Genomic DNA, 72089 nt, shown 5'->3' with positions numbered 1-72089 from the left:
TACTCCAAACTGGAGGAAACCCAAAAGTCCACCCATTAGGTTAAGTAAATGAATTATATTAAATTAATACAATGGATTATTAACTAGCAATAATAATATAAATTAAAATGTAAAAATATAAATAATATCTTTTAACCTATATAATAAGAGGCAATATGCAAATTTACCGTTATTCCATTGTACAAGATGGCCGCCCCCATGTGGTCAAAGATGGCTACCCCAAGATGGATGGCAGGGGAGGGCAGTTGGGGGGGACCAGGGCTGCAGGGGAGGTCAGTTAGGGGTGGCTGGGCCAGCAGGGGAGGGCAGTTGTGGGCAATCAGACAAGCAGGAAAGCAGTTAGGTGTCTATCAGGCTGGCAGGCAGAAGCGGTTAGGGGCAATCAAGCAGGCAGGCAAGTGAGCGGTTGGGAGCCAACAATCCTGGATTGTGAGAGGGATGTTTGACCGACTATTTAGGCCCAATTCCACAGAGATTGTGTCTAAAGGAGCAGTCAAACATCTCTCAAGGGGTCCCAGATTGGATAGAGTGCAGGCTGGGATGAGGAACATCCTCCCTCTCCCAGTGCACAAATTTCATGCACCAAGCCTCTAGTTACTGATAGGAATCTAAGTATAGATAACAACTGGATATAAGAATGAGTTCCTTGAGAACAGGGATCATGCATTTTAATGTTCTATCCCTGGCACACTGCTCAGCTCAGAAATAGTTATTAAATGTAGTGAACAAATTAATGAATAACAATCAGGGAGTAAATATTTTTACTCACAATCAGAGTTGCCCAGAATGGGTATGCTGCCATTGATAACACAGCAATATAGTTTTGAAATACAAAATTGTGTGAGATACGCAAATACGACCAGATAATTCCCAGTAAGAGACAAATCAGACCACTCACTATTTGTATGGCCTGGGAGAAAAAAAAAAAAAAAACACTATTAGTTACTTACTACTATTCCAATCCAATCATTAAAAAGAACACACACCAAGAAAAGGCCAAGGTAGAGAAGTAAGGTGATGACCTAACAGAATCTTGGGATTCTGAACCTTCAACTCAGATGAGGAAGGTTGGTTATTTCAGAGTCATTGCAGAAACAATAACTATCTAGATTTCCAACTAAACTGTATTAGGAGCCTGTTTGTCTACTTGACTCAACAGGTTAGTGACATTAGCCCTGGAACCCTGAAAAAAAATTCTATTCCTCAATACTTATGCAGTTAACAATCCTAACCTGCAGATGTAGCTCTTAGGTTGTATAGGCTAGTGGTACTTCTGACCATACCTGCTCTTCTCTCATCCTCTCAAAACTGGAATTTGGACTTTGATTCCTTTCGTTCTGCCCACCCCTGTGTCCTTCTGTAACTGTAGTTTATATCAGAGCCCCAGGGCTCCTTATAAACAAAGAGTCTAAAAAGACAGTGAACCTTTGTAATACCTTGTTTTCTAGAGCTTTTCCTAGGGACTAATAGCTGGATGGGAATTGTGAATGATTTCTGCCCACTGAAGCCAGGTTAGTTTAGAATAGTTTCTGAGCCAAAAGAGAAGAAAAATTCTGATCTTGCTCTTTAAAGCCCCATAATGTCTCATTGTGAGGTCTTTCAGTTGGTTTTCAGGTATTGATAATCCTTTTTCTCATAGCTCCTCTTAAATAGGGTAACTTCAACTTGAAATTTGCAATGGGCTCATGTTTTTGGCATGTGATTATTAGGAGAGCCAATAAGTAGGTAATTGCTGTATTTCTCTCACTTGGAGAGCACTTTGACCAAGTTTGAGAGCACTTTAACTAGACAACACAAAACTCTGGACTTAGTGTCATTTCTGTCAGGCTGTGGCAAAGGGAGGAGGCAGGGGACATTGGGATAAATAGGACTTTGACCATTTCTGCAAAGGTGTAGATTTCAGCTCCTTGCTGGTCTTGAGATACACTGACTTTCTCTGAAGTCTTAATTTAATGAAGGATGCTGTATTTTTTTAAATAAAACTTTTTTTATTTTTAAATAAGTATAGATGCACAGGAATTTGAAAAAATAGTACAGAGAGGTCCTGTGTACCCTGAATCTGGATTCTCCAATTGGTTACAACTTACACAAGTATAGTACAATATTAGAATGAAAAAATTGACCTCAGAATAATGTGTGCTTAGAGTTCTATGTCGTTTTCTCACATGTGTATATTTGTGAACCATTACCACAAAGATACTCCTTATGCTACATCTTTATAGTCATGCTCCCTTCAACTTCCTTATTCCTGAGCAATCGCTAATGTTTTCTTTACCAACTTTCGCCATTTTTGAGGCTTTTATATAAAATAAATACTTCAGTATGAACCTTTAGAGATTGGCTTTCTTATTTAGGCCTTTTTGAAATTTAATGCTCTTGAGATCCATCCAAGTTGTTGCATGTATCAATACAGTTCACAGTTTTGTCTTTCTGAGTATTTCATGTATGATGCTTGTAGTGCAACCACTCAAGTATTGGGGAATTTTTTTTTATAGTTTTCAGGTAGTTTCAGATACTTTGGGGGTGGAGGGTATCATAAATAAAGCTTCTATGAACACTAATGTGTAAATTGTACAGGTATTATCTTTCAATTCTCCAGGATACATCCTGGAGTATACCTGCTGGGTTTAATGGCCAGTGTAAGTTTAGTATTTAAAGAAACTTTTAAACTATTTCACAGAGTGACTAGACTATTTTTATATTTATACTAGTAATGCAAGAGAGATCCAGTTTCTTTGCATCATCACCAGCATTTAGTAATGTTACTATTTTTACTTTGGTGGTTCTAATAGAAGCGTAGAAATTACCTCATTGTAATCTTAGTTTGTATCTCTCCAGTAGCTAATAATGTTGAATACATTTACATATGTGTATTTTCTATTTGTATATACTCTTTAGTAAAATATTTCATGTCTTTTGCCCATGTTAAATGGGATCATTTTTTATTGTTGAGCTTTGAGAATTTTAAAAAATATATATTATATTATAGATATGAATCATTTGCCAGATATGTGGTTTGAAAGTATTTCTTCCCACTCTGTTGCTTGCCATTTCATCTTCTTAACAGGGTCTTTCACAGAATTTTTTTTTTTAATTTTACTGAAGTCTAATTTATTGGCCCTCACCTGCTTACATGGATCTTGCTTTTGGTGTCATGTCTAATAACTCTTTGATGACCCTAGGAACCAAATATTTTCTCCTATGCTTATAACTTTATAATTTATATTTAAAGCTATGATCCATTTTTAATTAATTTTCATATAAGGAGGCAGAGTTAGGTTGAAGTTCTTTTGTTTTTGTTTTGCTATGTCTATCCAATTGCTCCAGCAATATTTGTTGAGAAGACTCTCCTTCCTCTAATGAATTACCTTTATTGAAAAAATCAGTCAGCTGTACTTGGGTGGATCTGTTTCTGAACTGTGTGCTCTGTTCTCCTGATCTATGTATCTGTTACTGTGTGAATACCACAATCCTTATTACTGTAGCTATATAAAGTCAGGTAGTATGATTCTTCCTACTTTTTCAAAATTTCTATCGATTCTAGTTCCTTTGCTTTATATATATACTGTATAGCCTGTGGTTGTGGTTCCCTCACACCATGACCACCAATCTGTAGATCTTCACTGACATAGTGCTGGCAAGGGCATGGGGGTACAGCTTTGTTATTGCTAGGTAAGAGTTAAATTTCCCAGCCAGCCTCCATTGACACTAGGGAGAGACACTGGGTCTGGGATAATGTAAAAAAGAAAATGCAATTATGACCATTGCCCACAAAGCCCTATGGTCTGCAACTTCTCCTGAATATAGTTTTCACAATCAGACCATCTCTTTGGGGCCATATCATCATCAGATTAAATAATTTATAGTTGCTAAAAAGGGATTTTCTATCTATTTACAAACTCACAGTATATTTTGTAAGAGTATGACTAGGTTGTAATGGTATGGAATTATTTAAGTTTAGTTGATAGATTAGTAATTTCTGCTTTATTTAACTTTAGCCTTGTATACAATTTATATGTTCAGGCTGTAAGTGGAAAATGCAGATATTGCATAACTATTTCAGCACACTTTTATTAATTCTTTTTCATTTGGCGAGTTCAAAATAGAATGATTAAAATCTCCTTTTTTTATATATTTAGAAATTGTAAAACTACAGTTATTTATTCACTCAAGTAACATTTACTTCTTACCCCCAGTACTCTTGTTTCCTTTTTTATACTCAGTTGATTTCCTTGCATATTTTCACTAGAATACAATAGAAAAATGAGAGGATAAATATGTTTCTTTTCTGTATGAAATATGGGAACATATTAATATTAATTATTTTCCTAGGTAAGATACTTAAAATTGAGAGGGAAATTTAATGCTAGAGTTGTTAATTTTTCACTGCTTTTTAGTACCTCGAGAGATGTTTTTCATCAAATCATCAATATTACTATCTTGAAAAGAATTCAGTAATTCTTTTTCAAGTAGTTTTATTCATCTACCAATTGGACTATATAAATTAGTATCTGGTGTGCACTCCCACCCACCAATCCCACTAGAAATTACCTATTTTCCATCTTCACAGGGTCAGGAAAGTTGGACTTTTGTTTGCTATGGCTTATTATCTTACTCCATGTATTTCCTTCCAAATTAAAGCCTGATGCAGGGGTGCCTGACTGGCAGGATCCAAATCACATGCCCCCCAACAGCTGCAGAAGAAGCTGAAAAATATTCTCAAGGGAAGGTGTCAATAGATAAGACAAATAAAACTCACAGATGCTATCATTAAAATTGTGTATAACCACGGGGGGAGGGGGGAAGAAAAACAGGTGAAGGCATATGCGGGGGGCGGGTAAGGGAGGCTGGGAGAGGTCAAAAGGGGGGAAAATGAGACATATGTATTACTATTTGTAATGCTTCAAACAACAAAAAATAAATTAATAAATAGATAAAATTGTGGATAACCTTTGAGATTCTTGTATAACTCATATCAGTCCTCCTAAGACTCTATATTTTATATCCATGAGAATTTTTCCTTGAGCCTAGCTGACAGACAAAAGAAGCCATCTAACTTAAGTTGGGCCCATAATCTACTCTTCCTCAGGCTATTTGGGCTGTCTCTTGATATGAAGATCTAACACTTAAGGAGCAATGGTATTATTATTATGGTCGATCCTAACAGAGTTGTAGAGAAAGTGATTTTTTATTTATTTATTTTTTTTGAAAGTGAGAAAAATCAGGAGAACACCTGAACAAAAGCAGAGGCAAGAAAGAGCAGAACTTTCCAATTTTCTGATGGTTTTCAATTTTCTAGTTCCAACTTCTTTTGGAAACCTGGCTAACTTCTTGCCCTTACATTATGTAAACATATCTGTTCATGTATTATAGTAATGTATCTTCATTTTGCTAAAATTAGAAAGATACAGTTTTTGTTTCTTGCAACTAAAATATTTTGTTGTGTGTATGGTTTTTTAAATCACCTTGTCTTCTAACTTTTCTCACATGACTTGGAGAATCTACTCTCCAAAACTGCAGTGTCTGATGGGTCTTCTTTTTTTCTTCAACCTCTTATCCAGTACCATTCCTGAAGTCTGCAACCATGTCTTCAAATTCTTCACTTACAAACTTTTCTTCCATTTACATAAGCCACAAACTCTCAGGGTCTGAGTTGCCCCTGAGATAGCTTACTGATGCTTGAAAGTGAGAAAATGTAGAAAGATATAGTGGAAAGTAAAACTTGAGTTCAAATCTATCCTTACCAGTTACTAGGTGAGCTTGCACATATCCTTTATTCTTTCAAGCAAAAAGCCTGTAGGAGGGAGGCAGATAAGAGAAACTGATTCAATATTGAAACAAAGACTAGTGTTGGGAACGTCCCGCCCTCAGGATGGTCCTTACCAACTCCAGGTCTCTACATTTGCGCAGGCACGGGGTTATAGGGCACGATCTAACAGGTGGCGCCCTTACTTCCTAACCGTTTTGCCCCAGGAGTCCTGGCAGCAGTACTTGCCTCTTTGGCCCTTGCTGTTTCCTCGGTGATGGTGTCCCTCATCCCTCCCACGGTTCTAACGGCCACTGTTGTGGCCCAAGAGAAGGGCTTGGAGGGGGTGGGGGGCAGGGCCCCTGTGTGCTCGCGGGCTTCACGAGTGCACCTCTGTGGTGGGGGCCTCAGAGCTCTGCTTAGTCTGTTGGCTCCCAGGGCCAGGTTGTGGCTGGTTTTAGACAGCTTTACTGTTATGTTTGTAGATGTGACTTTCTTTGTATTTACTTAGCTTACGATTGTAACCCTTCTTGAATGTATAATATTGTTTTTTTTTAATCAAGTCAGGAAAATTCCCACGTACAATCTTTTCTAATATTACTTATTTGCTTTTATCACTATCCTTTTTTTAAAGTTCAGATATATGGTACTTGAACTTCTCATCAATATGTCTCTTACTCTCTGTCCACATTCTGCATTGCATTTTCTATCATTTAGTCAATGCTTCAGTCTGATTTTTCCTTCTTTTGATTCTAGATCATGGATTTTTCTCACCACTTATGCTTAATTGCTGTTACATTCATATATTTAGATCTTAATTTCAGCCATTGTTATTTCTCATATTCATTTGATTTTTATTTCTCTACTAAAATCTTAAGATTTTATCATTTTGTTATGGTATCTATCATGGACCTGTGTATTTCTTGGATTTCAATACTTTCTTGTCTTACTTTTATTGAATCCCAGACATTGTGCATAAAGATAGTATTGATAACCTGATACTCGGTATAATGTTATCTTCACCTTGAAATGATTTATTTTGCTTTGGTAGAATCTTAGATTTGGGGAAGCTCACTTTAATACAACCTGTAACTGAGCCGATTTGGGTCTGATCATCAGTCTATGATAGTGATGGCCTAATTTTGCTTACCTTTACTAAGAGTCCTTTTAGGAATCACAACTGAAAGTCTTGGGTATTTAAAGGGGTCTCGCTGCATGGTGAACCTGAACTCTGGTTATTGTCTTAACAACCCTATAAGAATACCAGGAATTTATCTCAGATTTTCAACCTCTCATCTGTGGTTTGTGATTCAGAAAATGTATCTGGGGGGAAATCTATATCAAAGGCTGTATCGTCTCTTATTTTCAACTCTTTTTCTTGGCTTCTTATATCCTAGCTCCCTTAAACTCTATATCTTCAAAATCTTCTAACAGATGGTGTTTTAAATTTTTTGTTTGCTTTTATTGTGTTCTTTGTAGGAAATTTGGGCTTTAATAACCTAATCCTTAGTTTCTGGAAATAGAAACCACCTAATATTTTAATTATCATAAAACCAATCTCTGTATATAGCTCATATTTCTCCATCCCCCAGATATGTATTTTCAACTGCTTAATAAACATCTCTACTTTAACTTCTCATAGTTATCTCAAACTCAATCTATCTAAAACCCTGCTGTGTCTTCTACATTTTGTATCAATGCAGGTGAAACCCAACCCAGAAACTGGTTTGATTTTTTTCCCTTCAGACCTTATCTTTAATCAGTCAAGAAAGCTAAAACTTATCTGTCTTTTTTACTGTTGTCTAAATCATTACAATAGTTATCCATTATTCCCTTCCATAGTCCAGTTGTTATTAAATTTATCATTCCTAATACATTTACCCTTATTTAAAATGTTTTCTCAAGTGTATTATTTACCTACTTAAAAAGGCTTCCATGACTTACCATTGTCTCAAGATATAGTTCAATATTTTAATCATAAATCTTTGATGATTTGACCTCTCTATTATCTAGCTTCTAATTAACTCACCAACTTTCACACTTGATCTACTCCTTTCATTTTCATAATATATATTTATTTTAGCCAATGAAATATACTATGATCTTCATCACATTTCTGTTTTTGCATGAGCTAGTCTTTCTATTTGAAATGTCCTCCCACCTTTCATTCTGCTTGGTAAACAATGATTAATCCCCAGTTCAGAGGCCGTAATCTTCATTAAACTTTATTCCCTCCCTTTTTCCAACAGAAGGATCCTTTTCTCTTCTATGCTTTCTTCATACTTCTGTTAATACATGAATCACACTACTTAATCTGAATTTGTTACTTGTTTATTTCCTCCCCTAAAATGAATTCTTTATGGTGAGTTACCATATTAAGGTTTGATATTCTATAGTTTAATATAGTTTAATATATTCATTGGCGCACAGTAGGCAATCAATGTGTAGAGTTGAAAGACATGAGCTGAGACCTAAAATTCTAAGGAGCATGAAAACTGAATTTGTAATATAAAAATAACAACTGATGAAGCTTCTTGAGAGGCAAGGCAGAAAACAAACAAACAAATCAAACAAACAAAAAACAGCAGCATGTATAAAAGAGAGTTATATGTGCTCAGTGGCATGAATAACATTGTTAAGCAAGGCTTTCTGAAGTTCTATTCCATATTAGAAGAGAGGGTGACTCTGAATTCACAACTTACAGTTGGGAAGTCTTCATTGTGAAAAAGCAGCCTGCTTGCTTTGAAAAGCAATTGAATAGATGATTCAAGCAATGATAAAACAGAAACAAGAGGAATGAAAAGGAAGAAAGACAGCAGAGACCTTCAAGGCAGAAAGAAACTTTAATAAGGAGAGAAGTCAAAGGCAAACAATGAAGGGACTATGAATAGGATGTTGATTCATTGTTCAGATAGAAGCTAGTTCAGGTAGAAGAACTAAGACTGAAATGTACTCTTATAGGGACATAAATTATTTTAAAATTTCCTGAGAATTATACAACATCATGTTCTGAAGTCTTTTTTTTTTTAATATATTTTATTGGTTTTGTACAGAGAGGAAGGGAGAGAGATAGAGAATTAGAAACATCGATGAGAGAGAATCATTGATCAGCTGCCTCTTGCACACCCCCTACTAGGGATATGCCCGCAACCAAGGTACATGCCCTTGACCAGAATCGAAACCAGGACCTTTCAGTCCCCAAGCCTACGCTCTATCCATTGAGCCAAACCGGTTTTGGCAATGTTCTGAAGTCTTTATAGCCTGCACTCTGCTTTACAAAAGTTCCATTAGGGGGAGCTGACAACTCTTCAGAGTACCTAGAGAATAAATTCTTCCTTGTAATTAAATCAGATTTAAACAAGAAAGATCTGTTTTCTTGGGGTATACTCCTATAAGTGTGATTACTGGGTCAAATGGAAGCTCCACTTTCAATTTTTTTGAGGAAACACCATACTGTTTTCCAGAGTGGCTGTACCAGTCTGCATTCCGCATCCTCTCCAGCACTTGTCATTTGTTGATTTGTTGATGATAGCCATTCTGACAGGTTTGCAACAACATGGATGGATCTGGGAGAGCGTTATGCTAAGCAAAATAACCCAGTCAGAGAAAGATAAATATCACATGATCTCACTCATTTGTTTAATATATTCATTTGTGGAATATAATGAACATAAACTGATGCACAAAATAGAATCAGAGTCATAGAAGCATCGAACAGATTGTCCAACCTATGAGGGAAGGCGGGAGTGAGGGGTTAAGAGATCAACCAAAGGACTTATATGTATGCATATGAGTATAACCTATAGACTCAGACCAGGTAGTGTGTGTATTTGAGGGCATGTGCTGGTGGAGGGGGGGAGGCGGCTGGAGAGAGTTCAATGGGGGGGGGAAGGGGGGGGAAGAAGACTATGTAATACTTAAGCAATAAAGAATTAATCAAAATTTTAAAAAAGAAATATCAGTTGGCCTAAGAATGTTGGCAATAAAAGAAGTGATTAAACAAAAATAAATAATAAGAAAAAGCTTTCCACTTGAACCTACAAAAATACATGCAGAGAAATGTATTGAATATTGTGAAGAAGAAAAATCCACTTTTGTATTGTATTTTATTTTGCACAAAATCAGTGGGCTTTGTAGCAACTGTACAGAGATATCATTAGGACCCACATTAGGTCTGGGGATCAGGAAAATTCTCACATTTCCAAGGTTTTTAAAAACCACTCTCAGCTTCCTCTGTAACAATTGCAAGACTTCTTCTATCCTCAACCTGAAAAAAAAAATTGGCCTCTTAAAATCATGTTTCTTAAAGTAATACACGTAATAAATACTTAGTTTTTTAAAAAATACAAGCAATCTTGATGTCTATAAAATAAAATGTTAAAGTTGTCCTCTTTCTGTTTGATCTCTACCACAAATCACTTCTTAATTCCTATTGGACTACTCATAACTTTTAGTCTACTTCCAGACTTTTATAATAAAAAATATTTATGATTTTCCCAAACATGAACAGTTGCCAGCATCTCAAAGGTCACCGTGTCTAAAACTTCCCAATTGGTACCTAATCCTTCTCTCCAAAAATAGCTGTCATTTTGACTTTAAGATAATTATGCCTTTCTTTTCTTTCTAGTTTTACCAGTTAACTTGCATCCATCCCTAAAAATTATAGTTTAGTTTTGCCTGGCTTAAAATTTCATATGAATGGAATCATAAAGTATGCATTCTTTTGAGTCTGCCTTCCTATACTCAACATTATGAGATTTATCCATGCTGTTAAATGTAAGTGTAGTTCATTTTAACTATAATACTATGTAGAATTTCATTAGAATAATATACCTCAATATATTCACCATGCATCCAGTTGCATTTTTTCACCCTTGAGTTATTATGAACAATGCTAATATATATGTATATTTATTTCCTGGAAGAATATCTTGGTAATATGGGCACAGATTTCTGTTGAGTATATATGAAGGACTGAAATTACTAGTAGGGTTGTACATCTTAACTTTTAGTAAATAATACCCAAAAGTTGTTGCCATAATTTACAATCCAACTGGGAGAGTATATATGATTTATTTTATCTAGTCATTACCATCACTTATAATTATATTTTGAAATTTAGTAATTCTCTTAGGTATTTATTTTTTTAAATATATTTTTATTGATTTCAGAGGGAAAGGAAGATAGAAAGATAGATATATCAATGAATTTATTTTTCACATTATCTTTTTATTTATGATGTCTAGTGTCAATAATAAGCATTGCCTATAAGACAATATTGATGCAGGTGCTTATAGACAGATAATTTATCTTGTAAACAGATGGAATAAACTTATAGGATCAATAAACAGTACCATAAATGTATTTTCTCTTCTTTATGATTTCTTTAATAACATTTTCTTTTCTCTAACTTACTTTATTGTAAAGATACAGAATATATATATATATATATATATATATAATATATATAATATACAAAATATGTATCAACTGACTTTATGTTATTGGTAAGGCTTCTGATCAACAGTAGACTATTGTTAGTTAAATTTTTGGGGAGTCAGAAGTTATACACAGATTTTCAACTGCATGGTGGTAATGGGGGTCAGTGCCTCTAACCCCTGTGTTGTTCAATGGTCACCTGTACACCTCTAGAAATAAACTACCTACCGAAATACTAGTCTTATATGCAAAGATGTATGTGCCAATCTGTTCACGACATCATTGTTTTACAATTCTAAAAATTAGAAAATAGCTAAATATGCAGCAATAAAGGAATGTTAAAATAAAGTCTAAGGAAAAGTGTGACACCATTAAAAGGCATTATTTAAATACATTTTATAATGTAAAGATTTTTATGACAGATGAATAAAATGCATGTGACCAAACAATATCAGTATGATCTCATAGTAACAAAGAAAACTGTGTGTGTTTGTGTCTGTATCTTTTTGTGTAGATCTGCATATGTGATTATGATGATTATATTAAGAGGACAATAACATTTTTTTAATCCTTACTTAAGAATATGTTTATTGACGAGAGAGAGAGAGAGAGAGAGAGAGAAATATTGATTTGTTGCCCTCCATCTGTGCCTCACTAGAGATTGAGCCCACAATCTAGGTATATACCCTGATCGGGAATCAAAACCATACCTTTTGATGTATAGGAGTACGATCCAACCAACTGAGCCATGCTGGCCAGTGCAAGAGGATAGTACCTTTTTTTAAAAAAAAAACTTTTTAATTTACAGTTTTATTATTCCTTCCTTTTATAATTTTATAAAATTAAAATAAAATTTAAAAGTAAAGGAAATATTACATATCCCATTTTTATTCATTTCAAACATATTGTATCAGCACACTTCTCCTCAAAGGATGGGCTTATTAAAATCAACATTTCTTGATATGCCGGAGAATAGATAAACACTTACCAAACCAATAGAGCCGAAGATCGAGTATATAAGTGCAATAGCAAACTGCAAAGAGTAGGAGACCAGTAAAACAGCTGAAACAAACCTCCCAAGTTGCTGAAACCAGAATAGGAAGAAACCTTGCATTATTATTTTTAATAAGAACAACTGTGTTCAAGGAAGAAGCTCATAGTATGAGAGGAAAATAGGAAGAATAAATAAGTCTCTCTCACCATTTGACATCCCTAGGCACTTCTACTCCTTTACCTTCTGCTCCACTCTTCCTAACTTTCATTCCCACAATTCCTTGCCTACAGCTTCCAATTTTGGTCCTTATTGCTCCCCATTCTTGTCGCACTTTTTCTAACTCTTTATTTTCATCATTCTCTGCACTATAGAGTCCCTGGAAGCTCACTATCCAAACTCTCCCCAAATCCAATGAAAGATGGCTACTAAGAGATTTTATCAAACAGTCCTCGGATATTAAAACAGCTATTATTAACTGCAAACTTACTTAAATGTATGTGTGTGGTTATAAAAATCACATAGAAATTATTGTCATATATGCAAGGATGAGTAAATTAAGAGTTCAACGAACACTATTTCATTGGGAAGTATAAGGGGACTGTGGTTGCTGGGATAGATAAAGCAGACCCTTTCTATTGCTATCTGACAAATATTGAAAATAATTTCAACTACATATCAGGATGGATGATATTGGCACTGATCCTGAAAAAAATTGTACTTTTTGTACTGGCTATGGGAAGATAAAAATGATATTTAGACCTAGAAAGAATAACACCATAATTCTTTCCTTTAATTCCTTCTCTTCTTTTTTGTTGGGTTTATTTAATAACTTTTATATGAAATAAACTATGAGGTAGTAGAATTATTAATAGATGGCAAGAATGAAGTGAAAAAATATTCCTATTTTATCAAGGTTATATTCAAGTAGAAAAGACAGAAAGAAAATAAAAGGTATCCGCCCTGACTGGTTAGGCTCAGTGGATAAGTGTTGGTCTGTGGAATGAAGGGCCCCACATTTAATTCCAGTCCAGGGCATGTACCTTGGTTGCAGGCACATCCCCTGTTGGGAGGTGTGCAGGAGGCAGCTGATCAGTGTTTCTCTTTCATTGATGTTTCTAACTCTCTATCCCTCTCCCTTCCTGTCAGAAAAAAAAATCAATAAATATATATATATATATATATATATATATATTAAAAAGAAAATATAAGGTAACCTATGATAAAGTTAAATATGTCAATATGAATAAAGACTTGCTCAATAATTATAAGGGACAGGAGGTACACCCTAAGCCATGCATATCTGGGAGTTTCATAAAGAGCCAGGACCTTTGAAATAAGAGAAGGACTGTGAAAAGTGAAGTTGGGAAGCAACAATCTAGGTAGCTTTAATTTACTTGTTTCTTTATAACCTTTCTTGTTCCAGAAAGAATTTAGTAACATAAACTAAAACTGTGACTAAATAATTAAGAAGTGAAGACAACACAGAACCAACAATAAAGCTAAAATATATATCACAAGACCGATGGTTTGACAATGTGAGAAAACAAAACAAAACAAAACTAAACTAAATGTAAGACTGAACATAACATGTTGAGAAAATTATAAAATAAATCTAACTCAGATATAGTGTTCACTCATGTCTGACATTGCCAGCAAGCTAAAGAAAAGACTTAGAGGGGTTGAAATGGCAAGATAAAGAATTCTGATTTAATTTTGCTGGCAGAAACATAATTGTAATATTTGAGCTGGAAAATACTTGTGACCCCTTATCCAGCCAGATTGTAAAAAGTCATTTTGCCCACATTTCTTAATTTACTAGTATATGTTAGTGTTATTCTCAAACTTCTTCCCTGAAAGTGGCAAGATGTTGGCCAGAGAAGTTCCAGCAGGAAAAAAACAAAACACAGTGACTGAGTGCTCCACACATGTTTGAAGCTTCCGAATCACCCCTTTTTCACTTACGTCATTTTGGGTTACAACCAAGAGAGTCCTGATTAGTAAAAAGTTAAGTAAGTAATAGATGATATTTGGTAATTGGGAAGACAGTAGCTAGAAAACGGTGAAGAGTTACAGAAAAGTTTTGAATCTAAGAGATTAAAATAAGGCAGTTTTGTAGTACAGTATTTTTGAGGAGGTAAATATTTTTCATTTTATATCTGTTGAGTTTGAGAGAATGAATCTATTGTAGAAGCATATCCTAGTAGAAAAATCAAACTGGCCATGAGGACAACAGGACTAGAGTTTTGGAGACAAAGTAGTTAGCTAATAGGTTGCGTTAGGATTTTCTTTCTCCTTTTACACATAAACAAACTAAGGAACAAAAAAAGTTAAGAAACTAGTCCAAGGGGTCATCCCCAGTGAGTACTGAGAATGATGTTTGAATAAAGGCAGTCTAGTTCTGGATTAAACTATTTACAATTTTTCTATATGTGGAGTATATCTCAAGGCATGCACTTTGGGGGCTGGCTGAACCTACTGTGAACACTGATGACTTGATGAGTGTATGGATTTAGCCAAAACACTTGCTTATGTTAGAAAGATTGGCACATGGAAAATCTTGTAAATCTTTGGCTACTTTAGGTATATAATGCTATTATATAATGCTGTTAAGAAAAGACAGCAGGTTAGAGATATAGGTCTAACATACAAGTTCATTTTGTCTAACTATTCAGCAACTAAAGCTGAAACATGTTTTTGAGAGATGTAAAACAGATCATTAATACTGAGCTCAGGAGAGATAAATACAATTGCAACGGTTTGTAGCAGTATTTGCAAATGGTAGGTCTTAGAAATTGTGGTCTTAAACTGATTATTCCAAGCTTATGAAAAGGAGTGATAAGCTAAAATAACTTGAAATAGCTCTACATTTAATTCCCCTTTCCCTATCTTTGGTACCAAAATCAGATTTGAAGATTTCTAGATTGCATTTTCAGGGCAAGTAAAGAATTTTCTTACAATTTATAGGGGGAAAAATCTGATGCATGCTTATTTAAATCACTCATTACACACAATCTATTTTAGGGTATTAATGCATTTTCTCTCATGATCTCACTGTTGTCTAGGCTTCTGTTCTCCATGCTAGGATTCCTTCCACTGATGGTCCTATGGAGTGGGGGTGTCTGGGAGGAACAGAAAGTTTATTCCTTACCCACAATGATTCTTCTATTCATTAGAATTATATTTGGATTAAAACTTTCAAAGTATTGCCCTAGCTGGTTTGGCTCAGTGGATAGAGTGCTGGTCTGAGAACTGAAGGGTCCCAGGTTTGATTCCAGTCAATGGTATGTACCTTGGTTGCAGGCACCTTCCCGACCTGGGCTCTGGCTGGAGTTCATGCAGGAGGCAACCAATCAATGTGCTTCTCTCATGGATTGAGACATTTCTGTATTTTCCTCTCTCTAAAAATCAATGGAAAAAATTTCCTCAGGTGGGATTAAAAATAAATAAATTTTTAAAAATACCATTCAAATTGTTATTTGTTGTGCTCTTTTGTTCAATAATAAAGGGGAGCTCCACTCCCATCTGTTATAATTTTAAATGGAAGATTTTTATAAATATTGCAACACTAATAATCTGTGACTCTGCATTTAAAGCCAACACAATTGGAATAAAATCTATTGTGATATCAGTAAAGATACATTTATTTAGTATTTAAGGACTTAGAGCAAAATTCATGTGAAATACAAAAATAGGCTATGCACAAAATGAAATTACTAGGTGTCTACAATTCCAACTATATGCATCAATAGAAGAATTCTTTTGTTGATTATGGGAATGGTTTTAAAGTCCAGGATTATCTTTTCTTCCTAAGGGAATCATCAGTGATCCCATGCCTAATACAGATATACTTACCATTGAGACCTTCAAATTACTTACTTGCTTTATTTTAATTGGGCATGCCAAGATCTCAAATATTCCAGTAGTATTTACCCTCCCCCCCCCAAAAAAAAAAATCATGTTACAATTATTTTTGAGTTGGAACTTTCAATCAAGAGCAAACTTCACCCTAGTTGATGGATAGAATGTGAGCTTGTGGACTGAAGGGTCCCAGGTTCAATTTCGGTCAAGGGCATATGCCTGGGTTGTGGGCTTAATCCCCATTGGAGGGCATGTAGGAGGCAGCCAATCAATGATTGTCTCTCATCATTGATGTTTCTATCTCTCCCTCTTTCTTCCTCTCTGAAATCAATAAAAATATATTTAAAAAGAGCTTACAATTGAATCAGAGAATTTTGTGAGGACTAAGGAAAACCTTATTTTACCTCCTAAGGCTTCAAAATCTCTGAAAAGGATAATTTTGAAATTAAGATGCTTCTATAGAATTGGTGACTTACTGCTTGTCCAAAATTCCTATATGACACAGAATGAAAACTAGACAACTCCACTAATGTTAAAATTACTGCAACAATTACAGCAATTATGCAGGTGATGTTCAAGGTCAAAGCGATTATAATCTGAAAAGAAGATATAGGGAAAATTTATTATAATCAGAACAAACACTTTGGTTAGACAGAGTGCTGAAAAAAATCATCTAGTTAAAACTTTTATCTAGTTTCTAAAGCTTTAGAAGTGTTGGTATGCTTGCCATTAGAGTAAAATATTTTTCTGGCTGACATAAAACCCAGTTAATCTGGAAAAACACTAAAATATGATCCTACCAATAAGCATAAATCTTTCATTTAAGGCTAAACAATATTGTATTTTATAATCTTCTGAGTTAGTTGGAAGAAAGCCTTATAAGATATGATTTGAACAAAAGCAGTTCCACTGCAAAAAGGAAAAGAAAAAAAAAAGGAAAATATGGAAAAGAACTGCTTGTAGAAATAAGCCAAATAGGAATCAATTATTTTTAATGCTGGGTTTTAATTCTCTAGGAAAAATCCATAAATACCTTTGAATATCTGTACAATTATATATAGTTTTTTGTCTATACAATCAGAGATAAGAAGATTTAATTTCTAAGATATTGTTTAGAATTTTCTCCTTCCAATATCTTTCCACCTATACCATAGATGAGTCTTTATTCTAAAGATATCTTCTATTTTGCTATAAGATACAATCCTATTCCCAAACTGGATTAAGAAAATTGAGGTTTTTAGCAGTATTGTCTGTATATAAAGGCATTCGGTCCTATTACATTTTTCTAATAATACAGCATATGCACTTGAAAAAAAAAGGTAGAATACAAATAAAAAACTCTTTATTTAAATTTGGAAACCTATAATCATGTTTTTAATTAATATAACATGTTTGTGTACATTAAAGTATGTGCTTTTGGATTTTCACTTAATTCCATCATTTATTTTACAGGTAGGGTAGATCCTTCATTGTTTAGACACTATATTTTTTTAAAACCTTTGTGACAAGGATACCCTAAATATTTCAACTTACCAGTTGAGGAGTTGGATGCTTTGCTAATTTTATTAAGACAGCTCCTGACATGATAAACTGGATATAAAAACATATATTTATAAATATTCATTAATAATGCTCAGCAACTTAAAATGTATTTTTAACAAGTTCTCTTTAGAGTCAATTATGTTTATAATTCTAAGAGTAACAAAATATAAAAAAGGTTTAGTTGAAGGAGTGAGGCTATATATAAATTAAAAGGCAATAGTAATAGTAGGGTCACTAATAACAGAAATATACAGGGGACAGTGGGTTGTGCCAAAAATGACTTAAGTGGCCCTGAATCAGGAACCAAACTTGTTTTTATCTGTGTATGCTTTCTAAACTCATTCAATTATTATTTCCAATGCTATTCTTCCTCATTAAATGATGCCACTAATTATAATTACTGTATACATACCCAGATATGAAAAAGTGGTCCATGAATCTATCCCAAATTGTGTTTTTTCAAAATATATATCTTAACTAAAACTATGACAGATTAAGGTAACAGCTGCTACTAATATTTTTGTCTTTTTCAAAAAAAGGTTCCTTTCTTTCATACCAAGCCTATTTCCCAGAAGTATACAGTGATACCATATTTTTTTAAGGTGGCCTGAACAATTCCTTTGAAATAGTCCTTTCATCTTATCTGTTTTGTTTTAGTGACTTTGATGAAAATCCAAGTCAAAGGCTAATTTGTGGGAAAATAGTATTCATACTACACACCACATATAGAAAGGCCAAATACTAACTCCTCAAGGAATACTTAAATCTACACACTTAGCACTTCATTCTGTAGCAAAAGCCAAGATTTACAAGGAGGTACACAGTGAAGATAATAGCTAATTCAGATTATAAAGTGAAAGTATACTGTTAATTTTAAACTGGGATGCTCTCTAATTTAAACTACCAAACCATATGTTTTACAAATTACCTTTAAAAATTTATGACCTAAATAAATTTTTCATTGGTTCAAATGGAATATAAATTTTAGATAATTTATTCTAGAAGTTAAATATGCTATTTTTATATGAATGGTTGAACACTGAGGGACATGTATCATTTATTTGGATTTTGTTTGGAAATTTAGTTTTTCTCCTATTGTTTTCCAGTGCAGTGCTTTGACACTTGTGAGCCAATGTATAAAAGCAGAGTATCTCTTAGACCTAGAGGCCACTGCTTCAGTAATAGCCTTCTCAAGTAGTGACCATCCTATCTCCAATAGCCTTTATATCATTGGTTGTAACCATTAGGTAAATTGTCTCCTTGCTCCTTATTGCTACGTCCAACCATTCTCTCCCCTTCAGCTTTGAATCAAACATCAAATTCTATGACCAACTATTCCTCCTGATTAAAGTCATGTGTTGATCCCTTGGCTACTCTTCTCTTTCTAGGTAATTTTAATTCTTGTCTTTAAGTCCCTTTCTAACATATCTTAATCCTTTGTATTTTTAGTATACACATATATAATCCTTTCTAATACCTGGGCTTAAATTTATGTCCTTCAATCCTTTAACTCCATCCTATCTCAGTCACTCACTCCCACATCCATTCTCTTGCCCTTGTTTCTGCTAATAAGCATAACATCTTTGAAATCTCAATTTCAAGTATCCTACTCTCACCATTAACTTCTATCTTTTTAGCTCATGCACTGTAGAATTACAATCCTAACAATCCTTTGATCCCCATATAGATCTATAGTCTGAGCCCCTCAACTCTCCGTTACATTTTCCCCACTATCTCGAATTCCATGGTAAACCTTTACAAACACTCATTTATATGCACTCTCAGCTCTTTGCTCCTTTCTTGTTTAATGACAGTTGCATGCTAACATCATAATCCTGATTAAATTCAGTTCTTCTTAGTGTATGCCTGCACCTGTGCAGCCAATCATGGCCTAAGAAAGACAACCATCTTGATCTATCTCACTATAAGCTTAAGTGAATTACTACTGCATGAAAGTCAATCTACTTTTCTATAATGCAAATGCTCTCTCTCACTTTTCCTAGATTATTATTTCATGCCCTTTCTCCTCAACCAACCAATCCACTCTTCCTTTGGCACTTTGAGCTCATGATTTTGCTTTCTAATTCAATGAGATATTTGAAGTCATTGGAAGAAAACTTCTATAACCTTCCAACATCCCACCTACTTACTTATCAAAATGCTTTTCCTATCTCTGTTTATCTACCTTTTTCTCCCGCTACCTACCTTAACACTATTTACATTAAACATGGGTAATCTTTTGCTGTAGGCTCTGTAATATGCATTGTAGGATCTTTATCAGCATTTGTGGTCACTTCCTACTAGATGCATACCCCCAGCTGTAAAAACCAAAATTGTCTGCAGACATTACCAAATGTCCTGTGAGGGGCAAAATCATTTCTATTAGATAATTGAGAAATACTGCTAAAGATTAACTGTCCTTGCTCTTAGCCATTTGTGTACTAAAATTCATTATCGCTTCCTTACACAAGCACATGATTCTAATGATCTCTCTTCCCATTTATCTCATAGAAATTTTCTTTTCTGGTTCAGTTCCTTCATTAAAAGACATGATACTTCCAACTTGCTAAAACTAACAAATCCTTTCTTGACCCAAATATTCCCTATACTACCTTACATCAACGTCCTTAAAGGTCTTGTCTGTGTTTACTGTCAATAACTCCTCATCTCCTCTTATTTTTTTAAACCAACTCCAGGCAGATTTTTGCCTCACTATTCTATTGAATCTACTTATCAAGTTTACTAATGGCCTCCATATTGTTAATTCTGAAGGTCAGCTAGCCTTTATCTTACTTTACCTTTTCCTATTTCTTTGTTAACTTGGTTTCCAGTATGTCATACTCCAGAAGGCTATGTAGAAACCATAGGAGAGTACAGTTAATGACAAATTTAGAAAATGTGTGAGTATAGATTCATTGTGTGGGGAAGCTACGGTAATGACCCTAAGTAAAATTTAACCATGATAATGGATATTATGGTTAACATTTTTTCTCTTTCACATATCTAATGACAATCAAACCTATGGTTGTCATTGTGTTTTAACTTCTTTATCCATATTTCTCATAACAGTGCTGGTAAATCAATAGTGTTCAAACAATATTAGTTGAAAAAAATATTGTTTTTTCCAGTCTTAGATTTTGTTACATAATTCTCCTGAAAACCTCATTTAGAAACTGCTCCCTATCTTCTATTAGTGGCATGCACATTATTTTCTGAATGATTAAATTGTATAAATGCATTCTACTCACAAAAATTCCCCATAAAGTACATCCTGCTTTTAACGTTATAGATTCATATATCCCAAAGACTCCTCGAATCTGTCCCATATACAAAAACACTTGGAAATACCACATGAAAACATGAAAGATGCCAAGCAAAATCTGGATAGCCTGTGAGAAGAAAATACTATTAGTTCTGAAATCATGTAACTTATAACATAATTCCAATAACTGTTCATTATAAGAAACATTCAACACTTTTATAAAAGATAAAAGTAAAATAGCAATTCTGCACTTACCCATGTATTTCTTGGATTGGTTCACCCAAAAGGAAAGCCCTAACTAGGAAATACTGAGGTTAACCAAATAGGAATCAGACATACTTAGGAACAAATTGTTGTATAATAACTCTGGCCATTCCTCCCATAAGAAAGTTGACAATATTACTCTATTACTGGCTTTTTACTCTGTCTCCAAGTAATGGCAGGAGAGGAGAATACTGAGGGTACTTGAGAGAAAATGTGGTTCCTAACTTACTTGGATGCAGATAGCCACATATTCAATATTTTCTTGTTAATTAATAGTTGAGTAAGTATGAATCTTATGAAAGTTTAATACATCTTTTCCTTCAAGGCATACATGGTATGGATTTTTCACTAGTATGCCAGGGTGAGTTACACAGAGATACAAAGAATATTCAAAGTAGATTTGCTTGTATAATGTATTTCTATTGAATAAGGATGGGTTAGGTTAGGGGAGAACTGCTCCTCAACTTTAATTTGTAAGAATATAATTATAATCTCAGTAAATAACTCCCAGTAAATTTATTTCTGAATTTATATGTAAACTAATATTTCATATTCTGAATCACATTTTTAATTATTCTTTAAATATTTCAGAGGGTATATTATTTTCATTTTATGTAAACTTTAATAGATAGCTATTTAATGTTTAATTTTAATAGTTCCAGCTCTTCATAAAGCAGGTACTCTATGAAACATATAAATGCAATTGGCTGGTACAAAAAAATACATTTTAGAGAAGTATTTTTGGTGTGTTTTTTTTTTTATAGAAAGACTACTTTTGGGGGTAACATTCTCATTTTATTTTGTAGATTTAGAATTTAATATTTTCTCTGCATCAAATATGAAAGAATGGCATTATTTCTAGAAATTCTTTGGATTGTATTGGGATACAATCTTTTACTAGATCACAAAATCATCAAAGGCCTAGACTTCAGCTGTCTCACTGCTGTTATCTGCCTCTAATATGGTGCCCAGAGCAGGCACCCAGAAATCACCTCTTGTATAAGCACATCAGTATCAAGATCATAAATTTCATGTGACTTTCCAACTGTTAAAAGGAGTGACTAGGTTGAAAAGTAATGTCTCCTTTGATATGACTGACAATTATTCTACACAAAACTATGAAATTATGTTATTATTTTTATTATTATCTATAAATTACATAATTTATTATTTTGCAACCACAGCCCCATTTAGCCAAAGCTTATGCCAAACTCTATAAGAAAGCAAGGCTACTATTGTGTGGAAAATGACAAGAAGGGCTTTCTTGTTTTTAAAATGGTCTTGGCCCTGGCCAGGTAGCTCAATGGATTAGACCATTATCCTGATATGCCAAGGTTGCAAGTTCAATGTCTGGTCAGGGCACATATAAGAATCAACCAATGAATGCATATATATGTGGAACAATAAACGGATGTTCCTCTCTCTTCTCCATTCTCTTATTAAAATCAATACATTTTTTTAAAATACTTCTTAACCTAAAAGCCAAAGAATGGGTCACAGGAAGACATAGTCCTCCCACAGAAAACAAAAATGAGTGTGAAGGATCATGGCATGTACATGAATCTGAGAAGATACAGAGCTTTCTTCCTGTGTCTAAAGAATCTATGACTCCAAAACGGTTAAGAACCAGTCAGTTAGGAAACCTAGACAGTGGCTCTACACAGTAGTCAAATTCAAAAGATAAGTTCATGTCCAGTAGAAAATCTTTTTCCCCTTCAGTTGTGAAAGAGCATGATCTTCATAATTTTTTGGTGTTTTTATTAAGGAAGCTAGATAAACCCTATGTTTATAGCTAAAGAGACAGATTAATAATCATCCTACTGCATTGCTATTAATTCAGTAATTAAAAAGGATCAGCAATAGATCTCTCTCACAGTTAAAAAAGTACACACACACTCTTTCTTTTATTATTCCTGTTTTGTATTGTATCTATTACTCTGTATATGTTAATTTAGTCAGTTTATTTATACCTAATAAATACTTGTTAATGAAGGGGCATGAGATCATTCAAAATCTGTAGAACACAGCATCACACAAACAATTTTCACCCTTTTGACTTAACCAAATTTGGCCCTTTCCAGATCCAAAAGTATTCCCTATAAACTGAGGAAGTACATGATCTCAAATTTAGTCAAAGTGAAGTTGTACTTACCCCTAACACAAGTGTATTTGTTGAAGAGAGTTTTGAACACACATATTGAGCCATATTAACAGCATTTCTTCTGGATAATTGTGTCTCTAATCTTTGGTGATATCTTTATTTGCACACTTCTACAAAATAATACAAAATGCACATACATACTTTGCTCAAAAAACAAAAACAAAAAAAACTTCAGTTTGATTCTTTCTTTATTGTTTTGCAACTACCACTGCCCAAACACAGAAGCAATAGCTTTTCTTTCCATGCCTTCATTTTTATCAGCATCCACTTGGATCTACCTGTTCTAAATAAGTCTCCATAACTGGAAAGCCTCTATGTGACTAAAAGATAGTGCTATATTTAAGATATTTTCTGTGAGTAGTAAACAGTGTCTCTGATGATAAAGTAGAAAGAACTAGGAAACAGTGTTAGAACATTTTCAGTAAAGCTTTTAATAACAAAGCTTTTAGCACACTAATCAACTGAGCTACCTGGCCAAGGTCAAGACCATTTTTCCTGACACATACCCCCACCCTCCACCTATGATCCTGCATTTTCCCCTGGTATTTAGATCTTCTTTACATTAAAATAAAAGCCTGGCTAATAATTGCATCCCTTTAAGAGATTTTATCCTCTTGTGGATCAGAAATTATACTGTTCTACATTTTCTAACATGTTGTATTATGTCAATAGCATGAGTGATGCCACTTAGCCAGGTGATAATCTGGTGGATGATCTTAAAACTTGAATCTTTGTCCTTTCAAAGAGGAGGGAATTTGACTAAATGACCTTTCATCCCCTGTACCCTTAAAAACTCATGGCTTGGTTATTGTAATGAGTCTTAAGTTTCTAAAACTGGTTTTCTGATGTTTCTTAATTCTATAAAGAATAGAGACAAAAAGAAAAACTAGGCGAGGACACAACACCAAGTGATAGAGAGCAGAGAAAACAGTATGTTATAGATTTTCCATGGAAAGAGTAATGAGAGAAAGCCATATCTAGATTTCTATTTATTTCACTTTTTAGGTAAAAGGAACATAATAAGCCCTTTCTTTTGTATCTGTAATCTCTACCAGGCCCCCACCAAAACCACCCAAAATGAGGTGTTTGTTAAAATACTAAGAAAAAGAAGGATATGTGTGTGTGTGTGTGTGTGTGTGTGTGTGTGTGTGTGTGTGTGTTTAAAACCCTCAGCTTAACATGATCTCATTCACTTGTGGAATATAATGAACAACATAAACGGATGAGCAAAAATAGATCCAGAGACATAAAAATATCTAACAGGCTGTCAAAAATCAGAGGGAAGGCAGCGGAGGGTGAGGAGTGGTGATAAGAGATTAACCAAAGGACTTGTATGCATGCATATGGGCATGACCAATGGACCTAGACAATAGGGAGTGGGTGCAAGTGCTGGGATGGGGGCGGAGCGAGTGGTGAAAGGTCAGGCGTGGGTGGAAGGAGACATATGTAAAACTTTCAACAATAAAGATTAAAAAAAAAACAACTTCAGCTTCATTGATGAAAGGAGAAAACTAAGAAAAACTACAAGATATTCCTGGAATAAATGATGGTTAGAACAACAACCAAAAATACAAGATATTCCTAGAATAAATGATGGTTAGAGCAGCAACCAAAAACATCACATAGGTTACTGTACAACCCAGTTAAGAATCCCATTTTGTATAAATGAAATTAATCATTTATTGTTTAGTAGATTCTACAGAACAAACCCCCAGTCTTTATTGCAGAGCCTCTTAACCTGCTTTACAAATTCTGGAACAGTCATAAGTGGGCTCATGTCTAGAAATCACTTGTCCATCTTTAGCATCTTTAGTAGTGATGCAACATCACTGTCTTCAAATTCAATATGAAGCTCTTCACGAATTGCTCCCTGCCCACCTTCTCAGGTTCAACCCGGCCACCCCCTCGGTTTCAGCCCTAAACAGCTAGGGTACTGTCCTTCTTTGGAAAGGAAAGCCTCCTCTCCTGGTCCCCCAACCTTCTGAACATGCATGCCTCCTATCACTAATCTAACTTTTGGCTTTTAGCACTGACTCCCAAGTTAGTGTGAGCTCCCAGAAGTCAAGGAATTCATTTCTGTACTTTCAGGGCCAGTCCTTGAACCCAAGCTCTTGGGAGTGAAAGGGGGTGAGGGAGTGTAGCACCGAATTCTGTCTCCATGCCCCGTTATGGTTAACACTTAAGAAATCCCATAAGCAAAACGACATCATTACCCCTCATTTTACTTGTTTAAGGTCCCAAGGACTGAATGTCTCCCTCTCAGGCCCAGGCTATACGGTGTTCTCTGCAAGGTCCTGGCTTAAGAGGCAGATCTCAGCTCGCGGCGCCCTCAGAGCCAGGTTGCCAGACCCTTCCCAGAGGTCATCCCTTAAGTAGCAAGGATCCCAGGACCAGCTGGCCCTCAGGCTCCTCACTCCAACGGCGGCGGGCGGGCGGCGTGGTCCTTGAGCGTCTGCGTGCCCACTCCTGCTGGGCGGGGCGGGCGAGCTTGTGCGCAGACTCACTAGGGCAGGCTGGGCCACGCATTCTGACCTCGGCCAACCACCACTTGGGGGTCTGTAGAAGTGGCTTCTCCAAACATCCGTCTCAGACGTTGGCCCTTCTGGTGCATTTCTTGCACATCTGATGCAAAGCAACCCACATCACCGGCAGCGTTTTCTGCCCTCTAATATTGCCACAAAATGCACTTTAGATTCGAAGGTGGAGTTAATGAAAAGGCGTGTAGCTGAGACAATCACACACACACACACACACACACACACACACACACACACACACAGTAGCCAAATAAGGAAGTTAATGAATGGAATATTTAACAAGACACTAGAATGACTTTTTCATCCACCTGCTGAGGTGAGTTTACCTTTCAGATTATACCTGGCATCGGTTTTCTATTTGATGTAGACAGTGGTTAAAACGACGTTTAGAAAGAGATGAAGTCTGACAATAGCTTGGAAACTCTGTGTGGTATATGAGCTTGACTAGCAGCCGCTAGTGGCAAGTGTGCTCCAGAGAAGTAAGCCATTGTGATATGATGGTAACAGATTTCACCACCAGATGTCCTCCATGGTTAATTTTTGCCTTTCTAAAATGTCATGCATGTTTGGGGTGATGACACTTTTATTCTCTTTCTGGGATAGTCTAAGAAAGATAAATAAACAAATAAATGATAGGAACACCAGACTGTGACACATGAGTGCCAGGCAGAGAATTTGGATAAAGAGGGTGTGGGAGCAGTGTCTAAAGAGCAAGGTGAAACTGGGTGGTCAGAAAGGGCCTGTTTTGTGTTGTTGGCTTTTCTTGTTGTTTTTCCAAATTCTGAAATATTGTTTTTAAAATTCAAAAGTAATATTTCAGAATCTATTTAAAGTGACACTAGTTATTTAAATTATTTTTTTCTAAAGTATTTGGATTTCATAGAAGGAATTTAAAATGGTGGTCCTTAAACTGATGCATATTAGAATCACTGTGAGAAGTTTAAAAAAAAAATTATGCCCAAGCTGAAACCAGGGCAATTGATAAAATCTCTGGACTGGCACTCAAGAGTCAGGAGTGATTAAAAACTCCCCGGATGATTCCAATGTACAGTTATAACTGAAAACCATAGGAATAAAAAATGTCATATATCCTAGCTTCTTTTAATGCTAAAATGCCTGTGTAAAACTCATTTCAGCTTAAATCCTTGCATTCCCCTAGTCAGTGATACCCATTTCCAAATTTGTCTATCTCAGAAATTTCATAATGGTAAAATTTTCAAGAGGGCTTAGGAAAAAGAAAGTGTTTAAAAGAATCTGTTGCCATCCACCTTGGCAAACAAAAGGTCTGCAAATGATACATCCTGGATGCAGCTCAGCTTGCTATTTTGACAAGCACCTAATTCAAGTTTACTTAAACAAAAAACAAAAACATGTATGTGCATTTGTATAACTTTTAATAAAGTTTTCTACCACCTTGTGACATGGATTGTTCCTGTCATAAGCTTAGATTCACTGCAGCTGTTTCCTGCACAATGCAAAAGCATAACTTATACAAGTTTCATTTCCTGTAAAGATAAAAGCACAGAGAGTTGTGAATAGATCTCTGGGCAGCTCTTTTACTGAAGCTGGTGGAAAATGGTGACAGAGTTATTGACACAGTGAGAGCTTTTTGCCACTTTGGGACCAGCCCCTTCTCTGTTGCTTCATCTCATCTGATTCCTAGAGCAATATCACTCTCATCATTGATGCTGGAGCCCATAGATTTGTTTCTCTAGTATTGGCTATAGTGGCTGTTCCTGTCAAAGCTGGGGAAATATTGGTTATAAGATCAGAGTCACACACAGTTGTCAGTGAGTTGTTAGAATGTCAGTGAGTTGGAAGTGATACAACAAACCCCAGCACTTCAGTGAACGAGAGTGGACAGACTTTGCAACATCCTCTTGACGGGTGACAGCAAATTGATGCATCTAAATGATGTGGACAAAGGCAGGGATTTTTGTCTGTGTTGTTCACTCTGTTATACAGAGTGGGGGGAAAGTAAGTATACAGTTGTTTGTATGACAAATAATGCAATAATTAATAAGAATAAACTTTTGTATGCTCACAACTATAAGTCTACTTTTGCCCGACCTGTATACTCATGATTCAGAACAGTACCAAGCCAAGGAAGATGCACACTACACATCTGGATTCCTTACATGAATGTAGCCTTGCAACTATTAGTGCCAGCAGGTTTTAGATTACCCACCATGCTAGATAATTTCATGTTCTGCTTCTCACTCAAACCACTGAGTCATCTTTCTTTCCTTTTATGGCCAAATCAGATTTATGCAAGAATGGACCTTTCTTCCCCTGGCTGCCGGCACTGCTTTCGCTCTGGTGGGAGCAACCTTTCTGCCTTCCCACACTGCCCAGAGGCCCAGAGCGGTTGAGGTGGTGCGGAAAGCCTGCATTGCAAGCATCCCACCCCAATCTCAGCCATTGGGCACTTGTATATGCAAATTAACCAGCTGTCTATGTTTGGGTTAATTTGCATAGTCACTCCTGATTGGCTGGTGGGTGTTTCAATGGTACAGTCAATTAGCATGTTACTCTTTTAATAGGTAAATTAGGTAGACAGCCCCAAAGCAGAGTCTGTTTTCATAACGCAAACACTTTCATGTCACATTTATTTTTCATTAATTACAGTCTGTCTTTTAGCTTTAGTATTTTTCTAAAATTGTTTCCCTAAATGCTGCCAGCTACTCCTAATTGCTCAATTCAATGACCTCTCCTGGACTCTCACTTTTTGGACTCACATTTATTAACAACACTGCTTGCCTGCTTCCTTGCCCTTTGACACAGTAATCCTTCTTTAGCTTTGAAGTCAGACCACCCTCTAAATCCCTCTCCTACTTTATTAGACATCCTCAATTTCATCTGAACTAACATCACTTTCTCGGACAAGTACCGTATTTTTCGGACCATAAGACGCTCTGGACCATAAGACGCACCAGTTTTTAGAGAAGGGAAATGAAGAAAAAAAGGTTCTGAAACAAATAGTGTCCTAAAATATTTTATGTGCATTAAAACCCAACATCACAGTCATAAACACATGTAATCAACCCTGTAAAGTAAACAGCAGCATTTAGAACCATTTTAGAGCCGGGCAAGCACACAGAGACCACACAGAGCTGGGCAAGTAAAAAAACTTTTTTTTAAAAGTATATGTGTAGGCTATATTTGGACCATAAGACGCAGGGACTTTTCCCCCCCACTTATGGGGGGGGAAAAGTGCGTCTTATGGTCCGAAAAATATGGTAAATGAGGTCATTCCTTACAAAATGTCATCTTCCCCTAGGAGTTGTCATTCATTCCCATAACTATCAATTTTAGGTGAATACTTCATGCAATTACATTTTCAATCCTGTTCTCCAATCTGATTTTCAAACTGTCATTTACAGATATCTGCAATACACATCATAATGAATCTTAAATCCATTGTGTAAAAGTATCTAAGCTCATGATCGAGTTCCCATGCTCCTCCTTTTCCAGCTTCCTCTTCTGCCCCATTATCCAAACTCAAAACTGAGAGATATCTTTGATTTCTTTCTTTTTTCTTCTTTAAACATTATAAAGTCCTTTACATCCATTAAGCCCAAAATATCTCTAAAATATGGCCTTTTTATTTCTAGTCTTTAATTCAGGTCTAGTTTCTTTTTTTAAAAATATATTTTATTGATATTTCACAGAGAGGAGGAAGGGAGAAAGATAGAGAGCTAGAAATGTCGATGAGAGAGAAACATCGACCAGCTGCCTCTTGCACACCCCCTACCGGGAATGTGCCCTCAACCAATGTACATGCACTTGATCGGAATCGAACCTGGGACCCTTCAGTCCGCAGATCGACGCTCTACCACTGAGCCAAACCAGTTTCAGCCAGGTCTAGTTTCTTATTTACTCTTCCTGTCTCACTTATATTTTATACTCATTTTTTCAATATGTTTTCTTTTGTTTTAAAATTGAAACCTTGAAATGAAGTGGTTTGTGGCTGTTAATGATAATGTCTTTACTTCCCTACTCACACTTCCAATGATTCCCTGATGTTTATGGATTAAAGATCAGATGTGCCCTAGCTGGTTTGGTTCAGTAGATAGAGTGTCGGCCTTTGGACAGAAGGTCCCATGTTTGGTTCCAGTCAAAGGCATGTACATTGGTTGCAGGCTCTTCCCAGGCCTGGGCCATGATCAGGGTGTGTGCAAGAGGCAACCAATCGATGTGTTTCTCTCACATTGATATTTCTCTCTGTCCTTCCCTCTCTCTTCCACTCTCTCTGAAAATTGATGCAAAATATATATATATATATATATATATATATATATATATATATATTTAATCCTCATGTGAGGATTAAAACAGTAAATAAATAAATAAAACCTGATGCTATGAGTATTGCTTTAAGTCTGATTACACTCTGATTCATCCAGGTTATTCTGTTAGTGCCCCTGAATACAACCAGAATGTTTCTGTTTTTTGTCCTATATAGGTATTACTGCCCTTACCTGAAATATTCTTTCCTTTTTCTTTTACTATATAATTTATGCTTATTCTCTAAAGTACAACTCAAATTCTCCCTATGAGATTTTCCCATAATACTGTAGCCTTCATTGAATTTACTCCTATCCTATAATATTATTGAGCAATAGGGTTCTGGTGCACAAATTCATGTGTGGGTGGGGTACGGCTGGCCCACCCTAATGGGAGCCATCAGGGCTCAGCCAGCAGGGGGCAGGGATTGCAGGAGGTTAGCCCCTGATCAAGGTGAAAGTGCTGATTAGGGCCCAAATCTGTCCAGTTGGCTGCCACAGTGCATGTCATAGCAACCAATCATTCCATCATTCCAGTTGCTTGGCTTTTATATATATAGATTATTGGATGCTAAGCACTAGAGCATTTTACTGTTATTTAGTCCTTTCTGGTTATTTTATAGCACTGGTTTTCTCTTTTTAAATTATTTTTATTGGAATTTAATTCACACACATTAAAACTCACCCTTTTAAAGTGTTTTTAATATATTTACAATGTTATGCAACCATGACCATTATATAATTACAGAACATTTTCATCACCCCCCAAAGGAAAACTGAATTAATTAGCAGTCACTCTCTACTCTCCTTCCCACCCCACCAGCATCTGACAACTGATAATCTACTTTCTAGTTCTATAAATTTGCTTACTATGGTCATTTTATATCAATGGAATCATTTAATATATAGCTTTTTGTATCTGTAATTATACTTATCACAATGTCTTCAAGTTATGACATGTACTAGTTCATCATCCCTTTTGATGGCTGAATAATTATTCATTATATGGATAGTAGAGGCCCAAGAAATTTGCACTGGGCCTCTAATAACCGGGGGTGGGGGGTGTCCCCCCTGAGCCCAGCCTGCACCCTCTCCAATCTGGGACTACTTGAGGGATGTCTGACTGCCGGGTTAGGCCCAATTCCTAGGATCAGGCCTAAATCAGCAGTTGGACATCCCTCTCACAATCCGGGACTACTGGCTCCTAACTACTCACCTGCCTGCTTGCCTGATCACCCCTAACTGCCCCCCTGCCAGCCTGGTCTCCCCCCAACTGCCTCCCTTGCCTCCTAGCCTGGTTGCCCCCAACTGCACCTGCATCAGCCTGGTCACTCCTTACTGCCCCCCTGCCAGCCTGGTCTCCCCTTACTGCCACTCCTGTTTGCCTGGTTGCCCCCAATTGCCCCCCAACTAACCTGGTTGCCCCTTCCTTCCTTCTGGCCTGGTTACCCCCAATTGCCTCCCCCTGCAGGCCTGGTCACCCCCAGCTGCCCCTGCCAGTCTGGTCACTGCCATTACTCCTCTGCCAGCCTGATTACCCCTAACTGCCCCGCCCCCCAGTCAGCCTGGTCACCCCCAACTGCCCCCCCTGCCGACCTGGTCTCACCATGCAGCCTGCTCTTCAGTCATTTGGTCGTCCCTCACTAACTCCGCTGCCAGCCTGGTCACCCCATGCAGCCTGTTATTCAGTCGTTACTATTACTGTGATTGTGTCCCAGACAATTTGCATATTCATCTATTATAGTATAGATACCACACTGATTTATCTATTCACCAGTCAATACACTTTTGTGTTGTTTTACTTTTGGGCCATTATGGATAATGCTGCCAAGAACATTTGTAGAAAAGATTCTGTGTGATCATATATTTTCAGTTTTCTTGAGTATATATACCTATTAGTAGGTTATTGGGTCTTACAGTAACTTATGTTTAGCTTTTTGAGAAACTGACAAACACAATTTTTCAAAGTAGCTACAGCATCTTACAATACCACTAGCAGTGTATAAGGGTTCCAATTTCTTCAAATCCTCACCAACAATCATTACTTTATTTTTTATTATAGTCATCCCCATGAATGTGAGGTGATATTTCATTGTGGTTTTGATATACATTTCCTTAGTGACTTGAGCATTTTTCATGTGCTTATTGACCATTTGTACATTTGAATAAATATATATTCAAAAATGTTTCCAGGTTTTTTTTTAACTGGCTTATTTGTCTTTTTATTGTTGATCTGTAAACTTTCTTTATACTTTCTGAATATTAGACCCTTATCAAATACATCATGTTCAAATATTTTCTCCCCTTCAATGGTTTTATTTTTACTTTCTTTGACACACAAAGGTTTTTAATTTTGATGATATTCAATTTATTTTTTCTTTCTTTGCTTATGGTTTTGGTGTTATATCTAAAACATCATTGCCTAATCCAAGACTTCAAACTTTACACCATATTTTTTTTTAAGAATTCTATAGTTTTAGGTCTTAGGTTTAGGCATCTGACAGACTGACAAAGCTTGAAGTGTTAAGCCACATTTTGAATAATGAGAAGAGGAAATTTTTTTTTTCAAGTTTTCTGCAGCTCCAAAAGTGATTTGCAAAAAAAAAAAACAATTTGGAAATACCCTAAGTAATCGATTATAGAAGAATGGTGAATTCTATCTTGATTTAATGGAGGGCTAAATTGCAACTAAAAATTATACTTATGAAAATCATATATTAAAAGGAAATATTTATGAAAACACTAAGTATAAAAACATATTATGTTATACAGTGATTATAGGTGTGTAAAATTCTGTATTACTATGAATGAGGGTGATCAATCACCCTGATTTGCCTTGGACTATCTGGGTTTTGGCACTGAAAGTGCTGCATCCCAGGAAACCCCTCAGTCTTGAACAAACTGAGGTGGTCAATCACGCTATAATGAAAAAGTTCCCTAATTGGATAATTGGAGAGAAGATCATAGCAAGGATATTCATTCTTCTTTAACAGACATTAACAGTATCTCTGATTTAAGTGGTTATCTGAGGTGGGTAAAAACTAATTATTTGAGATCATAAAATGAATAAAATAAATTTTTAAGGAAACCATAGATTTGGAAGGCGAACCTCATATGTATTTCAGAAGTGGAGAAAATAAGAAATAAAAAATAAGAAATAAAAGATTGTCTTTTTTTTTAAGATTTCCTCTCTCTCTCTCTCTCTCTCTCTCTCTCTCTCTCTCTCTCTTTCTCATTGAGTCTAGCATTGCCATGACCTCTTTCTTTTCCCCTAGTTCAATGCAGAAGTGCCTGCCATATAATTCAGTCAAATTCTAGAGTGCTGTGAGTGAGGAACACATTATTAATGACCTGTCCCATGAAAATTTTCCTTGGGCAAGTGTATATGTAAGAATATACTGAAATTAATAGTTAATATCCTGATACTTCACAATTCACACCCAGATTAGGTTTGTGTGAATATGTACTTAAGGCTTTAGGAGCCTCACATGATCTGATGTTATAGGAATAAAGAAGACTTGGAGAAATACCATATTGGAATCATCTATTGCAGATAAGAATACAAATATAGTTTTATTCATTTAAAGCTAATTTTGAGGACTTTACATAGAGGACTTTACTCCTTTTTCTTTCTAATCAGAGGAAATATCTTCCATTGGTGGCCCCTAAAAAAAATGGAAATATTACATGGAGTGAAAATCACATTGTCTACATACTTGCCAGAATCTGACATCACTCGACATGTAGCAAATGCTCAAATGTAGTTGATAGATGACAGTGACCTTCCTAGGTTAAGATTCTTTCTTCATAGGATACTAGTTTCTCTGAATATGAACAAGAATCAGTAAGTAGGATAGCTATTGCCTGAGATTAGGTATTGTAACTATTTATATAATTTTTCAGCATGATCTTTTTTCTCACAATGTCTGTAGCACTTAGTCTATAACATTGATAACTCAGTATCTACATTATGTAATCTAACAGACAATTATACATCAATGATGTAAGTAATTTTGAAAAGGTTATGAATGTCTAAGTCTTTTTATCCCCACTGGTAAAATTTGATTTCTGATTCTTTTGTGTCTCCCTTAACACCTGTTTCGTGCTGGTCAGAGAGTGTGTGCTTGATAAAATCCTTTTGACTTAACTCTAGTAGTTTATGTGGGCACTGGTAGGTAATTTGGTTATTTCAAACATTACAGTATTTGAGTAAGAAGATTTAGTAATGAAAAAGGCCCTCAAAATTACTAGCTGTAAATTACCTTTACTTGTTTACAAATTACTTATCCTTTTTGAATCATTTGTAAAATGGGATAGGAATTATTTTTTATCAGGGATGATCAAAATCAATTATTTGATAAAATATTTTGTTGACTAGAAAATATTCTACAAATACAAATGTTGGTTATTATTTGAGATATGGCTACTTTTGGTATTATTTTTTCATTCTTCTCTTGCCTAAAGACTAAAATTAGATAGACAATGTAGCCAAGAGCCTAGAACAGGGGTTAGAGAAAGTTAAGACAGATAGAGACAAGGCCATTTATAAGCTGTGCTGTTTGTACAAAGAAAGAATTGGGTGTTGGTCTCTCAGAGTCTCCCTGAAGGGTTATGAAGGCTCAGTGTGAGTCAATGTGAGCCCCATAGAAAGATAGATCAAATAGGCTCCTTATTGCACCTCATTATTATTATTTTTGCTTTCATTAAAACAGTGGTGCAAAGGGACTACACCCAAAATATAGATGTAATAGGAATTAGAGTTAGTTTATGGATTGTATGCAGCAGTCATTTATCTTTTTCATCAGGTCCAGAATCTTCCTGTTGAGTAGGGAAGAAATGGAAAACAAAACAAAACAGACAAAAACAAAAAACAAAAAAACACTAAAACACTACTGTGGCTACTATTTATCCAAGGCAAAGGCAAGTGAAGAATCACATTCTGCCTTTTTTTAATGTAAGAAAGCTGCTCCAAACAAGAAACATTATAATGCAATCTGTTACAATAGCTATATTTTCAGAAAGAGAGAGACAGAGAGAGAGAGAAAGAGAGAGAGAGGTGGGGGGGATTGCACACTCTATGGTCACTCCATGTAAAGACCAGAGAGATATGTGGAGATACATGCAGAGAAATGGGGGGAAATATCTCTTGGAAGCTATGAACACTAATGCTTAGAAAAAGGAAACAGAAAACAAAAATAAAAATGAAGTTTAAGGGACACTATCATCTTCTATTGGTGAGGATTCCTGGTCCTGGGGAGGTTCTGGAAAGTTTACTTCTGTTTCTTCTTCTTCTTCTTCTTGGACTGGAATAATTTCAATGTCTTCTTCATTTTTTGGTTGGGCAGATATTTCAGTCAACTCCACCACATCTTCTTTTATTTCAATTGCCTTTTCTTTTTTTTCTTCAGCTGACAGGAGAAGAACTACGTCCTAGAACACAAAATTCAACAAACTTTTCTTGACTTTTATCATTGGCGTATTTTTCAATAATCTCTACAAATATTTATCAAATAACTCCTTGTTTTATGCTATTAATTTTATTTCCCATGTCCCTCAAATTCCAGGATTAGTTTCCTAGGTGCCCATATTCTTACCCAATCACTTATCAAGATTTATCAATGCCAACAGTTTTTGCCCTCTTTCCAGGAATGATTACCCAATATTTGGAAAAAAACATTGCAATAATAGAGGAATTTATATTTTCATTTTGATTTGCCTTTATTGGAGATAATTTTAGAAAAATAATTTTTGGTCTCTAACCCTACTTTTCTCATCTGCAAAATGAAATAATTAGTGCTGACTCCTAAGTTCTATACTAAATCTGACATTCTATGGTTCTGAAGCAGTTAATAATAGATTATTTCCCAGTTGTGGAGCTTCTTTGAACCTATTGTTTTGGAAGAGGGATTAGATGGATGAAAAGGTGGTTGTGTGGAAGAAGAGAATACCGAGAAATCAAGTGGAAGAACTATTATCTTTAATCAACCTTCAACCTTCAGCCATCTGCACATGATATATGGAATCAAGTTGGATGCCTGAGTCAAGCAGAAGTCAAGGTTAGGAGGAGGATGCATATACTATAGAACTGTTTCCTCTGTCTAACCTTTAGACTTATTTCAAATTTCAAGACATTTTCTATCATTGTTGGTATTTTCTGCTTCCCAGTAATATACCAAGACCATTTTTCATGAAACTCCCAGGCTCAAACTCAAAGTCTCATTGGATTACATTCTCTATATAGGATTTTTTTTTTTTTTTGTAATGATTTTCCTAGAGGAAGGTTGAGGACAGAGTGGCTACTACTTACAGCTTTGGGTCTGGAGCAAAGTTTTTTCCATTCATTCTCAACAGTGCCAGCTGTCACAAGTTTCTGGAAGAAGGCAAAGATCAGCATCACTGCGTAAAGGCTCTGAAGAACAATGAAAAAATGAGGATGAAATGTAATAATAAAAATCAGAAGAATAGGGTAAGTGCTCAGTAAATGACTGTTGACTAAAATTAAGTGATTAAAAAATAAATTCTTTAGGTAATGACTATCTTTAAGAACTACAGTATGTTTGTAACCCTAAGCCTTAGCAACTCCTGACACAGAAAAAAATAGTTAATCCATGTTGCTGACAGAAAGTGAATAATAGTTGAAGAATTAATTCTATGTAGGAAAGAATAATTACTGAGTCACAAATTAATTGTATCCAGCTTTATTTAGGTGGTATCACACCAAGGAAGCCTCTTCACATTTGGGATATACACTTTCCCCCCTTTAAACTCTACACTAAAAACTCCTTGAGGCAGCTTTAGCTGGTTTGGCTCAGTGGATAGTGTCAGCCTGGGAACTGAACCCTAACCCTAACCGGGTTTGATTGTAGTCAAGGGCACATGCCCGGGTTGCAGGCTCGATCCCCAGTAGGAGGCATACAGGAGGCAGCCAATCAATGATTCTTTATCATCATTGATGTTTCTATCTTTCTCTCTTCCTCTCTGAACTCAATAAAAATATATTTAAAAACAAAATAAAACAAAAAACTCCATGAGGCAAAAGCTATTCATAACAACTTAGGTAGTTCTTCAATGTTCATCTTAATAATAATATTGATAAATGTAAATACCATTAACAATATTAATGTTAAAATAAATACATACATAGCATTTTCTGTGTACCAGACACTGTTCTAAATGTTTTGTATATACTGACTCATCCCTCAAAACAGGGATGTAAGTAAGTACTATTATCTTCTCCATTTCATAATTAAAACTGAGGCAGAGTGTGGTTAAAAATTCTTGCCCACAGGCACGAGGCAATAAACACCAGATGCTGACAGTCTGGATCTAGAGTTGACACTCATAATAAAAATGCCACACTTCCTCTCTGAAAAGGAATCATATTTCACACTTACCAAGAACACGGATCGAACTCTGTAACAATATTGTACATATAAAGAGTTTTTCTCAGCAGGGTTAGCTGGTTCACAGTTGTGTATGTTAATATATGGCACAGAAGCTTTTATAAAGTTTAGACTCTTCATTTTAAAAAAATGGGAAACTGTAATATTAAATATGTCCATGATCAAAATAATTATCCCAGAAATGGCAGCAAAGAGGCTCATTGAGTTCATTATCATTTTCCCTTGAACCTGAAAAGAAAACATGAAGTCATGAATTGGGTTTGATTTCCATTTGGAGAATTTAACCTAGGAGGGTATTCCAGATCTCATTCCTCTGACTCACAGAGGTACTACTAAGTCATTATACACCCCACATTCCTCAGTTGTTTTTAGTTTTCTGTTACTGTAGAATAAAAACCTTCTTCTCTCAATTTTGTTCCTTTCTCCATATTTCCCATCTCATTTTATGCCATTACTATCCAATCAGTTTATCCAGAAAAAAAATGTAGGAGGAATCCTTTATTCTTATAATTGTCTCCTTGCACTTCTTTTCACTACCACTGTCATCATCCTAGTATGTATTTAATCAATATTTATTGGGTAAATGAAAATAAATAGTATTCAGACCATATCTGTCTGTGTAAGAAGGAGGGAGAGAAAAAAGGAGGTTCTTCCATCAATAAAAGTGGATATATATATATATATAGGGAAAGAGCAGATAGACCCTCTGAATCTGTACCACCAAGTGAACAGCAAGATTGATAACACCACCTTCTCCCTACAGACACCATCTTTAGGGCTGATGTCTGGTAGCATAGGTAAGAGGATGTAAGTGGGAGTGTTCTAACTTGCAAGGATGACAAAAGATCAAAATGGGAAAATATATATGACAAGTACTATAATCTACAAATGGCAAGTCAGTAGGCCTGGCTGTATTGGAGAATAAAACAATGTGACCTTCTTAAACAGTTCCTCCCTCTCCCCCGCCCAACACACACACCCATACTGAGTTTGTCAGACCACCCCTGGAGTAGAGCATTTCAATTCACTTAACTCCTCACTGACTTCGGATAGCTTACTAGGTGTAACAAAAATTGGGAAGGAAACCTGCTGGTGAGCTCTTGGCCCATACAATATGGGAGCTCTTCTGGAGTGAAAGTGCCTCCGAAGCACTTTCTTGTGTACTACTCCTTTTCATCCTAATGGCAATGTCATATGGTAATAAGTACTATTATCTCCATTTACAGGTGAAAACTCAGAGGTACATGGAGATAAACTGAGCTCAAAATTACAGCTCAAAGTCAATTAGGACTTAAGTCAATCATAGAATTTATTAGATAGCTGTCCTAAATGGTGGCCTGAGAGAAACGAAATAGCTTTTAAGGAAATTTGTTAGTCTCACACAGCATTTATCAGGCATAAAATCATATGCATGCTATTCATCTGCCTTTAAATTGTTTCCACGGATACATTTCAAGTAGGTCTCATTTTCAAGTTTTTCTTAAATAAAATCTCAATAGCATTGTAGAGGATCTTTTGCTTTTTAGGGTTGAGAGAACTCAATACTATTGTGATTCCAAAGGTCTTTAAGGGTATTTGTTTTCAACTGAGAAATCAAATATTCCTCTGATATGTGGAAGAGAAGAATATATGGTTACTTGCCAAACTTCTCCTGGAGTTTGTCTTGGCTGCTGCCAGGAGTGACCCAGAAATGATGTACTGTGAAAAGAGAAGTGGTAGGTAAGGAAGGGTGTGGAGATGGGAGAATTGGCAGAGAGGAAGAGAAGCAGAGAGAGTGATACTTGTAACACTGAGAACTGGGTTGTAAAAAAGCTATCCATGCTTTCAACCACTTTCACTGATCTATTTAGCCATTTTTATTGGATTCATTTCTTTTTCAGAGGTCATATTTCCCCTTTATTCAAGTTCAACTATATTCAATCCATGCCTCTTATTCAACCAACTGAGGAGCTGTGACTAGGAAAATAATAAAACCAAAGATGCCCTACCAACATTGCTCAATGGTTAGAGTGTAGACCTGCTCACCAGAGGGTCTCATGTTTGATCCCAGGTCAAGGGCAAGTATCTGGGTTTCAGGTCTATTCTCTGTCCCCTAGTTCCAGTGCATGTGGGTGGCAACCAATCATAGTGTCTGTCACAATGATGTTTCTCTCTCTCTCTCTTTCCCCCACTCCTTCCCTTCCATTGTCTTTAAAAATCAATGCAAAAAAAAAAAAGTATTTTCGTTCCTCTGATGAGGGTTAAAAAAATAATAATAATTAAAAAAAAAAAACACTAAAAGGCAGAATTCACATTTCCATATCAATTAGTAGTCAGATAGTGGATATAAAAGTTTTGTTTTTAATTAAAAAATTTTTTGTATAATTGCTCTTTGTAGTTCTCAATGATTTACGTGACTGATGTTAATGAAGAATGAATCAGTGTAGGAAATATTTGGCTTGATTGTCATAGGCTCCCCCGTTAAAATGTTGGCTGTTACAGGAAGTGATGATGATTATTTCTCATTTTCTTTTTCTACTGTTCAAGCTGTAAAAAATGGAGAAAATTCTTGTTCTAATCTATCTCCCCTTGTTCAGAAAATCTTGGGCTCATCTTTATCATAGTAACTATTAAAATGTAATGGCGATATAAACACCACTGCACCATACCACACTCAGACAGGCTTACACACTTGAAAAACATGTACATGAAACAGTCATAAGGAATGCTGATCTCCTAATAAGCTACGGAAGATTCATCTAGGATGGGACTAATTTCACCATGTGCAATAGAAACTAAACAGAATTGTAAGGAAGCAGTTGAAAGTGGGATGGTCTTACCCCTTTTTGTTTTCCGAAACACCATGCTATGTAGTCCAAATGTCTAATGCTCCTCTGCCCACTCAACTTGACTTTGGATAAGTTATGCTTTGAACACTCTTCCTTCCCTTTGCAGATTCATGTAGAATATCTTTCTCTGACTTCACATGAAGCATGATAACTAACTCTCAACAATGTCATTCATACTCAATTTAGTCAAGTTTCTTTCCACCAAATTACTTTAATCAGACAAGTTATCTCCTATTCAACTTTCCTCAACAAGGAACTATTCTGGTATATTCCTGTGTAGCCTTTTTAAAATTTTTGTCTGCATCACTCCCCAAATGGTTGTGAATTTTTACTCACCATAATGCCTCCCCAGAGAGGGTACCACACAGTTACACAGAAAGGTACATAGACCTCCAGGTGGATTATCATGAGACCACCAAGAGCAATGTGGAAGAGCCCATTCATAATCTGGACAGCCTGTGGAGAAAATAGGGGCACTGTTGAGTGAATTTAAATCATCTTCAAGTCAAAAAGCAAAGGTAAAACCGGAATCCCTGGCTTGGGCTTGTGTGAAATGCTTAAAAGAAGTGGCCAAGACCTATGTCTTGTGTGGATTCATTTTCTTCACTACCTAGGTGAAGAAGATGGGTCATTTCCAGGGCAGATATGCCTAGGATGCTGGCAATGAACTGGGATGTCATATATAAGCCTCAAAATCAAAAGATCACTGTGATAACTTCTCTGTACATCTCTGATTTGACCCACCATTTCAGACATAAAGAACACCTCAGGTTGGATCAGATACCTTCAAATTGGACTGAATCCTATACCTGGTCTATAGCATTTACTTCTATAAGCCAGAGAATCCCTAGGATATGGAATGGAGGGTAACTGACTCACCCCCAAAGCCTTGGATTCCCTCATGAAGAAGCTTTGTGTGGGGCCAACCACAGGAGATACCTTCCTGGTAATGGTTTTAACAGGTTGCATGGCAATAGGGCCTTTCATAGGATCTGCTGGGAAAGCTCCACTCATTGAATTTCTGGGTGTTGTCATTTCACCCTCAAAAATCCTAAAAATAAAACAAATAATAAAATGAAAAGAGGGAGAACAGGATTTCAGTAGTCTCTTATCTTCTGTCATTCGACTTGAATACTTTTTTTCAGAATTTTTCCCCATATGTGTCTTTGAGGGTAAACATGGCCTCTTCCTTGGGACTTTGGACCTGAAACAAGTCCTATTGGATTCAAAGGGAGCATCTCAGGCAAGGACATATGGGCCCAGGGTTTGCTGCCAGTATTCTTGACAACTATGTTTGGGGTATAATTTATCTTTGTAGAGAACATCATGCTCATATATCTGCATATTCTGTTTGTCTCTCAGCCCTTGATGCTTTTTTTTTAATGCTTTAATATTGGAAAATGCATTTTGTATGGATTTGCCTTTATTCCTTTGCTTATTTGCTTTTGTCCATTGTGGTAGACCACAGGCATCATAAAACCATGGCCTCCTGATTCAAATTGCCTAGGTTTAAATCATGATTCTTCTTTTTGCTGTGAACCTTGGGCAAATTTTTTAAAAGTCTCTGGGCTTCAAGTTGGACTCTTGTTATAGAAGATAATAATAATTCTTTTCTCATAGGGTTGCTATAAAGTTTAAATGAACTGATGGATGGTCTGTGGATGGCTGGTGTTTTTTTTCACTCAGATGGAGCTCAAATGTCAGATTCTCAGAGAAGCCTTCCCTGAACCCTCAATCAATGATTCAACCTGCTAGTTACTCTTTCCCACAACAACCCATTATATTTGCTTGCTTGTTTATAAATTCTATCAAAGTAGAGATCTTGTCCTCTCTTATCTAGTATTTTAGTAGTTTCTTAGGAAATATGATTGAAGAAATAAATGTATATAAGGTACTTATGTCTGAATAATTATTAGCTGTTTTGTTGCTGTTTTTGTTTTTAGCTTTATTCCCTTTTGAGCATTAGTTTATCTTGTTTCTATCTGAAAAATGAGTACAATACCCCTTTCACAGACATTTGTGAGAAGTAAGTGAAAGTACCCAGTACATAGCGAGAAAGTAGTAAATGCTAGTTGTTCTTGAAATTATAATTTATTCATTTCTGAAGTTAGACAGTGATTATTACCAAGGTCCTGCCCAGCTCTAATACTCCAAGACTGCTCAGCCCTCTTTACCTGGGGCTTCCTTCTGGTATTCATTTGTTTATGTCAATTTCTTACATGAATTCTATTTGGTCTCCCCTGGGCCCTGGTAATCTCTCTTTTGGGACACATCTTTGTTCTTGTCTTTATTGACTGTAAGTTGTGTAAGGAGACTTGAAGACCAAGACTGTCTGTACATCTTGCTTATCTTACTGAAGTCACACAGAGCCAGGCAACTACAGGTATGCCATGAAACAGGTAATTGGATGTGTCCTGGGCCTCACCTTTGTACCCACTTTATAGTGACAAAGAGATTTCACATCTGGCATCTCATTTGAGCCTCACAGAGTAGATTAGGGATAAGTCATTGTCTCTACTTGGTACAGAAGGTAGCAAGGACATAGAAAAGTTAGATAATTGTTCAAAGTTTCATGACTAATAAAGATTTGAAATGTGGACTTCAACCCCTACAATGAGGTGCCTATGGTACCAGACTGATTTGTCCCTGTAGGGAATAGGAATTCAATCTATTTTACTAATGAACCCCTTTCTTCTCCTTCAAATTGGGTGATTACAAATCAATTGAAGAAAAAAAATATGTATCTGAACTGAAGGGAAGAGAGGAGGATTTGACTGAATGCTTGGCACTTGATTTTGCTCATATGTGGTGTAGTCTTGGGATTCTGCTTTGTACCAATCAAAAGGAATATATCAATGTAGCCCACTACGGAGTTTACAAACGGATTCTGGTCACCAGGCAGGATTTAAAGCTATTCAGGGGGAATCTCGGAAACCATTCTGTTCATTTGACAAATGAGGAAATGGTGGCCCAGGGATGGGACATGCCTTGTTCACCCAGTGACCAAGCCAAACCAAAAGGTAGTCACCATGGCCCTGAGACTAGTGCTCTCTCTACCACACAACAAGCTAGATCACATACAGTTATTCACTGAGCACCTACTATGAGCCAGGAATAGTATATATGCATCTAGTTTCAACTCTCCCAACACCTTCCTTACTAAGCAGGCATTTTGTCTTTTTGCAGACAAGTGTGGAATGAGTTGAGAGGCACTACCCTCCTCTCCAGAGGGCTCATTTTAGTGAGGATGACTTAAAGAGCAAAAGTCATCAATTATTTAAATGATTGGGCTTCTGTTGTTTTTAATCTCCCCATATTTTTTCAATGGCCTAAGGTTGTATTTGTATTATTGGTGAGATAAACCATTTATGTAAGCAAGTTCTACTCAGACAGTAATGATCATTAGGGAAAATATATTTTCTCTATTAAAATAATGTCCTGTTATGTAAATTTCTACAAAGCTTTAAAAAATATTAAGATAACAATAGTAGCAGATAAACAAAAGCATACCTGTTTCTATATGCTCCTTCTTTTCTTATGCAAATATTCTTTCATATATATATATATATATATATATATACTAAGTGTGTGATTATATTATATTATATTTATTATATTATACTATTATTATATTATATTATGCATGGATTTGTGAACAATTTTTAGATTACTAAAGCTTTGTTCTATTAAAAAAATTGTTCATAATTACTTCAGCCTGGCCTGCACCCTCTCACAATAGGTGACCCCTCTAGGGATGCCAGAGAGCTGGTTTCAGCCTGATCTCCTAAGGCCAGGCCAAGGGACTCCACTGGTGTGCAAATCCGTGCACCAAGCATATAGTATGCATATAAGATCTTTGGTAAATCTCTTCCTGCCCTCCCCTCTCTCCACTTCCCTCTCAGATTCATCAGTCTGTTCCATGTTTCCATGCCTGTGAATTAAGCATCTGCCTCCCAGTGGTCAGTACATGTCATAGTTACGGGTCAAATGGTTGAACGGTTGATTAGGCTTTTATATATATGGCATTATAGAGTGACTAGATGATGAAAGCTTCATTTTATGGGAATATATAAAACTAGATCACATACTCCTAAGGATATTGTAGATTCCTAAAGCTTTGTTCTATTAAAAATTTTGTTCATAATCACTTACATGGTGCCCTACATGGTTATGCCCAAAGACTCATTGTTACATTAATAACTCATAAGCAATTTGGGTTACTGACCACATTGGTCAAAATATGGTAATAATAGGACCTTATTTTCACTAAGCTATATTAAAATAAAGACTCAATTTACTGAACACTGCCCCATTTTATGGTAAATCCCTTTTGATTTTTAAAAGACACCACTATTTCTCTGAAGGGGAGCTCACAGCTCTCATGGGTTTTGGTTTGAGTTATAATTTTTAGGTCCAATAATTCTATCATTTACTGAGAAGTTCAAAGCTTTTGTTACCTCAACTTCCCCCTTTGTTACCTCAACTTCCTCCTTTGCCACTCAAAATACTTTGCATTTTTATCCTTTCTGGCCTCCTGTGTACTTATCTCTTAGGAAAAATGTTCTTTCTTCCTTTCCTTCTGCCTGTGCGTCTCAGCCCATCTCCATCCACCAAGATTTTAGTCCTTTAAGAAGTCAGTTGTTGCATTATCATTCTCACTGTTCTTAATGCCATGTAGCAGGAGCTAGTTCCAGCCCTGTTGCTTGCTACTTTTGTGATCTCTTGATTCAAAGTATTGTTTTGAGAATATGAGATGCCTTGCAATTTTTAAAATATTTAATATTTAAAGAAAATTGTAATCACAATATTTGTATTTTTTTTAATATTAAAGTGTGCCGCAGTTTTCCCCCATCCAAAAGCCCTTTCTTTAATGTAGCAGTATCCCCCAACACTGCCCAGTGCCCCGGTCCTTTACCCAAAGCTTCTTAAAACTTTATGGTTCCACTGTCTTCCTCCATTTCCTCTTCACCCCCTCATTCATCAATACTTCATAGCCAGTTGTAGGGGAGTCACTTAATTGGAACTGTTCTCTTCAGGGACTATGCTGCAGAGTTCCCAGCCTTTCCTCAGGCATCATCCCTCAGGTTGCTTTATTTCTGTTTCCTCTGTCACCCAGGCATAAAATGTTGACACCATCTGTCACTCGGCTCCTTTACTCCTTTATCTCCCACGTTCACTCAATGGCCAGATCATATTGTATGGGTCTTTGTAATGTGCCTTATCTTGCAGGTGAACCTTTTTATACTTCCACTATCACCTCATGCATTCAATTCTCATTTCCTCTCTTGGTTTAAGCACAAAAATCTTGCTTTTCTGCTTTCAATCTTTCTCTTTTCTAATGCACACTCTCTTCTTTCTTTTTTTTTCTTTTCTTTTTTTTTTTTTTTTTTTGTTGTTTTTGTTAATCCTCACCTGAGGATATTTTTCCACTAATTTTTAGAGAGAGTGAAAAGAGAGGGAAAGAAAGAGAAACATTGATGCAAGAGAAACACATCAGTTGGTTGCCTCCTGCATGAGCCTAACCAAAGCCCAGGCCTGGGAGGTTCAAACCTAAAACCCTTTGGTCCACAGGCTGATGCTATATCCACTGAGCCAAACTGGCTAGGGCTACCCTCCTTTCTGTGATGGATTTGAAGCAGAATTTGGGGCTCATTTTGGTGTCCACCACCCCACTCCAGAAATGTTATCCTGTGATCCAAAGTCCTAAATTACTACTTAGGTCATGCTCTTCCTGAGCTTGAACTCTCTCTCCAATCAGTCATTGCCTGTGAAGAATCCCTTCACAGTTTAGCTCCACGTAACTTCTTAAGCTCCATCCCATTGTTTCCCACCTTTCGCCACCGGAGCCAGAACCCCTGGTTTGGACAAGTCTCTTGCTTTCTCCTCTCAATCCTCCCCTCTGTGAAATGCTCCTCCTACCTCTGCATTTTCAGTCAAATTCCTCATGAATCACGCACATGACCCAGGGTTGTTCCTGCCTTTCTCACCGATGGCAACGACTTCTCTTTCAAAGTCACAGCTATTTGCATTTCTTACTATTTTCTTTCTATATCATAGTGTAGCTTCTCTAATGGGGTATAAGTCCTGCAAGGAAATTTCCTACTGGGATTACACAGAGAACTCATTTTCTCTATACTATGAAGTCCGTAAATGGTAGAATGAACATTAAACTGAACTGCCTCTTCAGAGCAGGTTTACAAAATGCACAGGACATTGGACAAAAAGGCAATCTGATCAGTGAGATCAAGTTATTTTATGGGAAACAGGGAAAAGAGTAACATTATATACTGTTTTTAGAAAATAGAGATGACATGGTTAAATTTTATTTTTGTCCCCCTTCAGTAGAGCTTCCTCTCATCTCCAGTGCCCACTTTTACTCTAAGCTTTTGTGATGGATTTGAGTCAGGATTTGAGGTTCATTTTGGTGTCCGCCAAGCCCCTCCAGAAATGTTAGCCTGTGAGCCTTAGTAATATCTGAGGATATTGCCATTTAGTGGGCTATCTTTTGAGGGGGGGGGGAATTAAAGTAAGGAGAATAGAGTTATTTTTTTTTATTATAGCCACAACTGGTTACTTTCTTGTTTCATACCACACAACTAGTTTTAGGAGCTTCAGGATTTAGTTCATTTAATCTTTATAATGCAATTGGTGGTATTATTGCCACAATTTTATTATAGAAGAGGAAACTGAGAACACAGAGGCTTAGTAACTTGGCCTGAGGTTATGTGGCTTGTAAATGGTAGAGTGCAGGTCTGAACCCAGCAGGTTGGCAATTGTGTTTTAATCTACATGCTGCAATCTGACTCAAAGTTGATCTGCCAGAATTGAGAAAGAGAGAGAGGGAGGGAGGAAGGGAGGGAGGTAGAGAAGGAGGGAAATATTAAAAGTGGGTGGGCAGCAAGCTTTCATATTACCCCTCCTCAAATCATGTCACTATCAGAAACCTGACCAGGAAAGCCCTAGAATTAAAGCCAAAAATCTCCAGTCTCCAAAACTAACCTATACCTTCCCCCATCACTCCCTTTTAGTCATTGAAACAAAGTAAATTGATTCCTTACCTGAGTCTCCAAGACCTTAGAGCTCAAGGGCTGATTTTGATGCTTGCTGCTGAGTTCACTTGACTGCTACTTTCTCAAGTGCGCAGGGGTGAATGAGATAGGCCAGACCTAGGATTGCTTATAGATACCAGGTGACAGGAAATCAGTGGCTTCTGCTACCTTGGACATCACCCCAATTACTTTGGTTTAATACATACTTATCAGAACTGAAGGACACAGAAAAAAGTTTCTGCCATACCAGAAGGTTTCACTTCTTGAAAAGGACCCCAGGGGACTGCATAGCGTACTTTGCACCACCTTAATTAGAAGAACTTTGCACCCTCCACCCTGTAAGCAGGTGTGGGTATTGGGTCCCCAAGGGCAAGAAGGGCTTTTGAAATTTTGCAAAGATGGGCTGTGAACATTTTTAACTTTTTACTTCACTTTTAGGAGTGGGTAGGTGGGAAGGAGGCATCCATGCAGAGAGAATTAATAATCACTAAGCCCTTACACTTGAGAGATTCTGTGTATCTGTCTCCAAATATTGACTCATTGGCCCACACTAGGGTTCTAGTGGGACCATATGTGTCTTGTGTCGGATTTAGAAGAAATGGCCTAAAAATATACTCTGGTGCAGTAGACCACATCCCCAAAAGCTTGAGACAAGAGTTTCAGGTTTGGGGTTATAAATTGAAATAGTACTTTTACCTGCAAACCTACCTTTTCCTCCTCCCATCTTTTCCTCCATCTGTTTAATTCCCTTGTGTCCCCTCTCTTTTAATTCTGGGCTGGAGCTGAGGCTATCAAGCACAATGCCAGATCAAATGAGGGAATGGAGGAAGTTCATAGCCAGGAGAGTGCAAACATTTAAGAGATGAATCAACGGAAGTTTTGCCCCAAAATACTGAACCCCCTACCCCCTCTATAATGCAGCCTCTACAGTAGTCTCCTCTTTTTGTGGTTTCACTTTCAGGGGTTTTAGTTACCCACAGTCAATTGTGGTCTGAAAATATTTAATGAAAAAGTCCAGAAATAAACAATTCATATTTTTAAATTGTGTGTCATTCTGAGCAGTGTGATAAAATCTTATGCTGTCCTGCTCTGGCTCACCCCAGACATGAATCATCCCTTTGTCCAGCATCTCCACACTGTATATGCTTCTTCCCACTGGTCACTGAGTAGCTGTCTAGGTTAAGAGATCAACTGTGGTGGTATCTCAGTGCTTGTGTTCAAGTAACTCTTATTTTACTTCATAATGGCTCCAAATTGCAAGATTAGTGATCCTGGCAACTTGGATATAACAAAGAGAGGCTGTGAAGTGTTATGTATGTGTAGGAAAAATATAATTCACATAGGCTTCAGTACTGTCTGTGGTTTCAGGCATCGTCTGGGGGTATTAAAATAGATTGCCTATCGATAATTAGGACTGCTGTATTTTACATGTTGGATTTTCATTATTTTTTAAATTTTTTTCTCCATTGCCTTATTTAATTAAAGACCCAGGGTTGTAGTTAGGTAATTGTTTGCCTATTCTAAAGGGCTGAAATACACTGATCTCTGAATGCATAATAATCTGGCCACTCAGTGTATATCCTATATAATAAAAGGCTAAAATGCAAATTGTCCTCTGGACCAGGAGTTTGACCAGCAGGCAGGCAGGGAACTGCCCATGTCCCCTCTCCCTGGCCAGGATGGCTGGACCCCACCCATGCACGAATTCATGCACACATACACACACATACACACACACACACACACACACACACACACACACACACACTCTGAGTGGCCAGATTATTATGCATTCAGAGATTATAATAATCAGGCCACTCACTTATGGTAGCTCTATTGCCGAATCTAAGGTTAATTCATATTTAATCTCTTCTCTTCTTTCCTCTTTTTCTCCTTTTACCTCTCTTTTCTTTAGGGTGGTTTGGAATCAAAGGGTTAAAACCAATGATTAATAATAGGTCTGGAAGGGTGCTTTTGATGCAACATGTAAGAAAATGCCACCTCATTTGTTTATTTTTTTTCTCTTATTTCCCTTGCCTTTGGGATTAATCTTATTAACCAGTGTCACAGCAATAAATTTATTTTTTAAAAATTAAAAATGCACCAAAAACGGCCGAAACCGGTTTGGCTCAGTGGTAGAGCATCGGTCTGAGGACTGAAGGGTCCCGGGTTCGATTCCGGTCACGGGCATGTACACTGGTTGCGAGCACATCCCCAGTAGGGGGTGTGCAAGAGGCAGCTGGTCGATGTTTCTCTCATCGACGTTTCTAGCTCTCTAGCTCTCTCCCTTCCTCTGTAAAAAATCAATAAAATATATATTTTTAAAAAATGCACCAAAAACGGTTTGGCTCCAGTGGATAGAGCATCGGCCTGTAGACTCAAAGGTCCCAGGATAGATTCCCATCAAGGGCATGTACCTTAATTGTAGGCAGCTGGTCGATGTTTATATCTCATCGATATTTCTAGCTCTCTATCCCTCTCCTTTCCTCTCTGTAAACAAGTCAATAAAATATATTTTATCTTTTTTATTTTTTTTAAATATATATTTTATTGATTTTGTACAGTGAGGAAGGGAGAGAGATAGAGAGTTAGAAACATCGATGAGAGAGTCATCGATCAGCTGCCTCTTGCACACCCCCTACTGAGGATATGCCCACAACCAAGGTACATGCCTTTGACCGGAATAGAACCTGGGACCTTTCAGTCCCCAAGCCGACGCTCTATCCATTGAGCCAAACCAGTTTCGGCAATAAAATATATTTTAAAAAAGAAAAATTTTAAAATTAAAAATGTTACCCAGGAGTAGTTCATCAGTGGAATAGGCTACCACTTGAATGGAGAACTTATTGTCATCAAGTATGCATCAGCTTTGCCACCTATCCATTCAATATTCTGGTTATGGATCTTTGAGTATCTGCTTGAGTTATTGGTGACAGAGACAGTAATTTCATAGGGTCTGAGTTGTGGGTGATTATGAGGCCTGAGGTTTGGGTCCAGGATGTTGAGCAGACATAGAGATGTGCCTTCATTTCAGTGAGCATGGTAGCAGTGTCAGACTTGGAAAATACCATCAGTGAGGCTCAAATTAGGGTTGCACACCTGAATCTTCATATCCTTGTCTCTGTGTAGGCCCTACTTTTCCCAACTCTTTCTTGGAGTGTTTGCTACTCTGTTTTTTGGAGTGTGTTTTTCAAACTTAGGTGGCTACAAGAGTGATTGCTCCTAAATAAACTTTAATTTGAACTTAAATAAACTTTCACCTAGATTGTTATGCATTCAGAGATCATAATAATCTGGCTGCGCAGAGTATTTGTCGGCTTTTACCCTTTACCCCCCTCCCTACCAAGTTGCAAATAGAACTTGGTTACAAGTTGAAAAATCCCAATGTTATACTTATAAATAATTAAAACTCAGGAAAATGTAGATTTGAGTACTTAAGAGCTTTGTAGTTTAAGAGGTCCTCTTTCTGTCCTGGGGGACTACTTTACATTTTTGACAGTTAGGAAAGTTACATCGGTTGAATACCTATTTATATGCCAAGCATTGTCCATATAAGACTATAATTTTTTAAATATATATATATATATTATTGATTTTTATACAGAAAGGGAGAGAGATAGTTAGAAACATCGATGAGAGAGAGTCATTGATCAGCTGCCTCTTGCACACCCCCTACTGGGATATGCCCGGAACCAAGGTATATGCCCTTGACCGGAATCGAACCCAGGACCCTTCAGTCCCCAAGCCGACGCTCTATCCATTGAGCCAAACTGGTCCGGCAAGACTATAATTTGATTCTGTTTTATAATCAGTGGAAATGAATGTTCAGGAAGTGGGGGAAACTCACCCATAGTCATGAGTAAGTGATAAAGTGTGATTTTGGAAAGCAAGAAAACATCAAATATAAATTTAAATGAAAATGTACCCATTTCCTAAGTGATTTTTAAGTTCCAGGCACTGATAAAACCAGTTTACATTGTTCACTTACCCCTCATGGAAACCCACCTGGGAGGTATTATTGTATTTTAAACTAGAAATTTAAAGCTTATGGAGGTTAATTTGTTCAAGTCAACTGATATTTAAAACTAGGTCTGACTTAAAAGTCCTGACCGTGAGGTAAAAGCTTTTCACCCTTAAATCTATCTCAAACCTTACACATCTGAACCTCACTCAGCTGTCACCAAATATATTTTTTTCTTTATCAGAACCTCACTCCAGTGGAAATATTTAAAAATAAATATTTAAAAAACATATTTTTCATCAGAACTTCATTTCCCCATCCCCACCTATAGGCTGATCTCTTTCCAGCTCACAGCAAAAATGAAAGCCAGATAGTTTCTTTCTTTGAATGTGCCAAGTACTTTTATGCCAATACAAGCTTAGGACAATGGGATTTGTAGTTGGAGATCTTGCTTCAAATCCTGGTTCTAATTCCCCTTTGTGGTCTCAGGAAAGTTAACCATGTTGAATTTCAGTTTTTATGTATGTGGCATACGTCAATCAAACCTCTCGGGACTGTCATGACAATTAAATGAGATGGCAGAAGAGCGAGCTCTATAAGGCAGCTGTCCTTAAAGTGTGGTCTGGGGAACTTCTGGAGTCCTTGAGGCACTTTTAGGGGGTTGGGGACCTGTGAACTCAGAACAAAATTTCATAATGATCCTAAGACCTACTAACCTCTTCCCATGAGTTTGCAGTGGTATTCTCCACGGCCCACAGGAGATGTCACAATAGGTTGAACTCAAAAGAAGTTAAGAGAGTCTGCTCATCTCCCATTAAGAGAAATGGTGGTCCCTAACCTTTGCATTGGAGTTACCTGGAGATCTTTGAAAATTATTGGTGTCCAGTTCTCATCACATTCTGATTTCATTGGTTTGTTGTAGTATGTGGTGCATTGGGTTTATAAAAGTTCTTCAGGTGATGTAAATAGACAGTAAAGTTACATGGGGATTTGTTTTTCAATGGGCATAAAGTTTTTTTATGAGAATGAATAAATTTTAGGAATTTTCTGTACAATAGGGCACTTACAGCTAATAATATGGTATTGTGCACTGTAAAATATTCTGAGGACAAATTTCATGTTGTGTTCATACCAAAAACAAAAGCAAAATAAAAACATAACAAAAGAATACAAGGAAATTTTTGGAGGTGATGAATATGTTTAGTATCTTGGTTATGGTGATGATATTGGGAGTATGCATACATTAATGTACAATTTTTGAAAACAAACTATGACTCAATAAAGCTAAAAAAAAGAGAAAAGAATTTTAAGTAGCCTATAAAAATAGACTTGTAAAACTTTTTATCAGTGCCACTCTCCACACTATTTTTATATTTTGAAAAATATAGTTATGTTAATAAAGGTTTAATTGTAGCATTATGTAATGAGTCTTTAAAGTATAAGAGGGGTTCTGAGAGCAAAAATTTCAAAGATGTCGGTATATGTATTAAGATCTTGGGCCCTGGAGACACACTGTCTGTTGATATCATGGCTCTGCCCTTGTAATTGACCTTGGGTACATAACTTACCTTCTCTGTGTGCCAGCTTCCTTGTCCATAAAATGAGTTTCATAATAAAATTTGTCTCTTAGAATTTTTTGTGAGGTTAAATGAGTCACATACATAAAACACAACATACAGTGCTTGGAACATTGTACTGACTTTTACCAATATTTTTCCTCATTATTGTTACTATTGTAGTTATAAGTTGATAATATTGATACTGCATGATCATTGTAAAATTTGGGGGCCAAGACATTCTTCCCATAACTCATCTGTGTACAGGACAATAGGGCATGAGCCTCTTGGAGATAGAGCCTCCTGGTGAAATAAGTAGGACCTGGTTTCTGCACACCCTGGACTCTGATTCCTTTATCTGTTTGTTGCAGCAGCAACACCACACTGCTTCAGTGAATGCATGACTGACAGAGGAGGTGACACCAAAGTGACCATGTGATTCTGGGAGAGGAGGAAATGACATTTCAAAGACGCGGATGTATTTTATCAGTCGAAATTTTCCCCAGCCCCATTCCCCTGAGTCCCTCCCCTTTGCTTCACAGAGTTACAAGCTTTAACATCCTATGTTCCTTTTGGCTGTTTCTCACAAACATAATTAATCTCTCCATGATATTATCTCACTTCTTTATTTGCACAGTGATTTTCAACACCATTCCTCACAATCACAGCAGTCAAAGGACCTGCTAAAAATTGAGTAAAATATAGCAATGAGTAGTTCAGTGGTGCTGAAGACTACCAGCATAATCAAAATTCCCTGTAACAGAAGAAAAAAAATGAAAGCATCAAGGTATTAGTACAATAATGGTTTTTCAGATGATAACGAGCTAACAATGTCCAGATAAGAAAGTTCCCCCACATATCAAATGTAGCTAATGCTTACAAAGCAAATTAGTAGAGGCTCATTGCAATATACAAATATTTTAGCACAGTACTACATAGCACAGCACAGTGTGGTACCCTACTGTGCAGAGCACAACATTGCACAGGTCTTCATTTCTTTCTTCTTAATGCACTTAGACTAGAATCAGATTCCAAATGGGCAACATTGGCAAATTTTCTTGAGGTATAGAAGCTTTATTGCTCTTTGGTATTTTATTGGCAGATTTCAGATTAAGCTTTCTTCTAAAAAAAAAAAAATGAGGTAGGTGATTCAGGTGATTTAGCAGCTTTTCAATGCTTTTAAGTTGTTTTTAAAAAGTGTGGGTTTTTAAATATATATATTTTATTGATTTTTTACATAGAGGAAGAGAGAGGGATGGAAAGCTAGAAACATCGATGAGAGAGAATCATCGATCAGCTGCCTCTTGCACAATCCCTATTGGGGATGTGCCCACATCCAAGGTACATGCCCTTGACTGGACTCAAACCTGGGACCTTTCAGTCCACAGGCCAATGCCCTATCCACTGAGCCAAACTGGTTTCGACAAAGTGTGGGTTTGTTTGTTTTTTAATGCATTTTTCTTTGTTTCTAGACTAGGATCAATTCACACATCTCATTTTACTATTACCAAAATTAATCTATTCTCTTCTCCCCTGTTTTCTGTGGTCCAATACATTCTGTTCCTTCAAATCTTCCATATGAAAATTTATGGATCCCTTTCTATTAGGATCCCCTTTTTCTTAGATGATTAGTTTTCAAATTTCTCAGCAATTTTTATGGATCTTACTGGCTATTTTCTCTCTCCATGAAAATTAATATCTTTTACGTGCCTTTATACTAAGTTCAGAAGAGCAGAAATAAATGCCTGTTTTCAATCTATCATGTTTTGTCAGAAACCCAGTCTAAATATTAAAACCAAAACCATAAAAACGCTCCACTCATGATTCTAATGTGCATCCAGGGCTATAACTACTACCATATTGTTATACCTGATTTTTCTTCTAATATATCACTTTTTTATATATTATTCTCATTGATACATATGTTTTATCTTCTGTATTCATCTGTGAATTTCTCAAGTTGGGGTAATAATACATTTATTGTTCTATTCTAAATGCCTGGTTGAATGCCTATTAGATGCTATTATTTCTTACATGTTTGTGAATTAAATAATACATTTGTCTGCAACATTATTTGGATGGTGCTGATTAGGTTCTAATAAGTCTTTATGATTAAACACATTACTCCTCACCCTAAAAAATGCAGCATACTTACAATGAATAGGGTGTTAACAGCCTTACACTCACTAACTTCTCCAGAATAGCCACAAAGGTAGTTTCGATCTAGAATGAAACCAAGTACAAGGAGAATGATTCCAACTATTGCTGCCAGGACACTAAAACAATTCATTGTTTGGCTCATCCTCATCTGAAAGAGAGTAAAAACATAACACAATTACCAGGCTCCATCTGAGTCTATAGACAAAACAATGGGTGAGGAGACTGGGCAGCAGGATTTTGGTCTCAGCACTACAATGCTACTAAGCAGCCATATCATCTTATGAATGACCTTTCACCTAACTGGGCTTCAGGTCTTCATCTACAGAATAAGGGGAACCAGTGAACTTTTAATAATCCTTCCAGCCCCCATAATCTGTGCCTAATTTAAATCCTATTTAATTAGGGGGAGAGGTACACACTGGACAATAAAAGTTCTTAGCGATAGCCACATTGCATTTTGATGCTCTGATCAAACTTATTTATGACTCTGTTTAATATATATATTATACTTATACATATATTACATATATATCTAACATATACTAGTATACTGTATACCAGTGTTTCCCAAACTTTTGACATATGTGTACCCCTTCTATAATTTTCGTAATGCTGAGTACCCCTCATACTCATGAGAATGTAGAATTAGGTGCAGCTAAGCACGGTGCAGTGCATATCTCCACCAAACTCCAGTGCAACACATACCCCCACCAAACTCTTCCCATACCCCTGGGGGTACGCGTACCACACTTTGGGAAACACTGCTGTATACTATATATTATATATTATATATTATATATATATATATATATATATATATATATATATATATATAACACATATATACATCATATATATATTTGTATGTATGTATATACTATATTGTATATATTGTATACTATATACTATACTATATATATTGTATACTATATATTATATATATTTAACACACACACATCCTACCTAATAAAAGAGAATATATAAATTAACCATCACTTCGTTACACCCACAAGCCACTCCCACCAGCCAATCAGAGCAACTATGCAAATAAACCCAACCAAGATGGCTACAGGCACAAAGAACAGGAGGGAGGCTTGGGTTTCCCAAGCAACAAAGGAAGCCAATCTTTTTGCCTGCCCTTGCTGGCTTAGACCTCTACTCAAGGCTACAAAATTTTAATTATAGAAGGTAAACAAATCCAAACAGGAAGCTTGGCTCTGCTCCAGGCTACAAAGTTTCAATTGTAGAAGGTAAATAAATTCCAGATACCAGGGCCTCTACTTGGGTCAATAGGGGGCATGGCCAGCCTGCAAACCACCACAGGCCCCTCACTAGGGCCACCCCACTCCCCAAGGGAGCCCCCACCCTGATCCAGGACACCCTTCAGGGCAAACCAGCTGGCTCCCACCTGTGCACCAGGCCTCTATCCTATCTAATAAAAAAGTAATATGCAGATTGACCATCACTCCAACACACAAGATGGCTGCCCCCATGTGGTCAAAGATCCTGCCCCCATGTTGACACAAGATGGCCAGCACGAGATGGCCAACAGGGGAGGGCAGTTGGAGGCAATCAAGAGGTGACCAGGCTGGCAGGGGAGCAATTAGACATCAATCAGGCTGGCATGGGAATGGTTAGGGGGTGATCAGGCTGGCAGACAGAAGTGTTTAGGGGAAATCAGGAAGGCAGGCAGGAGAGCAGTTGGGAGCCAGCAGTCCTGGACCCTTGAGGGGTCCCAGATTGGAGAGGGTGCAGGCTGGGCTGAAGGATATCCCCAGCCCCTGTGCACAAATTTCGTTCACCGGGCTTCTAGTGTGTGTGTGTGTGTGTGTGTGTGTGTGTGTGTGTGTGTGTGTGTATGTATTAGTGTCATTCTTTGCTGAAAATAACTTATTGGCTTATTAATATCTCATAGCATTGATTATTTGAGAAAAGTAAAAAAAAATATGCTGCTTATAGTTTATCTGTAAGTTAAAGTTTTGCATTCATTAACACATTTATTTTCTGATTCTGCATATCAGGTTAAATTATGCCATTTACATAGTGTGCCTATCATATAAGTGTCAAATGACTGCCTGTCAAAGTGTCTGGTATGCAGTAGGCAACAGAAATACTTATGTTGGCCCACGGGCTGAAGGGTCTTGAGATCGATTCTTGTCAAGGGCACATACTTCGGTTGCAGGCTGGGGAGCATGCAGGGGGCAACCAATCAATGTGAGAGGGTTCTATCAGTCTGCCCTTCCACTCTCTCTAAAATCACTCTCTCTAAAAAATCAATGGAAAAATATCCTCTGGTGAGTATTAGCAATAATAAAAAATAAAAAAAGAATGAGTGAGATACTGTAATAATACCATCTTCCCTTTGGCTGAAGAACTTGGACAAGTCATTTAATCTATGCCTTGATGTCTATATATAAAATCAGAATTAAACTGGATGACCTAGGAAACTTGCTTTTGGCTCTAATGTTTTATGATTCTATGAAAAAAGTAAGCAAATAACATTGATTAATATAAATAATTATCAGTTTTTGGAGTTATAGTGGCTTAATGATTTTCCAAATTCATTGTCAAGACTCAAAGGAATTATTTCAAAGTTATAAATACTGTTTTAATAAAGGGGAAATATAACTCACCACAGTTTGTGTGCCTTTTCTTTCCAATGCAATTAGGCAGGCTCCAGAATAAATGAACTGTTAGAAAGAATACATATCTTAGTGATGGACATAAAGAGTTCTCAGAGGATAGATTTGTACATGTCCCTTTCACAGGCCAACAGAGGAGTAAAAAAGGTGAGATGCCTTGTATGGGTTGTCCATAAATGAATAGTGAACAAAATATTGGACTAGATATTTGATTTAGCTTTAACTATTTATTTGAACATGAGAATTTTTTTAAACTTTACTGAGATTTCATTTTTCTCAACCATCTTTCTTTTATAGCTATTGCAGACATCATGACATACTGATGTCAATTCAATTTACAACCAATAAGATCAGATTCCATCATTTCTGTAGAAAACATCCTTTCTACCTATGTGCAATCTGATGTGTTCTCTTGGATGGTAACAAAAGCAGAGTTGCAGCTAATAATCTGGGATTTATATAAAAATACTAAAATTTTTATTGTGATAAGTCATAGTGGTCGGATCATTGTCTAAGAGAAATTTCAAATTTGATCACAGTTTATCCATTTTTTAATTTCTAGTTCATTGTGTGGTATTTCTTCAACCTCATTCCTCCCCTCTTACTCTCTGCACTGAACTCTTACAGAATAAAAAGCGTTCCCCATACTTTAAGTTTTTCTCTTATGTTTTTCATGTTTTTCCCTTGACATACAGCAAAACACCCTACCTCTTACACCCAACCACCCCCCACTCCCTTCCTCCATGTGTCTTCATCTGATTAAAATTCTTCAAACTTAGTCAAGCTAGAATATCTCTAGGAAAACTTCCTTCTATTTTTTAAGTGCTTTTCCTATAGAGACAGCTTGTGTGTCCTCTGTCACCATTCATCACACCGCATGGTAATTTTTTCATGTTTTATTTTTGTTTGGTTGTTTTTTGTTTTCTCCCAGTTTTATTGAGAAACAAAATTCGTGCACAGGGGGAGGGGGAGTCCCCTCAGCTCAGCCTGCACCCTCTCCAGTCCAGGACCCCTCAGGGTATGTGCTAGGGGTAGGGTCTAAACAATCCAGGACTGCTAGCTCTTAACTGCTCACCTTCCTGTCTGCCTGGTGATTGTCCCTAACTGCCACACTGCTGACCTGTTCACCCTTTACTGCCCCCACTGCCAGCCTGGTCACCCCCAACTGCACCCCCCTGCTGGCCTGGTTGCCTTCAACTACCCCCTACACCAGCCTGGTCACCCCCAACTGTCCCTCTCCCCCCCCCCCTCCCGTTGACCTGGTCACCCCACACAGCCTGCTGTTTGGTCGTTACTGTGAGGGCATCCTGACCAATTTACATATTACATTTTTATTTGTATAGATAATTGGCATACATCACTATATAAGTTTAGGGTGTGAGCATAATGATCTTACATATATCATTAAATGATCACCATAATAACTTTAGTTAGCATCCATCTTCTCATTTAAATACAAAACAAAAAGGGAAAATAAAGAAAATATATTTTTTTTCTCGTGATGAGGACTTTTAGGAGGTACCCTCTTAAAAATATGATATATATTGCCATATCCAGTTTGGCTCAGTGGATAGAGCAACGGCCTGCGGACTGAAAGGTCTCAGGTTTTATTCCGGTCAAAGGGCATGTACATTGGTTGCGGGCCCATCCCCAGTAGGGGGTGTACAGGAGGCAGTTGGTCAATGTTTCTCTGTCATCCATGTTTCTAGCTCTCTATCACTCTCCCTTCTTCTCTGTAAAAAATCAAAAAATATATATTAAAAAATATATATCATATATATTATACAACAGTGTTAAATAGTCATCATGTACTTTTTTAATCTTATAATTGGGAGTTTATGTCCTTTGACACCATCCCTGCTCTTGGTAATGTCAAATCTGACCACTTTTGTTTTAATTAAAAATTTAGGGATCATGTTGGTTAATAAAATTATATAGGTTTCAGCTCAGCTGACATGGCTCAGTGGTTGAGTATTGGCCTATGAGCTAGGAGATCACAGTTCAATTCTTAGTCAGGGCATATGCCTGGTTTTGGACTCAGTCCTTGGTGTGGGGTGTGTAGGAATCAGCCAATCAATGATTCATCATTAATGTTTTTGTGACTCTCTCTCTCTCCCTTCCTCTCTGGAGTAAGTGAAAAATATATATTTTTTAATTATATAGGTTTCAATTCTATGACATCATCTGTATATTGCTTTGTGTGCCCACCACCTAAATTCAAATATTCTTTCCTCATCGTATATTTGATGCTCTTTAATCCTTTTTACCCTTACGCCCTTTTAATTAAACATTTAAATGAGTTCATACAGTATTTGTATTTCTCTATCTAGCTTATTTTGCTTAGCATAATGATCTTAAGTTTCATCTATGTTGTCACAATTGGCAGGATATCCTCATTTTTATGACAGAAAATTCTATTATGTGTGTGCAAACTTCTTTATCCATTTTTCTGTAGAACACAGCTTTTTTCCTTCCATGTCTTAGCTGTTGTAAATAGTGCTGCTATGAATATGGGGTTATAGATATCTCTTTGACATAATGTTTTTATTTCCTTTGGATATATTCCCAGAAGTGAAATTGCTGGGTCTTGTTTTAATTTTTTAGAGGAGTAGCCACACTGTTTTTCATAATCAGGGCCCATGTATTTTATTAACCTTTGGATCCTAATTGCCTTCTTCTATGTATCTGGCTCAGATGGTAGAGGGATAGAGAGGGATAGAGATAGAGAGCTAGAAACATGGATGACAGAGAAACATTGACCAACTGCCTCCTGTTATTTGTCCATTCATTCATTTGAATGAATGAATGGACAAATAACCTCAAGACCCAAAGAAATATTCCCAAAGGAACTTCAAGACACAATGATGGAATATCAGTAACTAATGAATTAATGGGGAAATAATTTCAACAAGGCTCATTTTTATTTTGACATTTCAAAGCCTATCATATAACTGTATATTGCTCATTTTAAAACTAAGAATTCTCTAATATCCCTGTTGACATGGCTTCACATTGAACTTGATTTACTATACTCACCAAAATGGAGCTCCAGAATGGATATCCTGTAACAAATATAAAGGGGAACCTTGGGTATGGTTCTTCAAACATGAAAAAGAAAATTATCCCAAAAGAAAAGTTCATCAGTCCAAGCAGTATCTGGATAGTCTGTAAAGAGAGGAAAAGAACACAATATGGAAAAACGCCTTTAGAAAATTTAGATCTCTTTTTGATAAATGGATATGGCAATTATCCTCTTTTATAAATAGAGAGGGGTAGTAGAAGCCTCTTTATTATGTACCCAGGTATTTTCAGATCCCTCTACTTGGTATTTGATAATGAGAAAATTTATTTAAGTCAATGCTCCTGAAGATGTAGTCAATGGATTGGCAGCCTTAGGATCACCTAAGAATTAGAGGTGCAAATTATTATGCACAATCCTATACTTACTGAATAAAATCCCCAGGCTAAAATTCAAAATAGAGCTATTATATGGTCCAGCAGTCCCACTTCTAGGTATATATCCTAAGGAAACGTAATCACCACCTCAAAGAAAAATGTGTGCTATTGCATTTATCACATCATTATTTACAATAGATAAGATATGGGAACAATCTAGGTAGATAAAGAAAATTAAATACTATCTATCTATCTATCTATCTATCTATCTATCTATCTATCTATCTAAAAGGCTAAGTTACCGTCTGACCATCCGACCAATAACTATGATGCTCAGTGAGTACCAGGGGGTCAGAAGCTCAATGCAGGAGCTGCTGAGCTGGAGTGACTTGGTGCACACCTGGAAATAGAGAGGAGGGAGCCTGATTCTGGAGTGTGTCACCCGAGAACTGCCTTCTTGCAGTCCAGGACCCCTGAGAGGATGTTGAAGAGCCAATTTCAGCCTGACCCAGCAGGCCAGGCTGAGGGACCCCAACTGCCAGAGGGACCCCTCTCACTCCACAGTTGGCCTCTGAGCCATGGCGCCACCCCAGGTGCAGCCGGCTGGGGAGGGACCATGGAGGTTTGGTTCTAGGGTGTGACTGGCCTGTCTCACCCAGTCCCACCCCACCAGCCACCTTCAATTAATTTCCTTACAATGTGCATGAATCCATGCACCAGGCACTAATTCAGTATAAAAGAGAAAATTCTGCCATTTGCAATAACACAGATGGACCTTGAAGAAATTATGCTAAGTGGAGTAAGAGAAAGACAAGTACTTTGTATGTGGAATCTAAAGACATTGAATTCACAGAATCAGAGAGTAGAATAGTGGTTGTTAAAGTCTCAGAGGTTGGGGAGAATATGGAGATGTTGGTCAAAAGGTACAAACTTTCAGTTAAGTCCCAAGCTCTAAGGTACAGCATGGTGACTACAATTAACAACACTGTATTTTATGCTTGAAAGTTACTATGAGAGTTGAGTTTTAATGTTCTCAGCATACAACAACAAAAAATGGCAATTATGTGAAAGATGTGATACCTAACCCTATTATGGTAAACATTTTGCAATATGCATATGTATCAAACCATCAGATTATACAACTTGAACTTTACAAAGTTATATGTCAATTACATCTTTACAAAGCTTGGGGGGAAACCACCAAGTCTGTGGTATATAAATGTTAAAGTTTGAAAAGTACTGAATTCTAAATCATCATGCAGGCATTGTCTCAAATAGCAGTGGTCTGTCAGAAACCCTATGTCAATGACCCATTCTTTGAGCCTATGGAGGTATTGTCATGTCCCAGGATTCACAGCACTCCCCATCTTTTCTACTTTTTGTCTCTATGCCACACTTGTGATGCACTACCACACCAAGCAGTGGTTTGATGAATGCTGGGAAAGATTGATGAGAATTACGTGAAGAATGGAAGGTATACAAAAGAAGAATCTGTGTCCTTGCCCTCTTTCATTCCCATCCACCTCCATCTGAGGAATCTCACGTACTCCCATTGCAACTATTACCTTAATGTAGTTGAGTTGTAAACAATATCATTTTCCTTAATTCCAGATTCATATTTTTAGCTCTTGTCAAACATCCCCACTTGAATATTCTATGGGTAACACCACCCCATATTCAATCTGTCCAGTCAAGTTCACTTGATAGAGCCTTCCTATATAGCTCTCCTCTTTACTTTGTGAGCTCTCACTAAAATTGCCTTTTACCAGTTCCTTCAGGGCAATCTCAGCTTCTTCTAGCATGTACTTCAAAACTCTTCTAGCCTCTACACATTGCCCATCTCTAAAGCTGCTTTCACATTTTAAAATATTTGTTATAGCAGCAGCCTACTTTTTGGTACCAATGTCTTGTCTTAGTCAACTTGGGCTGCTTTAACCAAGTATCATAGACCCAGTGACTTATAAAAAACAGAAATTTATTTCTCTCAGTTCTGAAGACTGAGAGTCTGAGGTCAGGTTACCAGAATAATCAGTTTCTGGTGAAGACCCTCTTCTGACTTATAGACTATAGACTTCTCTGTTGTATCCTCACAAAGAAACCTAGCACTCTGACCCCCTACTTATTAATAAAATAATTATCCCACAAAGTCCCTGCCTCTAGATACCATCACGTTGGGATTATGGCATCAAATATGAATTTTGGGGAACACACATATTACATTCCTAACATGCCTTCAGTAGCATTTACATTGGGGCAAATCTTACTTACCCCAAAGATTTTTATTTTCTTAGTAAAACATTTTAAAAAGGGCATGGTAGAGTCATAGGCTGTGACTGTATTTTTCATTGACTGCAATTCTGAAGCAGTGACCTCCGGAGGAAATACCATAAATACAGGATGTTGTGCAGAGTTTGAATCCATGATGGTATAGTTGATATTTTGAAGTGTAAAATTATTTAGTTGGTACTTCAATCTAGACCATGCTCTTATTGTGTCCCAAGGCTGTCTGGGGCACTGGCATTGTTGGGCTTTGTCTTGGGATTCTAGAACCATAAAGTCACAGAGTCATGGAATCTCAGGTCAAGATCTCAAGAAGATGAATGAGTAAAAGACCCAGGTCTGGAGGGTTGGAGGGCCTGACTGGTAGTCCTGGTTCACATAAGGATTATGGTTCAGTCATAAATTCCCTATGACTTTGGGAGGGTCATATCCCCTCTCTTGGTTTCAGCTTCCTTATATGTACATTGATCAGGTTGGACTAGAAATCTATAAAGACATTTCAATTTCCAAATAAAAGAGTATTGTGAACATTTCTTTTGAGTCAGGTAAAGGGAAAAACTCCTCTGGCCCTAAAATTAATTAGCCACTGCTTAAAAGTAGACAATTATTATTACCATTTTTTTTTTATTATGGTGGCCAGGTGTTTTGCTTTTGCTTTGTGTCCACATTTTTTTCCAAAGTTCATTTTGGTTGGCTCTTTATCAGTTGCCTGTCTTATATATCTTTATGTGCTTCGCTATAAAACATTGGAAATGTCACACTGACCTATTCCAGAAGTTATTTTACCTCATTTCTCCATTTCAACATGGCTGTGGAACTTCACGGTCTTCTGCTAATCAGCTAGGCCCATTGGTACTCGCATAATGTGTATTTGTGCACTCCTTTTTTTTTTCTTTCCATAGCCTTAGATTCCTTCTTATCTCCTAATCTGACACAACTTACTCTCTTTATAAGATTAGTCCTCTGCTTCTTACTTCTTCTGCTCTAATTCTCTTGCTAGATAATTCCAAGGGAGGTTCTCTGTGCTCTTCCTCTTACTATTCTCCTATTGCCATTGAAGCTCAATTTTACTTGTTTTTAAGTATCTAATCTTTGTCTCTACTGCAAAATCTCCCCATTTCTTCTCTACTGCAAAATATCCACATTCTAGAGAATTTGACTGAAGCAGTTAATTAGTGTGACCAGATATCCCCTACTTAGTGGTTTCCAAGTCCTTTCATTTTCTCTTGATTTTAAATTCATAAATGATAATAGCTCTAGATTTTATCCATGAATAATGATAAACCCAGTTTCTCTTCCAGATACATCTTAGAAGGGGCAAATAGAAATGAGAAAAGCAATTTGGGCTTCTATATTGCCTATTGATCTTAGGCTTTTGATTTTCTGCTTCTGTTGAGTCCGTAGTTTTCACTATATGTCTGGGTTTCTATGTATGAGTTTCCTTCAGGGCTCACAACTTCTAAGTTGTCAAGCCATTTATGTGGCAGTTGAGCTAGGAATTTGAACCCTTGAGCTTAGCATTTTCTCTCAGCATATAGTCCAGTGACCGATAGGAATGATCTGTCAATCTCATTAATTAGTTTTCCAAAAAATGTTGAAAAGCAGCCTATGGAGTTACCTAGTTCTGGTAGCATACATGGTCATAAAAATACAAATAAGTACATGTCTCTCTGCCCCAAATTATGAGCTTTAATAGACAGAATGTATATGGGAAATGTTCATGTGTGTGGTGATTGGGTATTGGAAAAGGAAGGGTTAAATTTTGATCTTCCATTGTTATATCAGTGTTAAAGTTTTTTCACATAAAGTGTCTGGGACATGGCTTTGAGGCATTTAGAGCCCCAAATGTGATTACTTGCTACTCAAGATAAATTTGTATGACTAGTTAATTTTTTAAACCATGCAAATATATAACTATGATTATTGAAACATAAAAACTGTCTACAGTGGAACTTTGGACAGCATGGGGATGCCAATCATAATGCAGTCATAAATCCACATGTAACTTTTGACTCCCCCAAAACTTTTGTCCTTCAGTATCTACAGGAGATTGGTTCTAGAACCCACCACACACAAATATCAAAATCCTCAGGTAATAAAGTCCCTTATATAAAATACCATAGAACAATATATACAATGGCCCTCCACATTGTGGTTTCTCAACTAAAAATGGAAAATACTGTTTTTCATCTGCAGCTAGTCAAATCCACAGATGTGAAACTCAATGATACATACAAAAGGGTGTCTGTATATTTATTGAAAAAAATATGTATAAGTGAACCTGTGCAGTTCAAAGCCATGTTGTTCAAGGGTTTACTGCACTTTTGTTTCATATGTGACAAGGCAAGTTAATATATTAAGAGGAAAAATAAAACATCAAAATATACTTAATATTTTTTTCTCCCTTTATCACTCATCGGGGGTGTGATAGGAACAACTAAGGCCCACGAGAAAAGTCCATGCCCTTATTCTCAGGAATGTGAATGTGATATCATACCTATGAATATATCATCTTACATAGCAAGTGGAATTTTATAGATAAAAGTAGTAAATTTACTTCAAAATGGAGAGATTACTCTGGAATATTTGAGTGGGTCCAATGGAATCATAGGACACCTTAAAAGTAGAAGTTTGAGAAGGACTTAACAAGCGCTGGATTAAAAATGAAGTGACCATATGAGAAGAAATGCAGGTGGTTCTAGGAGCAGAGAACACTACCCCACCCCACTAGCTGACAGAGGAAAAAGAAACCTACAGCTGAAGGAAACTGAATTCTTCCAACAATGAATGAGCTTGAGAAGGATCCCAAGCCTCAGAACCACAGACCTGGCCAGCAATATGATTTTAGTTAAGTGAGTCTCAGCAAATAATCTAACCAGGTTGTCCAGTACTTCTGACCTAAAGAAACTGGAATAATAAATTTGTAGTGTTTTAAGCAGCTACATTTTTTGTAATTTGTTGTATATCAATAGATAATACAAGATTGAGCAAGATTTGAAGTTCTTTGCCTTATTTACTATTATTCAGATTAGGGTGACTTCTCTGACAAACAATTCTATATTTTCCTTGGACTAGTACCATAGGTCACAGTCCAATGAAATGATCAGCAATGGATTTAATCTCTGCAATTATTTATGGATCAGGCTTAATTCTCTAAATATTTGAGCATCTTTGGGTCATGGATTCTTCAGGGCATGAGAAATTGTGAGAGCAATGCAGAGGGTTTAGGGATCAAACCTGGAAGTGGTGAGCATCACTTCAGCAACACTTTATTGGTGATAGGCACCTTCTCGCCAACTTAGATGCAAAAGGGCTGGAAAGTGTAACAGCACATGGGAGAATTATTTACAAGGTCACTTCCATTTGCTGGATTACATATCCCATAGCTATGTAATCCAGCAAATGGAAGTGACCTTGTAAATAATTCTCCCATGTGCTCTTGGGAATTGTACGTGTAAGGTACTAGTGTTGGAAAATAATTCTTCCTAATTTTACCAAAATAAAAGGCATAATAGATTCTCAGAAAGACATATTATATTCAGAATAAAACAGTGTTTAAGAAGTACATTACCTTTAAGTCAATCATAAATGCTCTGGCTCTCTACAGCCTTTTGCACCTGGTCTTATAAATAGCTATTTCACACCTTTTTATTCCCTTCTTGGCTCCTAAACATCTGGTTTTGTCAACTCTGGACCCAATCTCATTGACAGGACTGTATTAGATATATCAAAAAGGGGAGAATTTTCAGAATTCCTGAAAAGTAGAGAGAGAAAAATTGAATTCTTGCAGATTGGAAAGATGGCTATGTGTCTAAAGGGCATGAGGGGCTTCTGACTTTATCCCTAGCATCATTCGCTATCTGAGGAGGCACTGTATTCTTACCATAATAAAAGAAAAACCCTGTCTTCCAAGTGTGGTACAGAATCACCAAGTTCATAGGACAATGTGAACTCAGACAATGAGTTTCTCAGTGGTAAATGGTGTGGATACCTCAGTGATGATAGGAATCATCTCTCCAATGGCTTTGTACTATTTAAGACCCCAGAACCCTTGTGCATCAATTTGTGTGTGTGTGTGTGTATGTGTGTGTGTGTGTGTGTGTGTAAGTGTGTTGGATGGGCATGGGGATGAATGGGCAGGAATGACTACATGGGTTGGATTCTTAAAAATTTGATTAAAAATTGAAAATATATATTTCCTGAACTCCTATGTGTGTGGATCAAAAGTTAAAGCCATTATACAAGCACCATGCAAATGTGTGCTAATCTAGCAGAAGCAAAAGGGGGAATTATCAGAATTATTTATAATAATTGGAATACAAAGTGGAAACCATTCACGAGCTGGAGGCCAACTCATGTAGGGCTCTAACAAAGATGGAACCACTCAGGATGATAAATATAGGGGGCATAAATCAGTCTCTCTAACTCTAGGCCTCATTATTCTGCTACACATAACTTCACTCATCTCTAGGTGGAGGGTTCAGGCTCCCATTTATGCTTTTAAAAATGATTTATCTAATGCTTGCTGGAAGCAAGCCTTTGTGCAGAATTCTGTAGAAGACAGATATGACAGTCTGGGCTTATTCACAAGAACATAAGAGAACTACAAGAGTGTATATGATTTCAGAAGAGAAGGAAGTTGGTGAGAGGTCCCCTGAAAATACTTATTTTAGACTTTTTAAAACAGGGAGAGAAATAACAAAGAAGCCAACAAGGGTGTTGAAGGTTGCAGAGAGAAGGGATGATTATCAATTCCAAATGTATCAAAGTGATCAAAGACAATGAGGATTGGAAAATGTACTTAGGCTTGGAAGATGGAGTGTAACTTATGGTTTTGTTCACAGATTTTTTTTCTGATTACTGAGGATAAAATTATGTCATGAGGGTTGAGAAGTTAGCAGTGAGTGAGTGCAGGCATATGGAAGGGATCTAGAGTTTCACTCATTACAGTCTTTCAAACTTTGATGGCATCTGCATTCTCTAACCTTCTCTGCCTCCTACATACCCATCTCTAGGTGTGTTTTATTCTCTCCCTATACCACATTATGTCCTCATTACCACGTTATCCCATTAATAATTAAACAAACTTAGAGTAAATATCCTCAGCATAGATTTGGGGCAGTGGGATTAAATTCGGTGATTGAAAATAAGAAAATAGAGGAATGGTGGAATTGAATTTTGTTCTTTGCTGACTCTTTTGGTTCTTGAGCCCTTAGAGCCTGCATAGACTTCCTCCTGGTTGATGTGCTAAACCCTTCTAATACACAGAGGAAAAGGCAAGAAATATCAGCACCATAGAAAAGTAGGTTCACTAAATATTAAGCTGTAAAGTGAATTGCTGATCATAAATTGAAACACTAACATTGATGGCAAAGAATTTAAATGTGAATTATTCTTTTTCCCCAAGAAAGTTCTGAAATAGTATTATTTGTTGTCATTTTGTTTTATTTAAGGACAAATTCTTTGAATGTTCTGCATGCCCTTCATTTTCTGGTGAATGAATAAGCTAGTAACAACACAAGAGAATATGGGAGGTGACTGTATTGTTTTCCCCCAATTTGATTCCATAATTGGGATTGATTCTGCAAGTTAGTCAGAGTCTTCAGATTGCTGTTGATCCTTTGGATAACATGAGTTTATGCTTGGATCTTCTTTGTATGAAGTTGAGCTAATTGAAGTATTTTGTTGCACATCTTGTTCTGAGCATTCACAGGTGGAAAATTCATCTTGTACTGAGCTTTGGCAGGAGGAATGATGAAATTCTGGCTTCATATCTTCAGATAGCACATCACTTGAGTTTTGGCATAGACTTTTCATTTCTATCAATTTCATGTCTTTTGTTTGTATAGTGCTTATTTGCATATTGTATTCTATTGGTCTAATGTTTATTTGCATATCTTCATTTTTGATAGCGGTGGATAGAAGTTTTTGTTGGTTCTTATCTTGTAATTGCTGATCAAGGTGATGTTGAGGTATGGCGGGCAAAGCTTCCGTATCTTTGAATAGAACTTTCTGTGATAGGAATTCTTTCTCTAATATATCTTGGGTTTGTGTGGATTGGGATTCCCAATTTATGGAATGTTTCATTTCAAATTTGCTTTCTTGTGCTTTATAATCTTTGTTTTTCAATTCTTGAATTTCCCAGTTTTGAGATTGTTGGCCTAAAGATTGCCAATCTTGCTGTTTCTGAACTTGGGATTGCATATATTCACTTAGCTGCTTTGAAGATTTCTCCTCTAGGACTTTCAGTTCTTCAGTTTGTTGAAATTGGATTTGTTTCTTAAGGGATTTCTCCTCTTTGCCGTGCTGGTTTTCATCTTGCCAGTTTTGGGATTCTTGCTTTAGGGATTGCTTTTCTTGCACCAGTTGCTCTTCAGTTTGCTGACCTGAGGATTGCTTAACTTGAGCTTTCTTATCTATGGAGTGCCTCTTTCCAGATAGCCAGCCTTTGATTTGCTGATCAAAGGATTTCTTCCTTAGGGAGTGCTGGTCTTTGATTGGTAAATCTATAGATTTCTTTCTTGGATGTTTTCTACCCAGGTCCAAGGAAAGATGCTTGGTGGATTTCTTGATTTGGTGGTGTTTTTTCTTAAATTTCCAATCTTGGGTCAGTAACTTGACTTCTGATTGAAGGTCTTGATATGATACCTGTGGACATGGATCGTCTTGATGTTGTATATTTTGGAGTTGAAGATCCAGGGATTGCTGTTCTAGGTGTTCTACGTTAATGGCCTGCATAGCATGGAATGTTTGGGCTTCAATTTGCATGGCTTCAGATATCAGGTCCTGTGTGACGTGGAATGTTGGGGCTTCATGTAGCATGGCATATGGCAGAACTTGTACTCGGGAAAGCATATCTTGGGAAGGCAAGTTTTGAGATTGTATGTCCTTGGATTGTGTGTTTGGGGATTCTATGGTTTGGGGTGACATATCTTCAGCTACCAAATCATGAGACAAGAACGTTGGGGCTTCATGTAGCATGGCGTGTGGCAGAACTTGTACTTGGGAAAGCATATCTTGGGAAAGCAGGTTTTGAGATTGTACATCCTTGGATTGTATGTTTGGGGATTCTATGTTTTGGGGTGACATATCTTCAGCTACCAAATCATCAGACAAGAATGTTGGGGCTTCATGTAGCATGGCATGTGGCAGAACTTGTACTCGGGAAAGCATATCTTGGGAAGGCACGTTTTGAGATTGTATGTCCTTGGATTGTGTGTTTGGAGATTCTATGTTTTGGGGTGACATATCTTCGGCTACCAATTCATGAGACAAGAACGTTGGGGCTTCATGTAGCATCGCATGTGGCAGAACTTGTACTTGGGAAAGCATATCTTGGGAAGGCACGTTTTGAGATTGTATGTCCTTGGATTGTGTGTTTGGGGATTCTATGTTTTGGGGTGACATATCTTCAGCTACAAAATCATGAGACAAGAATGTTGGGGCTTCATGTAGCATCGCATGTGGCAGAACTTGTACTCGGGAAAGCATATCTTGAGAAGGCACAGTTTGAGATTGTATGTCCTTGGATTGTGTGTTTGGGGATTCTATGTTTTGAGGTGACATATCTTCAGCTACCAAATCATGAGACAAGAACGTTGGGGCTTCATGTAGCATGGCATGTGGCAGAACATGTACTTGGAAAAGCATATCTTGGGAAGGCAGGTTTTGAGATTGTATGTCCTTGGATTGTGTGTTTGGGGATTCTATGGTTTGGGGTGACATATCTTCGGCTACCAAATCATGAGACAAGAAAATTGGGGCTTCATGTAGCATGGCGTGTGGCAGAACTTGTACTTGGGAAAGCATATCTTGGGAAGGCACATTTTGAGATTGTATGTCTTTGGATAGTATGTTTGGGAATTCTATATTTTGGGATGACATATCCTCGGCTACCAAATCATGAGACAAGAACATTGGGGCTTCATGTAGCATGGCTTGTGGCAGAACTTGTACTTGGGAAAGCATATCTTGGGAAGGCACATTTTGAGATTGTACATCCTTGGATTGTGTCTTTAGGAATTTTATGTTTTGGGGTGATATATCTTCAGCTACCAAATCATCAGACAAGAACGTTGGTGCTTCATGTAGCATGGCGTGTGGCAGAACTTGTACTTGGGAAAGCATATCTTGGGAAGGCACGTTTTGAGATTGTATGTCCTTGGATTGTGTGTTTGGAGATTCTATGTTTTGGGGTGACATATCTTCGGCTACCAAATCATGAGACAAGAACGTTGGGGCTTCATGTAGCATGGCGTGTGGCAGAACTTGTACTCGGGAAAGCATATCTTGGGAAGGCAGGTTTTGAGATTGTATGTCCTTGGATTGTGTGTTTGGAAATTCTATGTTTTGGGGTGACATATCTTCGGCTACCAAATGATGAGACAAGAACATTGGGGCTTCATGTAGCATGGCGTGTGGCAGAACTTGTACTTGGGAAAGCATATCTTGGGAAGGCAGGTTTTGAGATTGTATGTCCTTGGATTGTGTGTTTGTAGATTCTATGTTTTGGGGTGACATATCTTCGGCTACCAAATCATGAGACAAGAACGTTGGGGCTTCATGTAGCATGGCATGTGGCAGAACTTGTACTCGGGAAAGCATATCTTGGGAAGGCAGGTTTTGAGATTGTATGTCCTTGGATTGTGTGTTTGGAGATTCTATGTTTTGGGGTGACATATCTTCGGCTACCAAATCATGAGACAAGAACGTTGGGGCTTCATGT

At 36.9% G+C, this 72089-nt stretch overlaps 4 protein-coding genes across 4 annotated transcripts in view; all 4 read right to left on the bottom strand.

Annotated features, from left to right (window-relative positions):
- Positions 1-4288, bottom strand: part of LOC118713149 (membrane-spanning 4-domains subfamily A member 18-like) — a 16022-nt gene extending 11734 nt beyond the window's left edge. The window contains exons 1-2 of the mRNA XM_036427530.2: positions 4191-4288; positions 770-910 (exon numbers count right to left, since the gene is read on the bottom strand). Coding sequence (XP_036283423.1) covers positions 770-910; positions 4191-4238 — 189 coding nt within the window. The 5' untranslated portion in view covers positions 4239-4288. The remainder of the gene's footprint in view (positions 1-769; positions 911-4190) is intronic.
- A 7822-nt stretch (positions 4289-12110) lies between these two features.
- MS4A13 (membrane spanning 4-domains A13) lies at positions 12111-23311 on the bottom strand. Its single transcript, XM_036427529.1, has 5 exons — positions 23258-23311; positions 20828-20968; positions 17571-17627; positions 16514-16633; positions 12111-12269 (listed from the first exon to the last, which is right to left on the bottom strand). Exons 1-5 carry the CDS (start codon positions 23309-23311, stop codon positions 12111-12113), a joined length of 531 nt encoding a protein of 176 aa, XP_036283422.1.
- Positions 23312-35111: 11800 nt separating this feature from the next.
- On the bottom strand, positions 35112-47571 carry LOC118713544 (B-lymphocyte antigen CD20). Its single transcript, XM_036428237.2, has 7 exons — positions 47379-47571; positions 41200-41371; positions 40657-40776; positions 39134-39190; positions 37484-37720; positions 36397-36498; positions 35112-35519 (listed from the first exon to the last, which is right to left on the bottom strand). The coding sequence occupies exons 2-7, from the start codon at positions 41353-41355 to the stop codon at positions 35298-35300; spliced, it is 894 nt and encodes a 297-aa protein (XP_036284130.1). The 5' UTR covers positions 41356-41371; positions 47379-47571; the 3' UTR covers positions 35112-35297.
- A 5958-nt stretch (positions 47572-53529) lies between these two features.
- Positions 53530-63505, bottom strand: LOC118713545 (membrane-spanning 4-domains subfamily A member 5). The gene is made up of 5 exons (XM_036428238.1): positions 63353-63505; positions 60725-60853; positions 57680-57736; positions 55042-55194; positions 53530-53640 (listed from the first exon to the last, which is right to left on the bottom strand). Exons 1-5 carry the CDS (start codon positions 63503-63505, stop codon positions 53530-53532), a joined length of 603 nt encoding a protein of 200 aa, XP_036284131.1.
- Between the last annotated feature and the right edge of the window lie 8584 nt (positions 63506-72089).

Source organism: Pipistrellus kuhlii, unplaced genomic scaffold (genome assembly GCF_014108245.1).
Source record: "Pipistrellus kuhlii isolate mPipKuh1 unplaced genomic scaffold, mPipKuh1.p scaffold_m20_p_9, whole genome shotgun sequence".
NCBI lineage: Eukaryota > Metazoa > Chordata > Mammalia > Chiroptera > Vespertilionidae > Pipistrellus > Pipistrellus kuhlii.
Note: the sequence above shows the minus strand (reverse complement) of the source record. Positions and strands in the feature narration are given on the sequence as shown.

Coding starts and splice junctions, on each gene's coding strand:
- MS4A13 (XM_036427529.1), bottom strand. CDS start 23,311: ATGGCTCAATATGTGTGTTCAAAACTCTCTTCAACAAATACACTTGTG. Junction 20,969..23,257: donor CAAATACACTTGTGTTAGGG/GTAAGTACAACT, acceptor TTCTTCTCACAG/GCTATCCAGATTTTGCTTGG. Junction 12,270..16,513: donor ATAGGAATTTTGGACAAGCA/GTAAGTCACCAA, acceptor TTCTGGTTTCAG/CAACTTGGGAGGTTTGTTTC.
- LOC118713544 (XM_036428237.2), bottom strand. CDS start 41,355: ATGACAACACCCAGAAATTCAATGAGTGGAGCTTTCCCAGCAGATCCT. Junction 40,777..41,199: donor GGGAATCCAAGGCTTTGGGG/GTGAGTCAGTTA, acceptor TTTTCTCCACAG/GCTGTCCAGATTATGAATGG. Junction 39,191..40,656: donor CTCTCTGGGGAGGCATTATG/GTGAGTAAAAAT, acceptor CTCTTTTCACAG/TACATCATTTCTGGGTCACT.
- LOC118713545 (XM_036428238.1), bottom strand. CDS start 63,505: ATGGATTCAAACTCTGCACAACATCCTGTATTTATGGTATTTCCTCCG. Junction 55,195..57,679: donor GAAAAGGCACACAAACTGTG/GTGAGTTATATT, acceptor ACTCTCTTTCAG/ATGAGGATGAGCCAAACAAT. Junction 53,641..55,041: donor CTGTTAACACCCTATTCATT/GTAAGTATGCTG, acceptor CTTCTGTTACAG/GGAATTTTGATTATGCTGGT.